This window comes from Saccopteryx leptura, chromosome 6 (assembly GCF_036850995.1).
Source record: "Saccopteryx leptura isolate mSacLep1 chromosome 6, mSacLep1_pri_phased_curated, whole genome shotgun sequence".
NCBI lineage: Eukaryota > Metazoa > Chordata > Mammalia > Chiroptera > Emballonuridae > Saccopteryx > Saccopteryx leptura.
The window spans coordinates 93978431-94048734 of record NC_089508.1 but is presented as its reverse complement, the minus strand read 5'-3'; the positions used below and the strand labels follow the sequence as shown (position 1 = coordinate 94048734).

The 70304-nt window shown below is 42.8% G+C and overlaps 4 protein-coding genes, 1 long non-coding RNA gene and 1 pseudogene across 10 annotated transcripts; 4 read left to right on the top strand and 2 right to left on the bottom strand.

Annotated features, from left to right (window-relative positions):
* Nucleotides 1–9658: 9658 nt before the first annotated feature.
* Nucleotides 9659–14997, top strand: LOC136376234 (cathepsin G-like). The gene is given in 7 exon segments (XM_066342096.1): nucleotides 9659–9730; nucleotides 9732–9852; nucleotides 10936–11083; nucleotides 11513–11648; nucleotides 11821–12075; nucleotides 12460–12612; nucleotides 13983–14997. Coding segments are annotated over 7 exon segments (945 nt in total). The 3' UTR covers nucleotides 14043–14997.
* A 23160-nt stretch (nucleotides 14998–38157) lies between these two features.
* On the top strand, nucleotides 38158–42441 carry LOC136377135 (small ribosomal subunit protein eS25-like; annotated as a pseudogene).
* A 5445-nt stretch (nucleotides 42442–47886) lies between these two features.
* LOC136376237 (uncharacterized) lies at nucleotides 47887–49582 on the bottom strand. The gene is made up of 2 exons (XR_010746158.1): nucleotides 49513–49582; nucleotides 47887–48866 (listed from the first exon to the last, which is right to left on the bottom strand). It is a non-coding gene; the product is annotated as an uncharacterized lncRNA (long non-coding RNA).
* Nucleotides 49583–49620: 38 nt separating this feature from the next.
* SDR39U1 (short chain dehydrogenase/reductase family 39U member 1) lies at nucleotides 49621–52861 on the top strand. Of its 2 annotated transcripts, none has more exons than XM_066344045.1 (6): nucleotides 49621–49666; nucleotides 49958–50064; nucleotides 50150–50232; nucleotides 50593–50714; nucleotides 51713–51856; nucleotides 52128–52861. In XM_066344045.1, the coding sequence occupies exons 1-6, from the start codon at nucleotides 49651–49653 to the stop codon at nucleotides 52538–52540; spliced, it is 885 nt and encodes a 294-aa protein (XP_066200142.1). In that variant the 5' UTR covers nucleotides 49621–49650; the 3' UTR covers nucleotides 52541–52861. The 2 variants fall into 2 exon arrangements, with proteins under 2 accessions (XP_066200142.1, XP_066200141.1); XM_066344044.1 differs by lacking the exon at nucleotides 49621–49666 and adding an exon at nucleotides 49673–49828.
* A 1260-nt stretch (nucleotides 52862–54121) lies between these two features.
* On the bottom strand, nucleotides 54122–63547 carry KHNYN (KH and NYN domain containing). Of its 5 annotated transcripts, none has more exons than XM_066344038.1 (9): nucleotides 63417–63547; nucleotides 62423–62643; nucleotides 60555–61666; nucleotides 60269–60399; nucleotides 60088–60184; nucleotides 57622–57714; nucleotides 56402–56509; nucleotides 56095–56196; nucleotides 54122–55550 (listed from the first exon to the last, which is right to left on the bottom strand). In XM_066344038.1, exons 2-9 carry the CDS (start codon nucleotides 62621–62623, stop codon nucleotides 55298–55300), a joined length of 2097 nt encoding a protein of 698 aa, XP_066200135.1. In that variant the 5' UTR covers nucleotides 62624–62643; nucleotides 63417–63547; the 3' UTR covers nucleotides 54122–55297. The 5 variants fall into 5 exon arrangements, with proteins under 5 accessions (XP_066200135.1, XP_066200136.1, XP_066200137.1 ...); XM_066344039.1 differs by lacking the exon at nucleotides 63417–63547 and adding an exon at nucleotides 63277–63409; XM_066344040.1 differs by lacking the exon at nucleotides 63417–63547 and adding an exon at nucleotides 63047–63196.
* A 54-nt stretch (nucleotides 63548–63601) lies between these two features.
* CBLN3 (cerebellin 3 precursor) lies at nucleotides 63602–68094 on the top strand. Its single transcript, XM_066344046.1, has 3 exons — nucleotides 63602–64654; nucleotides 64948–65067; nucleotides 65380–68094. Exons 1-3 carry the CDS (start codon nucleotides 64355–64357, stop codon nucleotides 65575–65577), a joined length of 618 nt encoding a protein of 205 aa, XP_066200143.1. The 5' UTR covers nucleotides 63602–64354; the 3' UTR covers nucleotides 65578–68094.
* The last annotated feature ends 2210 nt before the right edge of the window (nucleotides 68095–70304 follow it).

The window sequence follows — 70304 nt, the reverse complement described above, 5'->3', positions numbered from 1 at the left end:
TTCTTTGTGCCCCTCCGCTCCCCCTACCCCTCCTTCTTCCTCCCACCCACCCCGGTAACCACTACACTCTTGCCCATGTCCCTGAGTCTTATTTTTACGTCCCACTTATGTATGGAATCATATAGTTCTTAGTTTTTTCTGATTTACTTATTTCACTCAGTATAATGTTATCAAGGTCCATCCATATTGTTGTAAATGATCCGATGTCATCATTTCTTATGGCTGAGTAGTATTCCATAGTATATATGTACCACATCTTCTTTATCCAGTCATCTATTAAATGGCTTTTTGGTTGTTTCCATGTCTTGGCTGCTGTGAACAATGCTGCAAGGAACATGGGGCTGCATGTGTCTTTACATACCAGTGTTTTTTAGTTTTGGGGGTATATACCCAGTAGAGGGATTGCAGGGTTATATGCTAGTTCTATTTTTAAATTTTTGAGGAACAACCATACTTTTTTCCATAATGGTTGTACTACTTTACATTCCCACCAACAGTGGATGAGGGTTCCTTTTTCTCCACAGCCTCTCCAACACTTGTTATTACCTGTCTTATTGATAATAGCTAATCTAACAGCTGTGAGGTGGTATCTCATTGTAGTTTTGATTTGCATTTCTCTTATTCAACATAGTGCTGGAAGTTCTAGGCAGAGCAATCAGACAAGAAAAAGAAATAAAAGGCATTCATATTGGGAAAGAAGAAGTAAAGGTTTCACTTTTTGTAGATGATATGATCCTATACATCAATAACCCCAAAGACTCCACAAAAAGACTACTAAAAACAATAAACTAATACAGTGAGGTCACAGGATACAAAAGTAATATACAAAAGTCCATTTCTTTCCTCTATGCCAACAATGAAACATCAGAAAACAAATTCAAAAAAGTAATCTCCTTCATGGTTGCAACAACAACAAAAAAATACCTAGGAACAAACATAACAAAGAATGTAAAGGACCTATATAATGAAAACTACAAAGTATTGTCAAGGGAAATCAAAAAGATACAATGAAATGGAAAAATATTCCTTGTTCTTGGATAGTCATTTTGACTATATTACCCAAAGCAATATACAAATTTAATGCAATTCCCATCAAAATTTTAATGTCATTTTTTAAAGAAATGGAACAAAAAGTCATCAGGTTTATATGGAACTATAAAAAAACCCAAATAGCCAAAGTAATCCTAAGGAAAAAGAATGAAGCTGAGGGCATTACAATACCATTTTCTTTAAGTGTCCAGTTTCAACAATAAATTGCATGATCAGTTCATGCAAAGGAACCCAGGTTAGTCCCCTAAAATGACTTCCAAGTTTCCCAGGTTGACCTGCGTCAAAACTAGAAAGTGAAAAACCTAGATGGCCATGCACAAGAGTATGTCATGGGCCAGGACTAGAAGGTGTCCATGTCATATCCACTCACATCCCATTTGATACAACAGTCACACAGCCACACTTGACTTTAAGTGACGCCGGATAATGTGGTTCACATGCATCCCCTAGAAGAGAATGAAATTGTTTTTGCTACACTGTTACCTCTGCTCTACCACAATGCTTAACAGTGTTCGCTGTTTTTAAGGATCACAAGCCCTAAATGTTTTTCTGCTCATAAAACTAACATTGCCATTATTGAAAAAAAGTGGTAATATAAACGTGAAAATAAGGGTCACATAAAATAGTTGTTCTGGTTGTTGCCCTTTTCGAACAGAAGTAGTATAAACTTATACACATCGTTTTTGCATTCTACTTATTTCACATAATATTAGATGATACAAACTCTTCTAAAACATAAGGTTTTCTTTTTTATTTTAATTTAGAAAATGAAATTTAACAGGGTGACATTGATCCACAAGAGTACATAGGTTTCAGGTAAACATTTCTATAGCATTTGAACAGTTGATCATATTGTATATCCATGACCCAAAGTCAAATCATTTTCCATCACCTTATATTTGTCTCTCTTTACTCTCTTCTCCCCACCACCTCTCCCACATTCCCCTCCCCCTGATAACCACTGCACTCTTGAATCGCAGCATTATTCACAGTGGCCAAGACATGGAAACAGCCAAAGTGTCTCTCAATAGAAGATTAGATAAAGAAGATGTTGTACATATATACAATGAATACTACTCAACCAGAAGAAATGATGACATAGTGTCATTTACAACAACATGGATGAACCTTGAGAACATTATACTGAGTGAAATAAGAAAATCTGAAAAACCCAAAAACTGTGTGATTTCACACATAGGTGGGATACAAAATGTGAAGTTTTCAATAGCTGGATATGTTATTATTTCTATTACTATTGCCTATTATTGAATATTGAATATTTAAATTGTCTGAACATATTTGGAAGAGAAGATGTTCAGACATATTCTCAGGGAATATGTCCACCTCCACCTCTTCTCACATTTACCTAGGGACCCAGGGTCAACTGCTCAATCTCAGAGGTACACTTTTCTGCCAGGAACACTGAGGACCTTGGATCTTTTGTTAAAATTTTCTCTGCCAATCTTTCCAGGATTTACAGTTCCTTCTTTCTCCCTAACTGCTCTAATTAGAAGATTTTATGCAGATCCCATTGAATTTCTTTTGTCGCCTGCTCTTGCCTGTGAGCATGACAGCACAGGTCTGAGCATGTCTGGGATCCATCAGTAGCACACAGCTCCCACAGAGCCCAGAGCAACTAGACGGTGACTGACTAGAGCAGCTCAAAGGGGAAGTGACCCAGCACCAGGGGGGAACTGCTGCCCTGAAGGGCTGCATTGTTGGTGGGTATGGGGCCCAGGGAGGAGGTGGGAAACGGCCTACTTCAATGTCCCAACATCCCAGAGGAGAAACAAATTATAACTGAAGGAAATGTAATAAAACAGTCCAAAGGACATGTAACCAGCTGTGGATATTATGAAACATACCACGGTTTTAAGAGGACAAATTTTGTAATTTTTATTAAAATAGAAATATTAAAAACTTACATGCCCTATCTACTCTATATATTTGCCTCTTTATTCAAATAGTCTTTCTAATCCCCATCCTCTGGCAAATAGACTTTTAAAATTTTTTATTGCAAAACATATAGACATAAAAAGTGCACAAAACATGAATGTACAGCTTATAGAATATATTATAAGGCAATCACTACTATTGATGTCAGAGCATGGTAAACATTCCATAAATCCCCCATATGTCTCCTCATCATCAAAATGCCCTCACTGTTCTCCAACCTTGGAGTTAACAAATATTGTGACTCTTATGAGAACTACTTCTTGGCTTTTCATAACTTCTCCCCTATACGTGCATTTATGTCCAATGTAGTTTCATTTTTGCTAGTGTTCAACTGTACATAAAGAGAATCATACTAAATACAATCTTCTTGGGTTCTTTTTCTCAACATCATATTTGTGAGCTTCATTTGTGTAGCTGCATGTGGTGATCATCATTCGTTTTTATTGCTATGCAATAGTCATTATGCAAATACACAACAATTTGATTATCCATGCTGCTGCTGATGGACCTTTCAAGTGTCCATCAGGTTTAGTGCTATCATGATTAATGCTATGACCTCCTTGAACATGCATCTGATGGAAATTTGCATATATTTCTCTAGGGTATATACCTACAAGTGGGGAAAGAGCCAACCTGGTGACTGTAACTGGTATCTCACTGTAATTTAAGAGGGAGGTTCTAGCTATTGAGAAAAACACCCTTTTAAATGTTTATTGACCAATTGGATTTTCTCTTTAGAGATGTGGCAGTTCAAGTCTTTTGCTCATTATTCTATATACTTGATTATTTTTTTCATAATTTAAATATAAGGGCCTTGTTAGTTATGTGTTTACAAGCATTTTTGTCTCCTCTACAAGCTATCTTTTGTTTCCCTTGATTTTAATAAATCAAATTCATCAATCCTTTATTTATAATTAGTACTTTTATGTACAATGATGGGTAAAAGTAGGTTTATAAGTTGTGAGTACACAAAACATGGTTTATTTTTATTTAAATAGTATTTAACATCTTTACCTATTATCAAGACATTATTAACTACATTTCAAATCTTTATTCACACTTAAAATGGATTATTAAATATGGTGTGAGATAAAAATTAACTTGGTTTTTTTTTTCACATAGAAAATATGAGTTCCTGCAGGACACCATGAAGATACCTATTATATTATGCTAGCTCCATTAATTGGGGAGAAAAAAAAGTCTTTTCCCTTTCTATCTGTGATGAAACCTCCATCATAATTCAAGTATCTACATATGTGTGTATCTGTCTAAAAGGGTGTGGAATCTCTATTTCTTGCCTATTAGTCTCTACGCCTGCATCAGTATCATTCTATCTTCATTACTCTGGCTTTAATGGATGAAGCAATTTCTCCCACCTTATTCTCATTCCTCAAGAGTGTCTTGGCGATTCTTGCCCATTTGTTTTTCCACATATATTAAGAATCAATTAAGTTCTAGAAAATACCTCTTGGGTATAATGAAACTATAGAAATTTTAGGAGAATTAACATTTTTTATATTTTGTTTTACAATCCATGAACATAGAATATGTTTATATTTAGGTCTTTTTAAATGTCTTTTAATACAAGTTTATAATTTTCACCAAAGAGGCCTTGTACATCTCCTCATATTAATTTTTTGTTATGTGGTCATTTCCATGCAATTTATTAACTTTTTCAAAGTTTTATATTTTAGCAGTATTTCCATATATATATAAATATGAATAAATTTTAAATTCACTTTGTCTCTAGCAAAATGGCTTCTCTATGTACATATCATATATCAATTCCTGTCCTTATACATTTCACTTCTATTTTCTGCCTAAAAGAACATGATAAATCTACAAAATAAAGGATGACAATGGCTATCCATCCAGGTGTCCTTGTATTGTTTCACTCTCAAACAAAAAGCATTGAACATTTATTTCACCTCTAAGTATAATGATTACTGTGGCATTTGTTTTGGATTATTCTTATCATATTAAGACAATGTTTTTCTATTGCTAGTTGGCTGAGTTGTTTTTTTAAGAGTGAGGATAAATTTTAGCAAACAATTTTTGTTTTGCTTCAATTAAATAATAACATGGTGTTTCTTTTTTATCAATCAATGTGATGTGTTACAGCAATTGAGTGTAGAATAAAACGTCACCCATACCTAGAATAAACCCACATTAGTCATAAGATAACATCTTCTTTCTTCTTGACTGATTTGGTTTGCATCAATATTTGAGGGATAGTGTCCTATAATGTTGCTTTCCCATAGAGTCTTTACTGGGTTTGGCATTGAGGTTTTGCTTGTCTCATAAAGGAGATGGATATCATTTACTCTTCCGGAAATATTCTATAGCATTCTTTGAATATTTTGTAGAGATTTTCAGAGAAGCCATATGGGTCTCTGGCTGTCCTTGATGAAATATTTTTGACAACTGAATCAATTGATTTAATCTTTACAGAAAAACTCAAAGTTCCTGAGTATGTTTCATCAGTTATATTTTATAAGGATTTGTTAATTTTGTGTTGATTTTCCAAATGACTGGCTTTCCATTGACTCATATGATAGCATAAATAAGATTTCTAAATATAAATATATATACATATATCTCCCAGGTAAAAACCCTTTCTTAGTTGTTGCAAATATCTTCACCCACTCTGTGGCTTTACTTTTCACTATCTTAATAGTGTCTTTGATAATCAGAATTTCTGAATTTTTACAGATCAATTTCTCTATTTTCCCCTGAAAATTATAAATGGTTAGTATTCTATGTCTTTTTTATTTTTTTATAATAATTTTATTTTTTTAATGGGGTGACATCAATAAATCAGGATACATATATTCAAAGATAACAAGTCCAGGTTATCTTGTCGTTCAATTATGTTGCATACCCATCACCCAAAATCAGATTGTCCTCTGTCACCTTCTATCTTGTTTTCTTTGTGCCCTTCCCCCTCCCCCTTTCCCTCTCCCATTCCCCCCTCCCCCCCCCCCGTAACCACCACACTCTTATCAATGTCTCTTAGTTTCACTTTTATGTCCCACCTATGTATAGAATAATGCAGTTCCTGGTTTTTTCTGATTTACTTATTTCGCTTCGTATCATGTTATCAAGATCCCACCATTTTGCTGTAAATGTTCCGATGTCATCATTTCTTATGGCTGAGTAGTATTCCATAGTGTATATGTGCCACATCTTCTTTATCCAGTCATCTATTGATGGGCTTTTTGGTTGTTTCCATGTCCTGGCCACTGTGAACAATGCTGCAATAAACATGGGGCTACATGTGTCTTTAGGTATCAATGTTTCTGAGTTTTGGGGGTATATACCCAGTAGAGGGATTGCTGGGTCATAAGGTAGTTCTATTTTTAGTTTTTTGAAGAACCACCATACTTTCTTCCATAATGGTTGTACTACTTTACATTCCCACCAACAGTGTATGAGGGTTCCTTTTTCTCCACAGCCTCTCCAACATTTGCTATTACCTGTCTTGCTAATAATAGCTAATCAAACAGGTGTGGGGTGGTATCTCATTGCAGTTTTGATTTGCATTTCTCTAATAGCTAACGAAGATGAGCATCTTTTCATATATCTGTTGGCCATTTGTATTTCTTCCTGGGAGAAGTGTCTGTTCATATCCTCTTCCCATTTTTTTATTGGATTGTTTGTTTGTTTGTTGTTGAGTTTTATGAGTTCTTTGTATATTTTGGATATTAGGCCCTTATCTGAGTTGTTGTTTGAAAATATCATTTCCCATTTAGTTGGCTTTCTGTTTATTTTGTTATCAGTTTCTCTTGCTGAGCAAAAACTTCTTAGTCTGATGTAGTCCCATTCATTAATTTTTGCCTTCACTTCTCTTGCCTGTGGAGTCAAATTCATAAAATGCTCTTTAAAACCCAGGTCCATGAGTTGAGTACCTATGTCTTCTTCTATGTACTTAATTGTTTCAGGTCTTATGTTTAGATCTTTGATCCATTTTGAGTTAATTTTTGTACAGGGGGACAAACTGTACAGGGGTATTCTATGTCTTTTTAAAAATTTTTTCTATCTTATGTTTATGAAGAAATTCTCCTTTCTTATGTCTTTTTAATTTTTATTTTTTTACCTTTAAATTAATTAATTTGAGGAACAGTGTTAAATAGTCAAGTTTCATCTTTCTACATAGCCAATAAATTTTGCTATAAATTATGTTCATTATTAATCATTTTGAACTCACTTTTTATTTTCATTATGATTTTGTCTTTGGCTCATGATTTATTTAACAGTAAATTTCTTTAGTTTTAAAAATATAGGGGAACATATTGGGTCTTTCCCTCCTGTTCAGCCTCAGCCAGGTCACAGTTTTGTAGGAGAATCGAGAGCATGATTCAGAGCTTGTATGGTGCTGCAGTGAGATGGACCCAGAGTTCAAATGTAGCTGAACAGATACTAATCTCATCGTCTGTTAGTGATGATCATTATAGAAAAGTGAGGAATTCTGAAACCTACCACAAGCTCAAGATGAGCTGCAAATAGGAATGAACCTTCAAAGACCTTGGAACAACATCCCAGCAACATCAAGTGAAGGAACATGGACTCGCTGGTTGCTCATATGCCCAGGACCTCCTGCACCACATCCACAGGCAAGTGGAGGGCCACTCCACCACCAGCTCTGCCAGCACCAGCTCTACCCACAGGAATTCCTCCTGCTTCTCCTCCATATTTACATATATGTGGATTTTCTGTTTATATTCTTTTTCTGCATCTCTAGCTTAAATTCATTGTGGTCTACAACTAATGATGTATAATTTTAATCCTTTGAACACTTTTTAAGTCTAAGTTATGGTCAATATTTTATAACTATTCTATACAGGCTTGTAAAGTATACAGAGCAGGTCAAATGAGAAAATGTTTATTCTTGCATTGTTATTATTAATTACATATTGTATTATATTCCATACAAACAACTGTAAACCTGCTTTATCTTCATTTGTATAATCTTCATTTGTTGGGCAAGGTGTCTTATCATTTTTTCATCAGCTATTCATGACTAATCAATTTAAAAGACGTGTCTAAATATCTTCCCAATTGTCTATGAAGTCGTTTCTTCCTGGGCAGCATTTACTAATTGTTGCTAATGAGAATTCAGCCTTTAATCACCACTGAGTTGAAAGTCATCTTTCTTTCTCTTGTAATCTCTCTTTCTTAAGATTTCTGCCATTTCTTTATGACATTGATTTCTAGGTATAAATTAATTTTAATATTCTACTTGAATGTATTTATTTTTTAGAAACCTCTAGTAGGATGTTTTTCATCACTTCTGAGAAAAATCTTAGCCACTGTCTCATTATGCCTTTTTTTATTGTTTTTTTTTTCTTTCAGAACTTCAACTATTTTCTATATTTTTACCTTCATGACTCTCTGTGCTTTATTCTCAACACCTTTTTCAAAGCTAATACACAATACAAATTCTCTTTACTTATTTGTTAATCTGTTAACTTTCTCCAGTGTGACTTTAATTTTGTATATCACATTTTTTACTTTTAGAAGTTGCATTTAGCCTGACCAGGTGGTGGCGCAGTGAATAGAGTGTTGGCCTGGGACATAGAGACCACAGGTTCAAAACCCAGAGATGGCCAGCTTGAGTGTGGGGTCGCTGGCTTGAACATGGGATCAAAGACATGACACCATGGTCACTGGCTTAAAGCCCAAGGTCGCCAGCTTGAGCTCAAGGTCACTGGCTTGAGCAAGGGGTCACTCGCTCTGCTGGAGGCCCCCACCCCTGGTCAAGGCACATATGAGAAAGCAATCAATGAACAACTAAGGAGCTGCAATGCTTCTCTGTCTGTCTGTCCCTATCTGACCCTCTCTCTGTCTCTCTCTGTCTCTGTCATGAAAAAAAAAAGAAAGAAAAAGAACAGATAGACCTGTGTTGGTGTCAAATGGGTCTTCTAGGGAGGCATTCCTGCAAACCAGATTCCTACATCTTACTAATGCTAGATGACTAACTGCATGCTCTATAATAAATCACTAACCTCCCCAAAATATATTTATAGGCCAGTTAGCCAAAACTATGAAGGCAGTTTTTTTGGATCTGAGTCCCCTGCCTTCTCAGGTTGTTGGCAATTTGATTAAAGACACTATATACCACTTGGATCTCATCTTTGTGATTAGCTCTGCAGCTATGGGAAACTCAAACCCTGTTTGTTCCATTAACAATAACTTTTATTGAGAGTTTCTCTGAGCTCAGGGGACCTGAGATAGTAATTATCAGTGGCACAGACTTGTTCTCCATTTTCCTTCTCTGACAGCACCTGCCACCCACTCAGAAGAGAGAACTACTCAACCTGCCCTGACAATTTCTGAAAAGAAATGGAAGCAGCCAAGGTTTCAGTAGGTGGCCAAAACCCAAGGGTGAGAACAGGCAGGCTTCAATACTGGAGGAATAAGAAATGAAGGCAGTAGAGAGCCAGCAGCCTATGCCTTGTTGGGACTTTATTAAAGTGGGTATGTCTAGGGTTTTTGGACACCATGGCCAAAGCTCCTCTTCTTGTACCCTGGTTTCCATTTCTGCTGACAGCATGATTCAGCAACTGTGGGAAAGCCGTTATTGGCTTAAATTACTCTGTCTTCCCCAGGTCACTGGCAGTTGGTGGATGAACCTCCTGGCCAGTTAGGAGTGATGAAACCTATCATCTCAATGGAAGAATGGAACTGTGAACCCTCAAGTCTCCACCCTATCTTTCCTTCCTCTCTTGGGGGCTAAAAGTCTGGCAGGAGGAAACACCAGCACCAACTGGCTGGACAGCCTTCCTGGGAAGATGCAGTTACTTCTGCTTCTAGTGGCCTTTCTTCTACCTCTGAGGTCTGGGGCAGGTGAGTGACCATCCAAACCCTCAGAGGCCCAAACCCATAAACTCTGCACCCAGACTGCTTAGGCACTTCCTAACTCTGTCATTGATCACATTACCTAAATTTATAGTTCCTCATCTATAAATAGGAATAACAGCAAGCCTACTTCACAGAGCTGCTATAACAGTTTCATTAGTCAGTATGCATGACACTCTTGGAATTGCCTCTGGCATGTAGTACATGTAATTCCTCTGTGAATTTTTCTGAAGCCCATGTTTCAAAGCTTAGAAAACAAGAATACAGCAACAACAGTCCCATCAGCTCATGTCTAGATTCTTTAAAAACAATCGATGCTGCTCAACAGTCCCTATGTTGGACTCAGAGGAATCATAGAATCTCTGAAAAAGAAAGTGTCAAGGAACTTTAGGTAGAAGCTACTCCAGAGGACTCTGGACCCTTGTAGCAGAGATCTTTTCACATTTTGAGAGGATTAAGCTGGGCCCTGGCCCAGTTGTCTCAGTGGTAGAGCGTCAGCCTGGCATGTGGAAGTCCCAGGTTCGATTACTTGTCAGGGCACACAGGAGAAGCAACCCCAACCTCTCTCCTTTCCTTCTCTCTCTCTCTCTCTCTCTCTCTCTCTCTCTCTCTCTCTCTCCCTCCCTCTCTTGGCTGTGGCTTGAATGGTTTGAACAAATTGGCCCTGGGCACTGATAATGGCACCATGGCCTTGCTTCAGCCCTAAAATAGGTCAGTTGCCAAGCAACAGAGCCGTGGCAACAGATGGGCAAAGCATTGCCAGGTAGGAGTTTTTGCCAGGTGGATCCTGGTTGGGACACATGCTGGAGTCTGTCTCTCTGCCTCCTTGCCTCTCATTTAATTTAAAAAGAGAGAGAGGCTTAAGCTGCCCTTTTCTGGAACAAGGGTTGTTCTTCTTCCAGAGGGGTGGGAGTCATCTCACAAAATGTGGTAGCCTGCAGATCCCAATTCTCATCACCAAATCCTCCTTTCCTGCATCATCTCTATATCCTCCCATCTTCTAACCTTTCTGGAAAAACCAAGCTGTGAGTTCAGCAAGCACAGAGATAAGTGCTGAATACTTCCTTCCAGGTGAGATCATCGGAGGCCAAGAGGCTATTCCCCATTCGCACCCTTACATGGCATATCTTCTGATCCAAGGACCAAGGGGTCTGAGCACTTGTGGGGGTTTCCTGGTGCGAGAAGACTTTGTGATGACATCAGCTCGCTGCTGGGGAAGGTAAGGAATTAAAGATCTTCCAGATGGCCCGGAAGTCAGCCCTGGAAGAATTTAAGACAGCAGGCAGTAATGTTCTAGCTATGAAGGAGTAAAGAGAGATGGAATAAATCCTGGGGAACAGGGAACATGCTAGAGCAAATGAAGACAAAAGGAGGAGAAGGAAAGCTAGCATTAAGGTCAAAATTGAACTCAAACTATTTCTCAATTTATTCTGAGGGAAGCAAACCTTAAGGTCACTCTGTCCCCTACCATCCCCAGCTCAAGACTTTGGAAAAGCAGAGAACACAGGGATCTCAGCCTTAGATCCCTCTTGTCCCTCACTTCCCCCAGCTACAGTCTTGCTTCCCTGGGCTCTCCACCTTCTCAGCAGAGACGGTGGACTTTAGCTCATGCAGCTCATAGCTACCTCTAATCACCATTCCTTTGCAGCATTATCGATGTCATCCTGGGAGCCCACAATATCAGGAGGCCAGAAATATCCAAGCAGAGTATAAGGGTGCTCAGAGCCATCCAACACCCTGGATATAATGAGCAGAACAACCTGAATGACATTATGTTACTGCAGGTACCACCTGCCTGACCCTCTGGTTCTCCACCTGAGCTGGATTCCTTCCAGCATGAGGGTTTCACTTTAACCTGGGACCATGGAGGAGGAAGCAGGACAGAGTCCCAGGGGATGGTTGGGAAATGGGAGTGCCACATACACACTCCCTGAGTGTCTGTACTCTTCCTGCCAGCTGCAAAATAGAGCCAGACAGAATCGATGCGTGAGGCCACTGGCTCTGCCTCAGTCTCAGACCAGGCTGAGACCAGGGGCCTTGTGCACCGTGGCTGGCTGGGGCCTGGTCGACCAGGAGAGGAGAACAAACACTCTCCAGGATGTGCAGCTGAGAGTGCAGAGGGATCGGGAGTGCAGCAATCTCTTTGATACCTACAACGGCCAAAGGCAGATTTGTGTAGGGGACCAGAACGACAGAAAGACAACCTTCTTGGTAAGGCCATGGGCATCTGAGACGGGGGTCTGGGCAGAACTGGGCACTGGGAACAGACTACATCCCCAGGGCCTTGGCTGGGGCCCAGACCAGAGTAAAGTGGGGGCTTTTTCCCATCTATCCAGCCTCTGAGGAGTGAGTACCCAATACACAATGCATACACATGCAATGTTCTCATGGGAAAGGGAAAGAGAACTTGACTTGGGTTGAGCTAGAGACAGTAACCACAGCCAGGGTTGAAACCTAACCAGTGAAAGACCCAGGATCTTAATTTCTACACCCCACCACCCTGCCTTCTCTGAAGGTCAGGCCATAGGGCATTTAGAATGGAGGAGGTATGAAATGCAGAGTCCTGGCTAGTGTCCCTTCCTATATCACCCACAGGGAGACACGGGAGGCCCCCTTGTGTGTAACAATGTGGCCCATGGCATTGTTTCCTACGGAAGAAGCTTCGCGGCTCCTCCAACAGTCTTCACCAGGATTGCTCGCTTCCTGCCTTGGATAAATAATACAATGAACCAACTTAAACAAGAGAAGGTACACTGAGATCTCCCTCTCCCATGTTCTCTGGGATAGAAGTCGGCTTCAGTGGGGTTGCCAGAGCCCTAATAAATGTCCATGTCTACAGTGGAATTAACCAATTTCTCATGTTATTAAAAATCATTCTGTACAAAACAAGTATATTCAGCCCTGGCTGGTTGGCTCAGCAGTAGAGCATTGGCCCGGCTTGTGGAAGTCCCAGGTTCGATTCCCAGTCAGGGCACACAGGAGAAGCGACCATCTGCTTTTCCACCCTTCCCCCTCTCACTTCTCTCTCTCTCTCTCTCTCTCTCTCTCTCTCTCTCTCTTCTCCTCTTGCAGCAAGGCTCCATTGGAGCAAGGTTGGCCCGGGCACTGAGGATGGCTCCATAACCTCTGCCTCAGGTGCTAGAATGGCTCTGGTTGCAATGGAGCAAAGGTCCAGATGGGCAGAGCATCGCCCCCTAGTAGGCTTGCCAGGTGGATTCCAGTTAGGTGCATGCATGACTCTGTGTGTCTCCCCACTTCTCACTTCAGAAAAATACCCAAAAAAAAGAATCCAGGACTGAGTTTGAGCTCCTCAAGTAAAATAGAGTATTTTCCCCAAGACAAATGAACCTCCCACAATCCATCCTAGAGGACATGATAAGCTACTTTCCTCCACAAACACACCCATTCCCCATCCATCTCCCTTCCACCACAGCTTTGAGGAGTGATGGAAGGTCAGTTGTCGGGTACTCCTCAGTGGGTATTAAGGTATACTCTGAAACTCCAGGCCACAGGTGTGTGTAGCACAGACCAATCAAAGGGAATGAGGATTCCATACAAGGTTCACTTTAATATACGACAAAGGTGGCATCTCGAGTCACTGGAAAATAATGAACTTTTAATACATGGTGTTAAAACAACTAGATATTTTTAGGGGGAAATTAAAATTGGAGCCACTCTTCACACCATACCCCAAAAAATACCTCTCCAACCGATCAGAGATCTAAATGTAAAAAATTGAACTGTACTAGTCCTAGAAGAAAGAAAAATAGCTGTTTGCTAAAAAATAGTTAATGAACACCCATGTTCACAGCAGCACTATTCACATAGCTGAGAGATGGAAGCAGCCCAAGTGCCTAGCAGTAGCCAGAGTCCTTCTCCAAACCCTCATGCCAACCAACTCCCACTGTGCTACAGACCAATGTTCTCATTTTCATTGTGACATGAGTATGCTTCTTGTTTTCTAAAGTTATACCAAACTGAAGGCAAATGTTGACTAAAATAACACAACTTTTCCCCTAAGGATTCTCTCAGGACTGTCTACATCGATATTATATTCAAATAAAAGATTACTGAAGTCAGATAACTTAAAATCACACTTTTAACTCATTCTTTTGTAGGTGGAAGAAAAGAGGATGAAGAGAGAGAGAGAGAAAGCATCAACTAATTGTTCCACTTAATTGTGCACCCATTGATTGCTTCCTAGATGTGCCCTGACTGGGGCTCAATCTGGCAACCTTTCAGTTCACCCTCAGGATTGAGTTGACAATCTTGGGATCAAACCAGTGACCCTGGAATCAAATCAGCAATCTTGAGACTCCAGGACAATGCTCTATTCACTGTACCACCGGCCAAGGCTAGATTCATTCTTAAGGTGAATGTACAGAATCAACTTGGAGGTTCCTCTACATCCTTCAGAATGTCAATTATTCCTGGTAGTGTGACATTTACCATCTGAACTTTGTAGTTTCTATATTCTAAATATAATAGAATTATCACTGAACTCATATCAAATCCAACTGGCTACACACAGAAATGCTTTGGTAAATTTGACCATTATTTTATGGGAATTTCTTATCAGAATGTCATTTGCTTAATATTTAATATAAGCTATTTATCAACAAAATTGTAATCAAAGAATGTATCTTTGACAATACTTAGTCATTCTCTCTATATTTGCTACCACTTAACCATTGAAATTCTATTACTCCCATGTTCTGGGGAATCAGTCTCATTATCAAATGTTTGCATGGACAAATGAAAAGAGTACTTTATGTGGAGCTGGGGACAAGAAAATCTGGAAGAATCACTCTCTGTGGCATGTACCGAGAGTCTCAGAGCACCTCCCAGTCTCAGGACTTAGTCCTCAAGAAACCTCCTTCTCACTCTCACGTCTTTCACCACTAGTCAGCACTTCCAAGGCAACTCTCCATTTCCAGCTGCCTGATGGAAAGCTTTCTGTGGACCTTGTAGTGTTCACTTCCAGAAAACAATGCCTTTCCTGACCCTCCTAAAGCCTGCCATACCACTTCCCACAGGTCTGCACTCTTCCCCACTAAATAAACCTCAGCAGCAGAGCTTGGGCAAAAAAAGCATTTTCAAAGCACATTGAAACTAGTGTGAAGGGGAAATAAATGGTGATGGAAGGAGACTTGACTACCAGTCTTGGTGTGACTTCTTCTGTGATCCTTGGTTATAGACTCCTCTTCATTTAATCTGCTTTTCAAAATGATTGTTCTTAAATTAAGTTGTAATCCAATTTGACCCTGTGAGGTGGCAGTTGGAACATCTGCCTATTCTGTCGCCATCTTGGAATCTCCTTATTTTAAATTCTAAATAAGAAAATTGATTAATTCTTTTAAAAGCATAATTCACCAAAACTGACACAAGAAAATTTGAAAATATGAGTAGCCCTATATCTGTTAAGAGATAGAATCTGGGCCTTGGTTGGGTTGCTTAGTGGATAGAGCAACATCCCAGAGCACCGATGGCATGGGTTTGATCCCAGTCAGGGCACATATGAAACACAAACAATGAGGGCATAACTAAATGAAACTATATAGAATGACAAGTTGATGCTTCTATCTATCTATCTATCTCTATCTCTTCTTTCTCTCCCCTTCCTCTCTTTGTCTCTCTCTAACCAATAAAAAATTTTAAAGTAATGAACATGGGGCTGCATGTGTCTTTATGTATCAATGTTTCTAAGTTTTCGGGGTATATACCCAGTAGAAGGATTCCTGGGTCATAAGGTAGTTCTATTTTCAGTTTTTTGAGGAACCACCATACTTTCTTCCATAATGGTTGTACTACTTTACATTCCCACCAACAGTGGATGAGGGTTCCTTTTTCTCCACAGCCTCTCCAATATTTGCTATTACCTGTCTTGTTAATAATAGCTAATCTAACAGGTGTGAGGTGGTATCTCATTGCAGTTTTGATTTGCATTTCTCTAATAACTAAAGAAGATGAGCATCTTTTCATATATCTGTTGGCCATGACATGGAAACAACCAAAAAGCCCGTCAATAGATGACTGGATAAAGAAGATGTGGCACATATACACTATGGAATACTACTCAGCCATAAGAAATGATGACATCGGATCATTTACAGCAAAATGGTGGGATCTTGATAACATGATACGAAGTGAAATAAGTAAATCAGAAAAAAACAGGAACTGCATTATTCCATACATAGGTGGGACATAAAAGTGAAACTAAGAGACACTGATAAGAGTGTGGTGGTTACAGGGGGAGGGGGGGAAGGGAGAGGGAAAGGGGGAGGGGGAGGGGCACAAAGAAAACTAGATAGAAGGTGACAGAGGACAATCTGACTTTGGGTGATGGGTATGCAACATAATTGAACTACAAAATAACCTGGACTTGTTATCTTTGAATATATGTATCCTGATTTATTGATGTTGCCCCATTAAAAAAATAAAATTATTTTTAAAAAAAATTTTTTAAGTAAAAAGTGAAAGAGAGAATCTGCAACCTAAAACAATCTTCAAGGAAAACTCCAGAAGCTAATATAGAACACTATCTTCATGACCTTCAAGTGTTCAAAATTTTTCTTAAATAAGGCACAAAAAAACTAATCATAAAGGAAAATATCTTCAAATTAGAAGTGTTTGCTTAGCAAAAGACAAGAGGGTGAGATGACAAATCACAAAGTAGGAGAAAATATTTGCAATGCATATATTTGACAAAGGACTCATATCCAGAATATATAAAGAACTTCTACAAACCAATAAGATAAATAAAGGCAATGTAATTTTTTAAATGAGCAAAATTTCAAACACACCTTTTGCAAACCAAGATATTAAATGGCCAATAAGCAAATAAAACATTTTCAACCATATTAGTTCGGGAAAATATAAATTAAAATTGTAATAAAATATTATTACACAGCCACCAGAGTAGGTAAAATGAAAAGTTCTGACAATACCAAGTGTTAGCAAGGTATGCCACCAATACCAAAACATTCATATACTACTGATGGCAGTGGTACAATGAATTTGAGAAAAAATGCTTTCTTCAGCATATGCTTATGCTGAGCACAGCAATGCCATGTTAAATATACATTCTTCAAATATACAGTCTTTTAAAATGTAACTTGAAGAAGCCAGGCACTAAAAGTTACATACTGATTGACTCTATTTGAATGAGGAGAAACCTGAGAATGCAGAGGAGAGGGGGCCTGTAATGTCTGGGGTCTTAAGCTCCAGCCTGTGACCTCAGTGTTCAAAACTGAGGGAGCAAGGGCATACAGAAAAGTTTTAAAAATAACAAACCATAGTTGTGGACCTTGCTTGTTATCAGTTCCTTGAAATGAACTCACAGCTCCAGAGAGAAAAATAAGTAGTAAGTCAAGGACAGACCCTTTGACCTCCTCTCTACCCCACCCAGAGACACAAAAGTCATGTAGGCCTGCAAGCAAAGAAGTCATAGAAATCAGGCATTTGTCATGTGAAAGCTAAAGTTGTAAAGGTATATAAGATGTAAGAAACCTAACTTCAGGGAGCTTGTGTTTTGTTACCTCTTTTGAGGTCAGGGCTCCACCGGCTAATAAACCTTTCTTCCTCCTTGTCTGGGTGTCTTATTCTCCTTGATTCCTGCAACATATTAATATAAAGTTTTAAATAAATAGGCAAAATTAATCTAAGATAATAGAAGCCAGGACAGAGCTTACATTTATGGAAAAGAAAGGTAATCTCTAGAAACACCCTTAACAAGCTTCTGGGGTCCTGGAAACAGTCAATTTTTATGCTACTACCATGTTGTTTTGATTATTATAGCTTTGTAATATAGTTTAAAATCAGAAATTGTGGTACCTCCAACTTTGTTCCTTCTCAGAATTTTTTTTTTATTTTTAGGGGGAATGTTTTGTAGTTCCATACAAATTTTAGGGTCATTTGTTCTATTTCTGTAAAAAAAAAAAAAAAAATCATTGGAATTTTGAAGCAATTGCATTGAATCTATAAAAGACTTTGGGTCTTAACACTATTCATTCCTCAAACTCATGAACATGGGATAACTTCTCATTTGTCTTTTTCAGTTTCTTTCATTTAAGTCTTGCTGTTTTCATCATAAGAATATTTCACTACCTTAGTTAAATTTATTCCTAGGTATTTTATTGTTTTTCATGCTATTGTAAACAGGTAGTTTTCTTTGTTTCTTTTTCAGATATTTCATTATTAGTGTATAGAAATTTCTGCATGTTCTACGAATTTACTGAATTTGAGATTGGTTCCAACAATATTTGGGCGAATCTCTATGGTTTTCTTTATATAAGTGCATTTCATCTGTAAATAAAATTTTTTTCTCTCTGATTTGGGTGCATTTTATTTCTTTGTCTGGCCTAACTGCTCTAGCTAGGACTTCAAATACAAGATTTATATAATTTGGTATGTTTGTGTCATTCCTCAAAATAATTAAATGTCTGAAAATACTATCTATTAGTGCAAATATAGAGCAAAAAGAACTCTAGAAAGCTGATGGTGAGAATACAAACTGGAATAACAATTCTGGAAACAGTTTGGTATATCCCATTAAAGTTGAAACTATGCACATGCTTTAACCCAATGATTGTACTCTTAATTACAGGTAATAAAGAAATTCAGGCAAATGTGCACCAGGATACTGTAAGATAATGCTTTTATTGGCATTATCTGTAATAATAAAAAACTAGAAAAAATAGAAATACAAATAGATAGATAAGTTGTAGTATATTCATGCAATGGAAACAATGACCTATACCTACTCACAACAACATAAATAAATCCCACAAACATAATTTTAAATAAAATAAACAACTTACAAAAGAATACATACATGTCCTATTTGCATAAAATTTAAAAATAAACTAAACTAAATTATATTGTCCAGAGATCCATCGATAGGCAGTAAAAATATACTTACTGTTATTCAAACTCAGAAACAAAATACATCCAGAAAAATAAGGGAATGATTATCATATAAGTCAGGTTACAAGTCAAGTAGTGGTTATCTCTAGTGAGGGTAGAGGATCATGATCAGAAAGCACATGGAGCTTCTGGGTACCAGCTACGTTCTATGTACTTGTTAACCTGGGTGATAGTTACATGAGCTCTGATCTATAATTGTTCATTAAATTATACATTCAGTGAATGAAGTTTCCTTTTTCTCCACAGCCTCTCCAACATTTGCTATTACCTGTCTTGTTAATAATAGCTAATCTAACAGGTGTGAGGTGGTATCTCATTGCAGTTTTGATTTGCATTTCTCTAATAATTAATGAAGATGAGCATCTTTTCATATATCTGTTGGCCATTTGTATTTCTTCCTGGGAGAAGTGTCTGTTCATGTCCTCTTCCCATTTTTTTATTGGATTGTTTATTTGTTTGTTGTTGAGTTTTATGAGTTCTTTATATATTTTGGATATTAAGCCCTTATCTGAGCTGTTGTTTAAAAATATCATTTCCCATTTAGTTGGCTGTCTGTTTATTTTGTTGTCAGTTTCTCTTGCTGAGCAAAAACTTCTTAGTCTGATGTAGTCCCATTCTTTTTTTTTTTTTTTTTTGCCTTCACTTCCCTTGCCTTTGGAGTCAAATTCATAAAATGCTTTTTAAAACCAAGGTCCATGAGTTTAGAACCTATGTCTTCTTCTATGTACTTAATTGTTGAAATGTAAAGTAGTACAACCATTATGGAAGAAAGTATGGTGGTCCCTCAAAAAACTGAAAATAGAACTACCTTATGACCCAGCAATCCCTCTACTGAATATATAACCCAAAAACTCAGAAACACTGATACATAAAGACACATGCAGCCCCATGTTCATTGCAGCATTGTTCACAGTGGCCAAGACATGGAAACAACCAAAAAGCCCTTCAATAGAGGACTGGATAAAGAAGATGTGGCACATATACACTATAGAATACTACTCAGCCATAAGAAATGATGACATCAGATCATTTACAACAAAATGGTGGGATCTTGATAACATTATATGGAGTAAAATAAGTAAATCAGAAAAAAACAAGAACTGCATTATTCCATACATAGATGGGACATAAAAACGAGACTAAGAGACATTGACAAGAGTGTGGTGGTTACGGGGGGGTGGGGGGGAGGAAGGGGGAGGGGGAGGGGCACAAAGAAAACTAGATAGAAGGTGACGGAGGACAATCTGACTTTGGGTGATGAGTATTCAACATAATTGATTGACAAGATAATCTGGACATGTTTTCTTTGAACATATGTACCCTGATTTATTGATGTCACCCCAGTAAAATTAATAAAAAAAAATTATTCATTCAGCCTGACCAGGCGGTGGCACAGTGGATAGAGCGTCAGACTGGGATGCAGAGGACCCAGGTTTGAGACCCCAAGGTTGCCAGCTTGAGCGTGGGCTCATCTGCTTTGAGCAAAAGCTCACCAGCTTGGACCCAAGGTCGCTGGCTCCAGCAAGGGGTTACTAGGTCTGCTGAAGGCCCACGGTCAAGGCACATATGAGAAAGCAATCAATGAACAACTAAGGTGTCGCAACGAAAAACTGATGATTGATGCTTCTCATCTCTCTCCGTTCCTGTCTGTCTGTCTCTATCTATCCCTCTCTCTGACTCTCTCTGTCTCTGTAAAAAAAAATATATATATACATTCAAGTTATAAGCCATTTCTATATAGGTGATCTACTTCACAATTTTTTTAAAAGCCAAGAGATGAAAGCAACTAAAATATTAATTGAGAGATGAATGGATAAAGAAATTGCAATATAAAATATTATTTAGTCCTAAAAACAGAAATCCATCAAATACTACAACATGAATAAATATTGAAGACATTAAGCTAAGTGAAATAAGCCAGTCACAAAAAGACAAATATGCATAATTTAATTTACATAAAGAATCTAAAGTAGTCTAACTGTTAGCAACAAAAAGTAGAATGGTGGGCACCAGGGGCTGAAGGAGGGGAAAATGGGGAGTTGTCCAATGGATATAGTTTCAGTTTTACAAGATAAAAAAGTTATAGAGGTTGTCACACAACAATATGCATATAGTTAACACTACTGTACACTCAAAAATAAGTTTTGTGTTGTTTTTTACCACAAGTTAAAAAAAATACTCACAAACCCATAGGACAAACCACACTTTAATGGAAGACAATTCCTTCTTAAATTGGCTTCTATCTAACCTTGTCCTCCAGCATTCCTGCCTTTATCGCTTCACTTTATGCTTCAGTAATACTGAAAGACTTGTAGTTCCCCAAACAACCTATTGTTTTTCTTGCCCTTTTGTATATGTTGCTACTTCTGCCCATAAAGCCCTGTCTCAATGTCCAGTGATAAAATGTAAACTGCCCTTGAGATCTCTGCTCAAATGAAGCTGTTACTGTGCTTATAATTCTCCACTGTGGCACTTTGCTATATGTGCTGTAATTATGAGCTTGTAGACTGTGGTCTCTTTTGTATCTCTAGGGTCTGGTATTAAGTAAGTGCCCATCAAACTATTTTTTGACTGATAACGTGAGTGAGTGGGTAAGTGAATGAGTGGCATGTTATCCAGAAACTCAGAGGTTGAGAGAAATACAGAATTTCAATATCAAAACTGACATAAGCATTGTCATTGAAAGAACTCATATGATAGTAGGACAAAAGGAATAGAAGCTTGAGACTGGGGGTGATTGTACCATTCATGTCATTATCAAGAATTCAGACTACATATAATGGGAGAGCATAAAATCAAGGAGGAGCTGAGCAACTGGAAGAACACACAGAAATAATGGTAGGTAGTGTCCCAGAACACAAAGTGAGGATGCAATTAACCACCCTAGCCCCAGTTTCCTGAGCATAACACTCAACAAAGCTGGGAAACTCCAGGGCTCAGAACCACTGCTCCTCTGGAAACAGAGTGGAAGGCCCCAGAATCCCTCAGCGATTATAATCGGAATGGGGTGGGTGGGAGACTGTTCCAAGTTCTGGAAGGCACTCTTTATTTCCTTTGGATATTTAGAGTCCTAGCACAATTTAAAGGAAGACAAGCTTGGTTCACAAACTATTGGAAGAAATAAGTGATTTGGGGTCAAATTATACTAATACTAATTAAGTTTAAGTACTTACTGTGCCTGATACTTTACAAAAACAATGCTCTTATTTAATCTTCATCATTCTTATGCCCATTTTATAGGTGAATGGGGAGAGAGCTAAGAGAGATAAAGAAGCTTGCCCAAAAGCACTAAGCTAATAAGAATTCCAACACAGTCTGATTCTATAGCTCTTAACTATGTCCTTAATTTACCTAGTTCCACATGGTATCAATTAGGCTTCTGTAAAAAGAAGATAATGTTGTCCCAGCCTTGACAATGTGATCTTTGCATTTAACTCAGAGAGATTTACCCTGAGAGATCTACCCCTCTCTTCTCTTTATGACATTCATCTTACAAGCACTGAAAAATCAGTCCTTCACAAGAGGTCTTGGTGCTTAGATCCCTCCACCATGGCAGTATCAATGGACTAACCAGATGTTCAAAATTATATCAATCATATATAGTATCTAGGAGGAGATGGTTATTCCTGGATGATTGTATTAAGATGTAAGGAAATGCAAGAATAAGGAACAACTAGAAGGAAAAATTATTACCTAGGAAAACATTGATTTCAGAAGTCTTGAGTAACACACCTCCCTCCCATAGTCAGTGGAAACCACAGATGGAAGAGGATAAAAGGTATCTTGGGTCTGGGCCCGCTGACTCTTCGCACACTGGCTCAGAGCAGCTGCCCAACTCCATTCCTGGCAGCAACCACAAATCAAACAAGCTTCATGTAGACACGTGAAAAAATTGGTCCCACATAGGCCTATTACAATAACCCACCACATATGAGAAAATCACTATTGATAGATTTGATTATAAGATGCATAGAACTCTGTGTTGTAAGCCATCCATTTTTTTTTTTTTTTTTTTTTTTTTTTTTTTTTTTTTTTTTTTTTTGCTAGTAGAAAGACTGGCTGCATCACAAAGTATGTAAGAGAAGCGTCCCATATTTAAGGAGCTTTACACAAACCATGAGAAAAGGATTCCTTGAGGACTGCCTAGTATGACTCCTGGACAAATGGAGAGGCTGGTAAAAGGTGCTAAGACAGAACAGTGAACAACACAAGGTCAGATCTGCAATGACCCTACAACAGAAGATAGAAAGCAAAACGAAAAGCTGTCCCAATCTCACACCCCTAAGACAATGGAATCCCCCTCCCTTCAACATCTTACTTCCCTGGCTACTTTATTCACTACCACCTTGAAGCAAAAAACACAATTAAACAAGCCCTGGCCAATTGGCTCAGTTGGTTAGAGCATTGTCCCAACACAATAAGGTTGCAGGTTCAATCCCCAGTCAAAGCATATATAAAAATCAACAAATGAATGCATAAATAAGTGGAGCAACAAATATCTCTCTCTCTCTCTCTCTCTCTCTCATCAATAATAATTTTTTTTAAATATCAAGATGTTTTTAGGCATACATGAGAGAGCCCAGAAATCCTATATCTAAAGACTAAAGTACAATAAACATTCAATGGAAAGCAAAACTTTTGAGTAAAGCTGAATATCAGCGAACTATAAATGGACTCTAGCTAAAGTACAGAAGAAACAAATTGTCCAGTTTCTATCCTATGCAATCTCCTTGGGAAGCTGTCTTATAAATGAAGCAAGGTGGCTGGAAGACAACTAAGTACCAAAATAAAATTCAGGGGATGGGTTAAAACCACAAAAATATGTATAAAGTATTGTTTCTACACTAGTAAAAAGGAAAAAGGGAAATATTTAAAAACTCAATCACTTACAAAAGCAAACAAGAAAGGAGGGAAAATGCAGATTATAAAATAAGTTAGTAAAAATAATTTAAAACAAAACAGCAGCTAAAGAAATTGTAAATTAACTCAATGTTTAACTTAAACAATAAATATCATCAGATTTGGAAAAGAAATCCAGCTAAATATTTACTTACTCTTAAGAATGTTAAAACAGCTTGACCAGGCTGTGGCACAGTGGATAGAGGATTGGCCCAGGACACTGAGGACCCAGGTTCAAAACCCCAAGGCCACCAGCTTGAGTGTGGGCTCATCCAGCTTAAGCACAGGGTCACCAACTTGAGCATGGGGTCACCAGCTTGAGCATTGGATCATAGACATGACCCCATGGTCACTGGGGAACCCCCCTAGTCAAGGCATATATGAGAAAGCAATCAATGAACAACTAAGGTGTCACAACTGAGTTAATGCTTCTCATCTCTCTCCCTTCCTGGCTGTTTCTTGTTCCTCTCTCTCTCTCAAAAAAAAATAAAATGTTAAAAGGTTGAAAATAGAGGGATGAAAAAAAGATATACCTGGTAGAATGGACCAAATTAAAGCTGATGAGATTATATTAAAACCATACTATTTGTGGAGTTTTGAAAAAAACTAAATTTAATGGGGTGACATTCGTCCAAAAGACTACATAGGTTGCCTGATCAGTGGTGGCATGGGGGTAGAACATAGACCTGAGACACTAAGTTCTCAGGTTCAAAACCCCAAGGGCACTGGCTTGAGCATGGGCTCATCTGAGTTGAGTGCAAGCTCAGCAGCTTGAGCCAGGGTCACCACTTGAGTATGGGATCATCAAAAGTGATGCCCTAATTACTGGCTTGAAGTCCAAGGTCACTGGCTTGAACCAAGGGGTAATTGGCTCAGCTTGAGCTCCCAAGTCAAGGCACGTTTGAGAAGTAATCAATGAACTGCTAAAGTGATACAACTATGAGTTGATGCTACTCATCTCTCCCTCCCTGTCTGTGTCTGTCTGTCTCTCTCTTTCTCAAAAGAAAGAAAGAAAACAAGAATGTTAAAAGGTTGAAAATAAAGGGATTAAAAAAAGATATACCTGGTAGACAATTTACCAAAATAGAGCTGATGAGATTACATTAAAACCACACTATTTGTGGAGCTTTTTAATTATTAAATTAAATTAAATGGGGTGACATTGTTTTATAAAAACACATAGTTTGCCTGGCCTGCAATAGCACAGTAGACAGAGCATCTACCTAGAACACTGTGGTGGCTGGTTTGAAACCCTGGGCTTGTCCAGTCAAGGCACATACGAAAAGCAACATACAAGCAATGAACAAGTAAAATAAAGCAGCTCTGAGTTGATACTTCTCACTCCACCCCATCCTCTAACTTAATAAATATAATCTTAAAAAAAAAACCATAAATTTCAAGTAAACATCTCTATAGCATTTGAACTGTTGATAGCATTGTGTGCTCATCACTCAAAGTCAAATCATTTTCCATCACCATATATTTGTCCCTCTTTACTCACCTACCCCCCATCCACTCCCTCTGGTAACCATTCACTTTTGTCTATGTCCATGAGTCTCAGTTTTAGATTCCACATATGTGTAGAATCATGTAGTTCTTAGATTTTTCTGATCTACTTATTTTGTTACTGGAATAAGCCAAGTTCGTGTTGCCCGTCACACTTTTTTGCCAATTCATGAGAGACAGGAACTGAGCATCTTCAGTTAAGGCGGCCAACAACTTGAGAAAGCAAGGGACTCAGATCTGAAAAACTGCTTTAACAGTATCAGCTGACTGGCCAGTTTATATACTTTGGAGAGGTTAGTAATTAACTATTCAAGCATGCAGTTAATTATATACATAGTAGAATGCAAGTGGTCAGGGTCTGGTGTGCAGGAATGTCCCCCGGAATGCTTGCTTGACATGAGTGATGGTCTTATAGGTATTCTTTAACTTTGTCTCCAGGGCACTAGCATCTTGAGTTTTTGGGAACCTACCTATATGGTCCTTGGAAGCACATAAAGCAAAAGGTGTATTGTTCATGTAACAGGCTATTTATTCTTGCTAAGAATTATTATTACTAAACCCTTTAACTAGTTACACTTCTATGGACATGAAGGAAGGACATAAAGCCCCTATCTATGATTTATTTTCTAACCTACAAGTATATAGTAATTAACCCCTAATATACAATTAACCCTTTACAATTTCACTTAGCATAATGTCCTAATCTAAAGGGTCATCCATGTTGTCGTAAATGACAATATGTCATCATTTCTTATGGATGACTAGTATCCCATTGTATTTATGTACCACATCTTCTTTATTCAATCTTCTACTGAGGGACACTTTGGTTGTTTCCATGTTTTGGCCACTGTGAATAATGCTGCATTGAACATGGGTGCATGTGTTTTTGTGCGCCAAAGTTTTTAGTTTTTTGGGTAGACACCTAGTAGAGGGATTGCTGGGTCATGTGGTAGCTTTATTCTTGATATTTTCAGAAACTGCCACACTGTCTTCAATAATGGCTGTACCAGTTAACATTCCCATCAGCAATAAGTGAGGGTTCCTTTTCTCCACAGCCTCTCCAACACTTGTTATTGCCTGTCTTGTTGATAATGGCCAATCTAACAGGTGTGAGGTGATATCTCATTGTAGTTTTGATTTGCAATTTTTCTAATAGCTAGTAAAGATGAGCATCTTTCCATGTAACTATTTGTTGTTTGTATGTCTTCTTGGGGGAAGCATCTGCTCAGGTCTTCTCCACATATTTTTTTAATAATTTTATTTTTAATGGGGCGACATCAATAAATCAGGATACATATATTCAAAGATAACAACTCCAGGTTATCTTGTCGTTCACTTATGTTGCATACCCATCACCCAAAGTCAGATTGTCCTCTGTCACCTTCTATCTAGATTTCTTTGTGCCCCTCCCCCTCCCCCTTTCCCTCTCCCTCTCCCCCCTCCCCCTGTAACCACCACACTCTTATCAATGTCTCTTAGTTTCACTTTTAAGTCCCACCTACGTATGGAACAATGCAGTTCCTGGTTTTTTCTGATTTACTTATTTCACTTCGTATCATGTTATCAAGATCCCACCATTTTGCTGTAAATAATCCGATGTCATCATTTCTTATGGCTGAGTAGTATTCCATAGTGTATATGTGCCACATCTTCTTTATTCAGTCATCTATTGACGGGCTTTTTGGTTGTTTCCATGTCCTGGCCATTGTGAACAATGCTGCAATGAACATGGGGCTGCATGTGTCTTTACGTATCAATGTTTCTGAGTTTTGGGGGTATATACCCAGTAGAGGGATTGCTGGGTCATAAGGTAATTCTATTTTCAGTTTTTTGAGGAACCACCATACTTTCTTCCATAATGGTTGTACTACTTTACATTCCCACCAACAGTGGATGAGGGTTCCTTTTTCTCCACAGCCTCTCCAACATTTGTTATTACCTGTCTTGTTAATAATAGCTAATCTAACAGGTGTGAGGTGGTATCTCATTGCAGTTTTGATTTGCATTTCTCTAATAGCTAACGAAGATGAGCATCTTTTCATATATCTGTTGGCCATTTGTATTTCTTCCTGGGAGAAGTGTCTGTTCATGTCCTCTTCCCATTTTTTTATTGGATTGTTTGTTTTTTTGTTGTTGAGTTTTATTTCTTTGTATATTTTGGATATTAGGCCTTATCTGAGCTGTTGTTTGAAAATATCATTTCCCATTTAGTTGGCTTTCTGTTTATTTTGTTATCAGTTTCTCTTGCTGAGCAAAAACTTCTTAGTCTGATGTAGTCCCATTCATTAATTTTTGCCTTCACTTCTCTTGCCTGTGGAGTCAAATTCATAAACTGCTCTTTAAAACCCAGGTCTATGAGTTTAGTACCTATGTCTTCTTCTATGCATTTAATTGTATCAGGTCTTATGTTTAGATCTTTGATCCATTTTGAGTTAATTTTAGTACAGGGGGACAAACTGTAGTCCAGTTTCATTCTTTTGCATGTGGCTTTCCAGTTTTCCCAGCACCATTTATTGAAGAGGCTTTCTTTTCTCCATTGTGTGTTGTTGGCCCCTTTATCAAAAATTATTTGACTATATATATGTGGTTTTATTTCTGGGTTTTCTATTCTGTTCCATTGGTCTGAGTGTCTATTTTTCTGCCAATACCATGCTGTTTTGATTGTCGTGGTCCTATAATATAGTTTGAAGTCAGGTATTGTAATGCCCCCAGCTTCATTCTTTTTCTTTAAGATTGCTTTGGCTATTCGGGGTTTTTTATAGTTCCATATAAATCTGATGATTTTTTGCTCCATTTCTTTAAAAAATGTCATTGGAATTTTGATGGGAATTGCATTAAATTTGTATATTGCTTTGGGTAATATAGCCATCTTGATTATATTTATTCTTCCTAACCAAGAACAAGTTATATTCTTCCATCTCATTATATCTTTTTCGATTTCCCTTAACAATGGTTTATAGTTTTCATTATATAAGTCCTTTACATTCTTTGTTATGTTTATTCCTAAGTATTTTATTTTTTTTTTGTTGCAATTGTGAAGGGGATTGTTCTTTTGAGTTCGTTCTCAAATGTTTCATTGTTGGCATATAGAAAGGCTATTGACTTCTGTATGTTAATTTTGTATCCTGCGACCTTACTGTATTGGCTTATTGTTTCTAGTAGTCTTTTTGTGGATTCTTTGGGATTTTCGATGTATAGGATCATATCATCTGCAAAAAGTGATACCTTTACTTCTTCTTTTCCGATATGGATGCCTTTTATTTCTTTGTCTTGTCTGATTGCTCTGGCTAGAACCTCTAGTACCACATTAAATAAGAGTGGAGAGAGTGGACAACCCTGTCTTGTTCCTGATTTAAGGGGGAAAGCCTTCAGTTTAGTGCCATTTAATATGATGTTAGCTGATGGTTTATCATATATGGCCTTTATCATGTTGAGATATTTTCCTTCTATACCCATTTTGTTGAGAGTCTTAAACATAAAATTGTGTTGTATTTTATTGAAAGCCTTTTCTGCATCTATTGATAAGATCATGTGGTTTTTGTTCTTTGTTTTGTTGATATGGTGTATTACGTTAACCGTTTTACATATGTTGAACCATCCTTGAGATTCTGGGATAAATCCCACTTGATCATGATGTATTATCTTTTAAATATGTTGTTGTATTCGATTTGCTAGTATTTTGTTTAGTATTTTAGCATCTGTATTCATTAGAAATATTGGTCTGTAGTTTTCTTTTTTTGTGCAGTCCTTGCCTGGTTTTGGTATGAGGGTTATGTTGGCCTCATAAAATGTGTTTGAAAGTATGGCTTCTTTTTCAATTTTTTGGAAGACTTTCAGTAGAATAGGAACGAAGTCTTCTTTGAATGTTTGATAAAATTCACTGGTATAGCCATCAGGGCCTGGACTTTTATTTTTGGGGAGGTTTTTAATGGTTTTTTCTATTTCTTCTCTACTAATAGGCCTGTTTAGGCTTTCTGCTTCTTCTTGACTCAGTCTAGGAAGGTTGTATTGTTCTAGGAATTTATCCATTTCTTCTAGGTTGTTGAATTTAGTGGCATAAAGTTTTTCATAGTATTCTACAATAATTCTTTGTATATCGACGGTGTCTGTGGTGATTTCTCCTCTTTCATTTTGGATTTTGTTTATATGAGTTCTTTCTCTTTTTTCCTTGGTAAGTCTTGCCAAGGGTTTGTCAATTTTGTTGATCTTTTCAAAGAACCAGCTCCTTGTTCTATTAATTTTTTCTATAGTTTTTCTGTTCTCTAGTTCATTTATTTCTGCTCTGATTTTTATTATCTCCTTTCTTCAGCTGGTTTTGGGTTGTCTTTGTTCTTCTTTTTCTAGTTCCTTAAGGTGTGAAGTTAAGCAGTTCACTTGGGCTCTCTCTTGTTTGTTCATATATGCCTGAAGTGATATGAATTTCTCTCTTATCACTGCTTTTGCTGCATCCCATAGATTCTGATATGTCATATTGTCATTTTCATTAGTCTGTATATATCTTTTGATCTCTGCACTTATTTCTTCTTTGACCCATTCAGTTTTTAAAAGTATGTTGTTTAGTTTCCACATTTTTGTGGGATTTTTTTCCTCTTTTTTGCAGTTGAATTCTAGTTTCAAGGCTTTATGATCAGAAAATATGCTTGGTACAACTTCGATTTTTCTGAATTTGCTGATGTTGTTTTTGTGGCCCAACATATGGTCAATTCTTGAGAATGATCCATGTACACTGGAGAAAAATGTATACTCAGTCACTTTGGGATGAAATGTCCTGTAGATGTCTATCATATCCAGGTGCTCTAGTGTTTTGTTTAAGGCCACTATATCTTTGTTGATTCTCTGTTTGGATGACCGATCTAGAGCCGTCAGCGGTGTATTGAGGTCTCGAAGTATGATTGTATTTTTGTCAGTTTTTGTTTTAAGGTCAATAAGTAGCTGTCTTATATATTTTGGTGCTCCTTGGTTTGGTGCATGTATATTAAGAATTGTTATGTCTTCTTGATTCAGTGTCCCCTTAGCCATTATGAAATGGCCATTTTTGTCTCTGAGTACTTTTGCTGTCTTGTAGTCAGCATTATCAGATATGAGTATTGCTACACCTGCTTTTTTTTGGATGTTATTTGCTTGGAGTATTGTTTTCCAGCCTTTCACTTTGAATATCTTTTTATCCTTGTTACTTAGATGAGTTTCCTCTAGGCAGCATACAGTTGGATTTTCTTTTTTAATCCATTCTGCTACTCTGTGCCTTTTTATTGGTGAGTTTAATCCGTTTACATTTAGTGTAATTATTGACACTTGTTAGTTCCCTATTGCCATTTTATATCTTGCTTTCTGTTAGTTTTGTGTCTTGTTTGATCCTTCTCTTTCCTTTTTCTATCTTTTGTTTTTATTTGGTTGTATTCCATACATCTTTCCTCTGTTGCTATCTTTTTTATCTCATGTCCTTCTGTGGTGGTTTTTTCTTTTTTTTTTCTTTTTTTTTTTTGTACTTTTCTGAAGTTGGAAACGGGGAGAGACAGTCAGACAGACTCCCACATGCGCCCGACCGGGATCTACCCAGCATGCCCACCAGGGGTGACACTCTGCCCACCAGGGGGCGATGCTCTGCCCCTCCGGGGCATCGCTCTACAGCGACCAGAGCCACTCTAGCGCCTGGGGCAGCGGACAAGGAGCCATCCCCAGCGCCCGGGCCATCTTTGCTCCAATGGAGCCTTGGCTGCGGGAGGGGAAGAGAGAGACAGAGAGAAAGGAGGGGGGGTGGAGAAGTAAATGGGTGCTTCTCCTATGTGCCCTGGCCGGGAATCAAACCCAGGTCCCCTAAACACCAGGCCGACGCTCTACCGCTGAGCCAACCGGCCAGGGCCAGTGGTTTTTTCAATGGTGGTTACCTTTAAGTAATGAAAAGGGTTCCTACCCTGTTCATTGTAGTACACTATTTTGTGAGTACTTTTGCACTCCATCGTCCTTTGCTACTGTTAATCTCCATCCTCTCCCCCCCCCTTTCTTTTTGTTGTTGTCACAGTTTAAATTTGGTTTTATTGTGTTCTTGTTGGAACTTTTACTTGTGACTTGGGGTTTTTTGTTGTTGTTCTTTGTATCTGATTAGCGAACACCCTTTAGTAATTCCTGGAGTGGGGGTTTTCTGATGATAAATTCCCTCATCTTTTCTGTATCTGTGAATGTTTTTATTTCTCCTTCATATTTGAAGGATAGCTTTGATGGTTATAGTATTCGTGGCTGAAAGTTCCTCTCTTTCAGGACTTTAAATATTGGGGTCCACTCTCTTCTAGCTTGTAGAGTTTCTGCTGAGAAATCTGATGATAATCTAATGGGCCTTCCTTTATATGTTGTATTCTTCTTTTCCTTGGCTGCCTTGAGAATTTTTTCTTTGCCGTTGGTTTGTGCCAATTTCATTATGATGTGCCTTGGCGTAGGTTTGTTGGGGTTAAGAAAACTCGGAGTTCTGTTTGCTTCTTGAATTTGAGGCTTTAGTTCTTTCCACAGGCTTGGGAAGTTCTCATCTATTATTTGTTTGAGTATGTTCTCCATTCCATTTTCTCTCTCTTCTCCCTCTGATATACCTATTATTCTTATGTTATTTTTTTTGATGGAGTCAGATAATTCTTGTAGGGCTATCTCATTTTTTTTTAATTTTTGAGTCTCTTTCTTCTTCTCTCTGTTGTGTCTCAAGTTGCTTGTCTTCTATTTCACTAATCCTCTCTTCTATCTGGCCTGTTCTATTAGCTAAGCTTGTTACCTCGTTTTTCAGCTCGTGAATTGAGTTTTTCATCTCTGTTTGATTTGTTTTTATAGTTTCAATTTCCTTGGAAATATATTCTTTGTGTTCGTTGAGTTGTTTTCTGAGCTCCCTATATTGCCTTTCTGTGTTTTCTTGTATATCTCGGAGGATTTTTAGGATTTCTATCTTAAATTCTCTGTCATTTAGCTCCAAGGTTTCCAATATATTAAATTTTTTCTCCATAGATTTTTCCTCATCTAGCTGTGTTACCTCTCTTTCTTTTGTATCCATGATATTTGATTTTCTCTTCCTTAATGGCATCGGATGGTGGTTTTGTTGATAGTATTAATGAGATTTAATAAAGAATAAAAAGTTAAAAATAAAAAATTGAAAAGAGTTGTTTTTTTAAAAAAAATTAATAATGAAATAAAGAAAAATAAAATAAAAAAACAAAAAAAAGGAAATTATTCCCCTCCTCCTTTTTTCTCTCCTCTCCTCTCCCTTCTTTCTTTCTTGAGACTAAATAGAACAAACAATGCCTGTAATGGAGGGCCTGAATTGGGGAGAAGTAATAAAGGGGCAAAAAGAAAAAGAAAAAAAAGGGGGTATGGACCCACAAAAAGCAAATAAGAAAAAAATTTGGGTCAAGAATAAAATGATTTGCTTTTAGGTGTTGGTTGACTAAGAGTTATGATGAGAGGAATAAGAGAGAAACAGGAAAATGGGGGGACAAATTAAAAAATTACTATTGTATTTAGTGGGACAAGAACTAGGTAAAATGGAGAGCCAGGGATCGGAGCACTGCTAGTGTGTTAAAAAGGTGAAGTAAAAAACCCCCAAAATGCCACAAACATAAGTTTGAGTCCCAGATAAGATATTGTTTGTTATTAAGGTTTGAGTGAGAGGAGACGTAAAGGAGAAAGGAAGAAACTAATATAGAGGGAGAAAAGAAAGAGAGAGAGAAAAAAAAAGAGGGAACCACTAAAAGAAGAAAAAAGAAAAAAGAGAGAGAGAGAGAGAGTTAAGGGTTTTGGAGTGCAACGCTCATAGAGAGAAAGGAAGATGAAAGAAAAGATAATGGGAGATGTAACACTTATGGGTAGTGTAGTTCAAGGAGAGGAGAGAGTAAGACCGGCAGAGAGTTAAATGACCAAATTGGAGGAAGAAAAAAAAATATCAAGAATGAAGATAAGAGAAACAAACGAACAAATATAATGAAATGGGATAGGTTATAAAGTCTGTGAATTATTCTTGATTTTGAGAGGTTATCTTCTTGCTTTTTCTTTTCTCTCCCTCTTCCTGGTCGGTGACTCTGTACCCCGGGTTCTGCCCCTTTGGCACGCTCAGGTAGAGGTTTGCAGTTGATAAGTCTCTATGGCGATGTCATGTATTGTGCTTTAGTCTCGTTGGCAGTCGAGGCTCATTAGCATTTATAGGCTGCACCAGTGAGAGAGTTCGTGTTCCTGGAGCCTCTCTCCTAGTCTTTCCTTCCTCAATTAGTAGCCTGATAATCCAGCTATGGGGTTGCTGCTGCCTCTGCCTGGATAGTAAGAGGCTCAAAGAGCTGGCAACTCCCCACTTTATTCCCACTCAGCACAGGGCTCTGGGTAAGGCTCAGTCAGTCAGAGCTGCTAGCATAATCAGGCGGGGATTCCACCCACTCAAAGACTCTGGCTCTGCCACTCTGTGGGATAACATGGGCGCGCACTGCCAAGGCACTTGGAGGAATCTCTTGCCCACTATCTGCATGCGCAGACCAGGATATCAGGCCAGCAGTCTCACACTCTGAGTGAAACCCCCACCCGCATGGAAAAGTTCCAGTGTTGGAATTGGCTCTCACTCCGTCCCCGTGTACAGCTTTTTCAAGGCGCTGGGGCGGCCTGAGATTCCACTTTTGGCCCACACAAAGGCCCCTGACTCTGCCCCTCTGTGAGATAACACGGGCGCACACTGCCGAGGCACTCGGAGGAATCTCTCGCTCACTATTTGTGCGCGCAGACCAGGATATCAGGCCGGTCGCCTCACCCTCTGAGTGAAAAGTTCTAGCGTTGGAATTAGTTCTCACTCCCTTCCCGTGCGCGGCTTTCCCAGGGCACTGGGGTGGTCCGGAGATTCCACTTTTGGCCCACACAGAGGCCTCTGACTCTGCCCCTCTGTGGGATAACACGGGCGCCCACTCCTGAGGTGCTCGGAGGAATCTCTTGCCCACTCTTCATGCGCGCCGACCAGGATATCAGTCCAGCCACCTCTCACTCTGAGTGAAACCCCTCCTGCACGGAAAAGTTCCAGCGTTGGAATTGGCTCTCACTCCCTCCCTGTGCGCGGCTTTCCCAGGGCACTGGGGTGGTCCGGAGATTCTGCTTTCAGCCCACACAAAGGCCTCTGACTCTGCCCCTCTGTGGGACAACACAGGTGCCCACTCCTGGGGCTTTGGAAGGAATCTCTCGCCCACTATCTGCGCGCGCCGACCAGGAGATCGGGGAAAATGGCTGGCCCACTTGTCTTTCTTTGTCTGGGTTTGGCACGAGTGTTAGCTTGTGTTGCCCGGGTTGCCACAGGAACAGTTTTTCCTCGGCTTGGATCTCCGTGCCACAGCCTGGTTCGGCCGTTTGTGCCACGGCCTGGATCTATTCACCCCCTTTGCCCGCCTTAGTTTCTATATTCTCAGTTCCCAGTGAAAGCCGCCCTGTTTAGGTTAGTGAGGAAGGCGGAGCATTTCTTACTCCCTATTTCCTTCGGGGTTTGATTATATATTTAGCCAATTTTTCACTCGACCATACCTTCAGGTGTATTGCGAAACATCTGGAGGCTCCAAGGATAGGTTTTTCTGTTTCTGGGTGAAGATCTTGTTGAGTTTTGGGGGAGATTTATCGGTATCGCTTCCTACTGCGCCATTACTCTGACCTATTTTTAATAATTTTTAAATGGCCCTGGCCTGGTAGCTCAGTTGGTTAGAACATAATTCCAATCCTTTGTCAGAACACATACAAGAGTCACCAAATGAATGCATGAGTGAATGGAACAACAAATCAATGTTTTGCATTCCTTCTCTCTCTCTTTTCCTCTCTCTCTAAACAAATTAATAAATTTAAATAATAATAATTTTCAAGAAAATTTTTAATGCCCAGGGTTGGCTGGGTAGCTTGGTTAGAGTGTCATCTCGATATGCCAAGGTTACAGGTTCCATCCCTGGTCAGGACACATGGAAGAATCAATCAATTACAAAGAACTCATAAAACTCAACAACAAACAATCAAACAATCCAATAAAAAAAATGGAAAGAGGGCCCTGGCCGGTTGGCTCAGCGGTAGAGCGTCGGCCTGGCGTGCAGGAGTCCCAGGTTCGATTCCCAGCCAGGGCACACAGGAGAGGTGCCCATCTGCTTCTCCACCCCTCCCCCTCTCCTTCCTCTCTATCTCTCTCTTCCCCTCCCGTAGCCGAGGCTCCATTGGAGCAAAGATGGCTCGGGTGCTGGGGATGGCTCTGTGGCCTCTGCCTCAGGCGCTAGAATGGCTCTGGATGCAACAGAGTGATGATCCAGAGTGGCAGAACGTCGCCCCCTGGTGGGCATGCCAGGTGGATCCCAGTCGGGTGCATGTGGGAGTCTTTCTGACTGCCTCCCTGTTTCCAGCTTCGGAAAAAAGAAAAAATAAATAAATAAATAAATAAATGGAAAGAGGACATGAACAGACACTTCTCCCAGGAAGAAATACAAATGGCCAACAGATATATGAAAAGATGCTCATCTTCATTAGCTATTAGAGACATGCAAATCAAAACTACAATGAGATACCACCTCATGCCTGTTAGATTAGCTATTATCAACAAGACAGGTAATAACAAATGTTGGAGAGGCTGGAGAAAAAGGAACCCTCATCCACTTTTGGTGGGAATGTAAAGTATTCACAGTATAACCACTATGGAAGAAAGTATGGTGGTTCCTCAAAAAATTAAAAATAGACCTACCTTATGACCCAGCAATCCCTCTACTAGGAATAAAACCCCATAACTCAAAAGCACTGGTATGTAAAGACACATGCAGCTGCATGTTCATTGCAGCATTATTCACAGTGGCCAAGACATGGAAACAACCAAAAAGCACTTTAATAGATGATTGGATAAAGAAGATGTGGCACACATGTACTATGGAATACTACTCAGCCATAAGAAATGATGACATCGGATCATTTACAACAACATGGATGGACCTTGATAACATTATACTGAGTGAAATAAGTAAATCAGAAAAAACTAAGAACTATATGATCCCATACATAGGTAGGACATAAAAATGAGACTTGGGGACATGGATAAGAGTGTGGTGGTTACAGGGGGGACAGGAGGGGGGAGAAGAGGGGTACAAAGAAAACCAGATAGAAGGTGATAAAAGACTATATGATTTTGGGTGATGGGTATGCAACATAATCAAGTGTCAAAATAACCTGAAAATGTTTTCTCTAAACCTATGTACCCTGATTGATTAATGTCACCCCATTAAAATTAATAAAAATAAAAATAAAAAGAATTAGCGTATGACCCATGTTGGTACAATAAAAAAAATAACCAATCAATGAATGCATAAATAAGTGGGAAAAAATAGGTGTTTCTCTCTCCCTCTCTCAAATAAATAATTTTTTTAATTTTAATAGAAAGAAAAATAAAAATGAAATCCTACAACCACATCAATATGAGAGGATAAAAACCATAGCCTTTGAATTCTCTATAGCCTCTACAGAGAGATCCTAAGTAGCAAAATCTGATGTTGATGTACAGAAATGCTAGACATGGAACAAAGTTTAAATGATAAAGTCATATAATTGAATATTTTGAACTCATTTGAATTTTATTTTTAAAAACATTTAATTATATGGAAAAATTCCATATAATGCAATGCTTTTTAATAGCTATATAAAAATCTCTCTATAGTGGAATTTCAATTTTATAAATGTATATACTTTGTGTATGCATTAGAAAAAAATGGAGAGCACATACACCAAAAAGACTTTCCAGAACAACGTAGAATGAGAGAACATAGGACCCAGATCCCCAGGACAGGCAGTGGCATAGCGAACATAACTGGCACTCGGGGCACGACATGTTATTGGCACCCCCTCCCTTCTACTATGCTTTTCTTGTTTGTCTTGGAGACCATTTGGTGTCCCTCTGTGAGTGGCGCCCTGGATATGATAGACCCCCTTGCACCTCCCTCGCTACGCTACTGAGGACAGGAATACAGGAGAGACTCATGACCCTCCAGACCCAGGGCTAGGGGAGCCCCTCATGGGAGCAGATGTAAGGGGACCCAAACTAGACACTGCCAAGCCCAACCGCCCAGGGCCCAATGCTTTGATTCAGCCCCATCAAACAAACTTCATATGGGTCTATAGTCAGAAAAGACACAAGGGTCCAGCAGTAGAAATTTGATTCTGAAATCTTGTGGTTGTTACCTGTTACTTGCTCCTACCTAGCTGGTGTTAATCACCAAAAGCAGGGAATTGTGTGAGATTCATTGCTCAGCAAAAGAGGCTCCACCCAATCCAAGGGAAAGACACGTCCCAGGCCTGCCCAACACACACACTGACCCAGCTAAGTGCCCTAAGCTAAGGGAAGAGAAAGAAGCCAACACTGCTCAAATCAAAACACATTGTCTGAGTGCTGACTACATGCCAAGACACAGAGCTGTGCATGCAATAAGAAGGGATGGATCTGTGTCAGGATGGGGGCTCTAAGGCAGGACTGTTTTCCTGGGAAGACCTGGACATTTCCTCTTCTCACTGTAAACAATCCCATGACTGCACCTCCCACCTTAGTCCCCCGGCCAGGGAGAGATTAAGTAGAAGTTGACAGATCTCTGCCCATATTACGTGATTTGTGGTTAAGACCATTAATTACTGAGTCTCTGTTTTTGATTTAATGATGAAAGAGTTCTGTCCTTACTCAACCTTCAGTACTTTCAACTTATTGGGATAGTTGAAGTGTTCGAAGTTTTTTGGTTTTGGTTTTGTAACATACCTTTAGGGCTATCAGACACCATGGCTTCCCAGAAGAGGAGTTGGCTGCATTACTTTGGGTTGTTTTCCTCAATAGTTGCATCATTGGCAGAGGTAGTCAGGAAGCTAAGATCTTTGCTAGTTTTCATGATGCTTTTCCTGATAAAAATCTTCTCTGATTTCCATCTAGCAAAGGAGCTTATCTTTGCTGGGCTTGCTGGTTCTGGAAAGCGCATCATGACCAACCACAAGTTTTCCATTGCCAACCCCACCTCTGGACTGTGAACAGTCATGTCAACCTGTCCTTTGGACCTTTATCCTCAGAGTCTGTCTGTCAGGTCTCAGCAGTGACAGATGGCACAATCACAAAGGAGAATTTAGGAAAGATTAATGAAGGATTCATTTGCAAGGGGAGCAGAGTTACAGGAAACCAATAAGAGATAGTGATGCCTGAGTAAGAAGCTACCACTGTCTCTTGGGCATGAAAGGACCTAAGGAAGGGGTGGTTACTGGAACCCAGAATAAGGGTTAAAGCTCTGCGCCACTAGCTCTCATTACAGTTGCAGGGCAGGAGGTGTGAGCTATGGCAGAGGAAGGACCCACAGGCAACCAGTGATCTGGCACAGAGAGATTGTGTGAATAAATTTCACCATCTCAGTCTTCATGCCCCCCAACTCCTGCTAGTGCTCCTTTGACCAATCCCCACTGAGAGCCAGAAGACCAGGGTGGGGGGTTGAATCAGCCAGAAGGTGGGCCCCAGAGCAGAATAAAGAGTGGACCTGGAGGGGTAAGTGGGGAATAATCACTCAGGACCCTTTCCTGCCTATGCCCAACCCCTCAGAGAACCTTCCATAGAATCCTTTGGCCTGCTCTCTCCCATGTCTTTGGTTGAAAGTCCTAACGCCACATGCCACTCTACACACAACAGGCTCTTCAACTTTTTCTCTCCGAAGACAGAAGAAAAAGGAAAATGTCATATCACTGAGGCTTAGATTCTCAAGCCTGGCCTAAAGCAGTTTGGGTGCAGGGGCAGTAACAGGCCCAGGAAGGCTACTGTTGTGATTCACATCTACGCAAGGCAAGAAGGTCTACTTTTATGAGGCAAACCCCTCAAGAGGGGGACATCTGGTCCCAGAAGCCACCAAAGGGGTTGGAGATATTGCAGGAGGCAGAAAACTATTTTTGATCACTAAGTAACAACTTACTCCTGACACCCCTACCATTCCAGCACAGAGAGAGAACCCACTCCAGTGCAGGGAAATGGGAGGTGACACTAATCAGAGCTCAGCTAACAGTGACAGGAGAGCAAAGTGTCTGGTATCTCTTCTGCCTTATGTGTTTTCCATCTTTGTTCAGCATTTTATAAATAGTTTCTCTAGTCTCTCATTGCTCGTTTGTTCCTGAGGGAACTGCTCACCTCAGGGCCTCTCCACTACACTTGACCTGACCTTTTTCCAGCCTTTGCCAAAGGGACCTACAAAATATCCAGCACTTGGGGCCCTGGCCAGTTGACTCAGTGGTAGAGCGTCAGCCTGGCGTGCAGGAGTCCCGGGTTCGATTCCTGGTCAGGGCACAAAGGAGAAGCGCCCATTTGCTTCTCCACCCCTCCCCCTCTCCTTCCTCTCTGTCTCTCTCTTCCCCTCCTGCAGCCAAGGCTCCATTGGAGCAAAGTTTGCCAGGCCGCTGAGGATGGCTCTGTGGCCTCTGCCTCAGGCGCTAGAATGGCTCTGATTACAACAGAGCGACGCCCCAAGATGGGCAGAGCATCACCCCCTGGAGGGCATGCCGAGTGGATCCCCGGTCTGGCGCATGCAGGAGTCTGTCTGACTGCCTCCCCATTTCCAACTTCGGAAAAATACAAAAAAAAAAAAAAATGTAACAAAATATCCAGCACTCTTTTTTTTTTTTTTAGAGAGAGGAACAGAGAAAGGTGAGAAACCTCAACTTGTAGCTGTGTCACTTTAGTTGTTTATTGATTGTTTCTCATATGTGCCTTGACTAGGGGGCTCAAGCCAAGCCAGTGACCCCTTGACCTTGGGCTCAAGCCAGCGACCACAGGATCATGTAGATGATCCTGCACTCAAGCTGGCAATCTCTGAGTCTCAAACCTGGGACCTAAGCATCCCAGGTCAATATTCTATCTACTATGCCACCACCAGTCAGGCAATATCCAGCAGTTTTGAGGGGTTTTGTGTACTGGATCTGAGCTAATACTAATATTTGGGGATACAAAATGCAATCATGGCCCATTTGTTAGAGTTGGGACTTAGCAGATACCAAGTGACAAATGGAGTCCTCACCTATGTCTGTTCTAAGAGTGGGTCATGTGGGTCCTTGACTCCCAGCCTGTAGTCAATTCCCTGATCCCTGACAGCATACGTGGAATGTACATACAGTACTTAAGGAGCTGACAGACTCTCATAAGGATTCTCTGATTTATGAAGTAAGGCCTATTTTTGGCAGAAAAGCCTGTGTAGCTGCCCTCCTACCTCTGGCCAAAATGGTAACTCAGAAACAATGCAACATTCTAGGTGGAATGGCTTAGTTTAGTGGCACCCTCAAAGATGTAAAGTATGCAGGGGATAGTGCTCTGGAGCACCAGATCTGCCATGGCAGATGACAATGGACTACCATTAACTTCACCAACCATACCCCAATCACTGCTGCCGTTCTGCATGTCGTACCTTTGCAACCTAATAGGGCAGCAACCTAAACCAGCAGCCATGATTGCCAAGGGGTGGGTTGGGGTGTGAGGAGCTGGGAGTAAGTAGGTGATAGAGGAAAAGGATAACAACTGTTAATAATGACCACAGGACCGCCTGACCAGGTCGTGGCACAGTGGATAGAGCGTCGGACTGGGGTGTAGAGGACCCAGGTTCAAGATCTTGAGGTCGCCAGCTTGGGCGCGGGCTCATTTGGTTTGAGCAAAGCTCACCAGCTTGGACCCAAGGTTGCTGGCTTGAGCAAGGGGTTACTCGGTCTGCTGAAGGCCCACGGTCCAGGCACATATGAAAAAGCAATCAATGAAAAACTAAGGTGTCGCAACGAAAAACTGATAATTGATGCTTCTCATCTCTCTCCATTCCTGTCTGTCTGTCCCAATCTATCCCTCTCTCTGTCTCTCTCTCTCTATCTCTGTAAAAAATAATAATAATGACCACAGGACCAATAGTAACAATAGGGATTTGAGCTGTCCCTATAAAGGCATTTTTTAATGTATTCACATTTAAATTGCTAGACTTTCAATAAACCTCCAAAATGCACATGGGCCTCATCCAATCAGTTGAAAGCCTTAAGAGCAAAGACTGAGGTTTCCTGAAGTAGAAGAAAAATTTTCAAGACTGCAATTTAGCAACCTTGCCTGTGTTTCCAGCTTACTGCCTTATTGAATTTAAATTCAAGACTGCAACATCACTCTTACCTGGATTTTCAGCCTGACTGACTCTCTGTCTATATATATCTATTTATATATACATATTTTGTTGCTGTTGTTATCATTTGAAATGATCACTACCTTGGAGAATCAATAGGAGAATCAGTGACCAGATGAAATAAACTGACTTTAGGGCATGAGCAGATCAGACCATGTCAGAGGGAGGAGCATAGCTGATACTGTTACTGTCCTACCCATATTCCATCACTGTTCACTGAAGCAACCCTCTCCAGAAGGCTTTTTGTTCCAGTCACCCATAACTTTCTCCCTAAGCATGTAACAGCATGCTTAGCCAGAAATGGCCCCGAAAGTGGCTTCAACCCATGATGGATGGGAACTGGTTCATAATAGTGTTCTGGTGGGACAAATCTGAGACATGTCTATTACCATCTCCCAACAGTCCCATGCATGATGAAGGTCCAGTGTTCCCAATGGCAACCTGCTCATCAATACACCCTGTATTCTCTTTCCTTCTTTGCTTCTGTTTCACTTCTTCACTTTTCTTGATGCTTCCAGGAATTACATCCCAATTAAACTACTTGCACTCATATCTTTGTATCAGAATCTGTTTCTCGGGTAACCCAATGTAAGATACTCCCAGACATCAGGATTTATTTAAAACTACAGGCCTTTTTGTTCAACAGCTTATCAAGGTTGCAGTGGTAGCAGCTACGCTTTGAGTTTTGGTCTGCCACCCAAGGATGACAAGAAGAAATATGCTGCAAAATTGGCCAGAAAGGCAAAGACCCAGTGAACAAATCTGGGGCAAGGCCAAAAAGAAGTGGTCCAAATGCAAAGTTTGGAACAAACTCAATATCCTAGCTGTGTCTAACATAGCAACATATGACAAACTCTGTAAGGAAGGTCCCAACTATAAGCTTATAACCCCAACTGTTACCTCTGAGAGACTGCAAATCCACACTTCCTTGGTCAGGGCAGACCCTCAGGAGCAACTCGGTAAAAGACTTATTAAACTAGTTTCAAAGCACAGAGCTCAAGTAGTTAACACCGGAAACACTGAAGGTGGAGAGGCGCCAGCTGCTGGTGGAGAGGCATGGACAACAGTTTCCACCTGCTGTATATTTTGAAAATAAAACTTTATTAAATCAAAAAGAAATTAAAAACAAATTACTGTACAATGTGATATTGATGCAAAGGCAATCAATTAGAATAATGAAACAGAATGGAGTCCAGAAACCGACACATTCAGTCATGGATACTGAGTTTCTGGAGGAACTGCACAACAGGGAGAAAAATGTCATTTCAGTACACATTGCTGGGCTAAGTGAATATCCACGAGGAAAGAGGAAATTTCTTATTTCACAACCCCACAAAAATCAATTCCAGGTGGTCCACACATGAAAGGTAAAACAATAAAACTTCTAGATGAGGTGACAAGGGAGTATCTTTGTTATCTTGGAGTTTAGAAAGATTTCCTCAAGGCCTACAAAAATCACTAACCTTAAAGCAAGTTTCTCAACCCTGCATAATTGACAGTTTGAACCTGACAAACTTTTGTTATGAAGGAGTATCCTGGGCATTGTAGGACACTTAACCGCATCCCTAGCCTCTTCCCATTAGATGCCAATAGCACAACCCCATCATCCCAGTTTTGACAACCAAAAATGTCTCCAAGGTATTTGTCAAATGTACCCTGTGTGTCCTATTGCCAAAATTTAAATTCTGGGACAGAATTTAAATCTAAGATAAACAACAAAAAAAGATAGTCTAAGTATGTCCTAAATATTACCTGGGAAATACTTAAATTAAAATTGTTTTCATTGTTTATCTGGTATTCACACTTAACTGTGCATCACATATTTTATCCTATAACCCTACCTGGGGAACAAAATCACTCCAGATGAGAACTTCAGTCTTAAAGGAAAAATGATTTGATAAACTGGACTACAAGAAGGACTTCTAGTCATCAAAATACATCTTTTGTTGTTTTTTTTTTTTTTTTCATTTTTCTGAAGCTGGAAACAGGGAGAGACAGTCAGACAGACTCCCGCATGCGCCCGACCGGGATCCACCCGGCACGCCCACCAGGGGCGACGCTCTGCCCACCAGGGGGCGATGCTCTGCCCATCCTGGGCATCGCCATGTTGCGACCAGAGCCACTCTAGCGCCTGAGGCAGAGGCCACAGAGCCATCCCCAGCGCCCGGGCCATCTTTGCTCCAATGGAGCCTTGGCTGCGGGAGGGGAAGAGAGAGACAGAGAGGAAAGCGCGGCGGAGGGGTGGAGAAGCAAATGGGCGCTTCTCCTGTGTGCCCTGGCCGGGAATCGAACCCGGGTCCTCCGCACGCTAGGCCGACGCTCTACCGCTCAAAATACATCTTTAAGAGAGTGAAAAAGCAATCCACAGAGTGGAGGAAGATCTTTCTATCACATATACCAACAAATGGTTCATATGCAGAATTTCTAAATAATGCATATCAATCAATAAGAAAAAATCAGACAACCCAATAAAAACAGACAAGAGACTTGAACATGAAATTCACAAAATAAGACACCCAAATGGCCAATAAACATATGAAAGCTACCCAACATCATTACTAATGAGGACAGTACAGATAAAATACCATAAACTACAATAAAATACCACTATACACTCACTGAAATGGTGATTAAAAAAATGGTTGATAATATCAAATATTGGCCAGGAGAGTGACAAGAACTCTCATACATGGCAGGAGGGAATGTAAATTGATTCAACCACTTTGAGAAACTGGAAATGCACATATCCTATGATTTATCAATTCCACTGCCAGGAATACACCCAAAAGAAGTATCTGCATCTTAAAGAATGAACAAGAATGCTCATTACAACCTGATATATTAAAAAATCCAAAAGCTCATCAAGAGTAGAATAAAAAAAGACCTTTTTGGTATGGTAACACCACAGGGGATACTACCCTTAATAAAAAAAAAAATTTTTTTTAAATCCTCAGTAAAAATATAGTAACATGGATGAATCTCACAAGCATAATGTTGAGAGAAAAAAGAAGTCACACTTTAAAAAAGACTATTGGTCATTCCATTTACACAGAGTTCAAAACCAGACAAAACTAAAAAAAAAAAAAAAGAAAAAAAAAAAAAAAAAAAAAAAACCAGACAAAACTAATCTATGGTGTTAAAAGTCAAAATAGTAGTCACCTTTGGTGAGGATGGAAGAGGCAGGAATTAGGAAGGGCTTAGCTTGGGGAATGGGAGGCTTTTGGAGGCTGGTACTGTTCTTTTCTGACTGGAGCCACACTTATATAAATATGTTCATTCTATGATAACTCTCTGAGTCACATTAACGTTACACTGCAATTAAAAATTGGAATTTTTGGACTGATATGTGGTGGCGCAGTGGATAAAGCATCAACCTAGAATGCTGAGGTCGCAGGTACGAAACCCTGGGTTTGCCTGGTCAAGGCACATATGGGAATTGATGCTTCCTGCTCTTCCCCTCGTTCTCTCTCTTCCTCTCCCCTCTCTCTAAAACTGAATAAATAAACTCTAAAAAAATATATTAAAAACTGTGTTTTTACCTGTAGCAGCCAGCCTCTTTGACCATGCTGATTAAGCACTAAGGAGGATTACCTTAAGTGCCCGGAAACAATTCAAGAATTCTATTTCTTAATTTAGAGAGTTCTAATGGGTTGTTGCCTTTTAATATTCTATCTTTCCATTTTCATTAACTAATTTTCCTATTTTATCTCAATTGTCTCCCTCTTCCACAAGGATGTTGGATTTACTTGGGTATAAACACTATTACTAAAGGAATTACAGTTAGCACCTGGTCTGGTTATGTCTATTTGCACATCCCCAAATGTTCAGTAAAAACATCACCTCTTTTTTTTGTTGTTATTTTTTTAAGATTTTATTTGTTGATTTTAGGGAGAGGAGAGAGAGAAAGGTGGTGGGGGAGGAGCAGGAAGCATCAACTCATAGTAGTTGCTTCCTGTATGTGCCTGACCTGGCAAGCCCAGGGCTTCGAACCAGCGACCTCAGCATTCCAGGATGACGCTTTATCCACTGCGCCACCACAGGTCAGGCTCATAGCTGCTTCACTTTAGTTTTCATTGATTGCTTGTCGTACGTGGTTTTGAACTGGCAACCTCAGCATTCCAGGTCGATGCTTTATCCACTGTGCCACCACAAGTCAGGCAAAACATCACCTCTAATTTCCACCCTAATTAAGCATTTTTCCACATTTTGTTTCCTTAAGTAATACAGTTTGTATTAAATTCACAGCTTCTCTACCCTTGCTTTCTGCTCTTTGGACCTGTCAGGTGATCCACAGAGAGAGTTCTCCACTTTTTTATATTCACTGTATATTCTTTCATCCATTCAACCTTGAGCAATAAAGTCTACTTCTTTCCACCACCTTACCCAACCACCCAAGAATTCTCAAAAAGAATATCAAATAGTTCTAGAAGGTCAATGAATAAATAAGTTTTTTGTATCTGATAATGATCTGTTTTCTAAAGCAACTTCTGAGAGTATATTGTCATAAAATCAGCAAACATTTTATTGTGTGTGAATATGATTCTGAAAATCAGGTAAAAATGTGATTTTCCCCCCATAGACATTATGTCAGGTTTTACTGTAAGATTATTTATGTCTTCCCTGCATACAGGGCCACTTCACTCTCATCTGCCTAACCATATCCTTCATTTACTGTAGAATTTTATCCCATTGACCATCTTCCCCTTAAATCCCGGATTAGGGAAGCCCTCATAAGCTGCTCATATGCCACTAAGGGTTTCAAATCCCCTGTTTAATAATTCATGACCCAACTATAAAATAGAAGAACCATTTCTCTCACCTGGACTGGCTTGATTTTTTCTGCCTGCATCTATTTGCTATGCTGGCAGGAGAAAAACAAACCCAGCAAAAGCCTCCTGATAACCTGAACACTAGCCAACAATCTGCTGCCTGCAGCCCTCACTTTGAATGGGTAGAAAATGGAATGTCTGGGCTAGTGAGGCCCCTGGTGGTGTAAGAAGAGCTGCTGATGCTGAAGAGTTCCTTTTAGCTTAACCAAAGACTAGTACCTTTCCTCTTTTTTATTTTTTTAAGTGAGAGGAGGAGAGATAATGAGACAGACTCCCATATGTACTCAACAGGGATCTACCTGGCAACCCCTGTCTTGGGTCGATGCTCCAATCAACCAAGCTATTTTTAGCACCTGAGACTGATGCTAGATCCCATGAGCTATCCTCAGCACCTGGGCCAATGCTAGAACCACTCAAGCCACTGGCTGTGGGAGGGGAAGATGGAGAGAAGGGGCAGAGGGAGGAAGAAGCAGATGGTCACTTCTGTGTGCCCTGACCAGTAATCAGACCCAGGACGTCCATACACCAGGCCAATGCTCTATCCACTGAGCCAACCAGCCAAGGTCTTATACCTCTCTATCTCTTTCCCTCCTCTTTTTTCTCTCTGCTTCTCTATTTCTCAGTCTCTCAATATCACACACACGCACACACTCCAGCATTGCCAGAGCACAGAGCAATCCTTAGCTCGTTTCTCACTTACCACACTGGAAACTATAAGCCAGGGATCTCAGGAGCACTTGGTCCTCACAGCAGGTTCAAACGAAGAGCGAAAGATGGGGCTGATACAGGAGGTGAGAAGGTATCAACTCCTGAGTAAAGTTCTACTGAGAATAGATGTCTGGATAGGGGTCTGACAAGAGCATCATACAGGTAAGGTAGCATGGTGGAAGGGCAGAAGCACCTGTTACCAGCAAACCTCTACCCCATTCTACCCAAGCCATGCTGAGGGGAGCAGCTAGGATCCCTCCCAGACTCCTGGCTTCCTGTCCTGCCCAGTAGTGATGACCGGGCCACCCAGATGGAATATGCTCAGCAACTTTTACTGTTTCAGGAAACAACTGTGGAGGAAACAGTCCCATTTTAATGAATGAAGTCCTTGCAATTGTTGCAGAGTCAGAAGGGTCCCCTGACTTCCTGAAGGACAAACCAACTGCATTTGCCCCTATACCCAGATATTTAGACAGAAATTTCTTGTGTCTTGTCTGACTCAGATTTGAATGTATGAGATTGGCCGTGAGAACTGCTAAAAGTTTAACTAGTTAAGTTGTTAAAGGGGAGGTTAAAGAAAGACTGTCCCTGTGTATATCTCCTCCTACAGGGGTATAAAGTTCTGGAAGGAATTTCCAACATGAAGATATTGATGGAACTTCACCCTCCTGAATCTGTGACCTAAAGTCATCCAGTTTTGCAGAATCTCCTCTCCCTCTTTCCTACCTCCCAATCTCACTGGAAGAGAAGACAGAACCAGAGAGAAAGAAGGGACTGTCAATAACAAGGATGTGACTGAAGAGAGGAGGAGTTCCTTGACACCTCAAAGACCTAGCTGGACACCACTCAGTTGAGAAACTTGAGAATGTTTTTTGTTTGCTTTGGGTGGACACAGTGGGAGAGGGGCTCAGTATGAGCCCTTTTCTTTATTGTGACTAAGGTGGCCAACTTTTTTACAATGAAAAGGAGGACAAAAATAAACGGAAAAAAAACTATCATAAATAAAAGAAGCATTTTATTCATTGCAATAATATACTATAATATGATAAATGCATAATAAAAACATTTGTAATATTTTATATTGTAATTATGTTTACATGCCTATTAATTTATAATAAAAATTGTAAGAAAGTACTCATTTAGATATAAATACATCAGATCACATACAATGGATCGACTCTGAATCGATTGAATACGGACATTTACAGATTAGTCTTCCAGTATCAAAAAGGAGGACATATAGGAGGACACTTTTCAAGAGAGGACGTAACTTACAAAAGAAGGACTGTCCTCCCTAAAGGAGGACAATTGGTCACCTAATTGTGACTGAAGTGGGAGCTGACTCGAAGGGGGTCAGTTGAGGATGAGGGACTCAGCCCCACCAGTTCCTGGGCTACAGGGGCCATGGGGGGGGAGGGGGGTTACCCACAGAGATGGAGGAAGCTCTTGGACTGGTGGCCAGCTCACTGGGTACTGGAAGACAGTGGCTCTAATGGGTTCAGCCCTGCCACTCTGGGCTGAACTCAGTCATTTAGCTCTTTTCTCCAGCCAGTCCTCCACATGGACCTCACCAAGTTCAGTAATATCTAGATGCCACTCCCTGTCCACCTCTCCTCTCCCACCTGCACAGTTCCCCTTGATATGTGGGAAAAATCTATAGTTGGGCCCAAAGTCATACTGGCCGGTCAAGAGAAGCTTAGTGCAGGGTCACATGTTCTAGCAAGATGGCAGCTGCATCTCAAAACATGTCATACCAGGATTTCGTGGACTTGAGATGCTCCAGCTCATTCAGGTACTTCTTGTGGTTGTGGAGGTTGTCCCAGAAGGTGTGGTCTGAGTGGTGCACAAAGAACGCTTCCCAGTGGCCACCTGCACCAGGTGCTGCCACTGCCTGACTCCACTGGGCCTGGGTTCTGAGCTTCTCCTGCACCACTGCATCTCCAGCTGTTTGCTGGGATTTCCAGAATGATTTTTACAGCTTTTTTTAAAATTGATTTTAGAAAGAGGGGAAGGGAAAGAGAGAGAGAGATGACTTGTTGTTCCACTTATTTATGCATTCATTGGTTGATTTCTGTTTGCGCCCTGACTGGATGGAACCCAATCCACAACCTTGGCATATGCGCAGTACGCTCTAATCAACTGAGACCCGACCAGAGCTTTAAAATGTTTAAATGCCGATAGGAAGGGGCTGGAACAAAGACGGTAAAAAAAAGTCCAAGTAAAAAGAAATATATTGTAATGGTGGACGGATTCTTACAGACTACTGACTCAACAAGCTGAATGGACCTCAGAATTTGGCGGTTTGAGTAGCTTCTGGTTTTAGGTCAAGGGTGTTTTTCTACACTAAAACTTACCTCTTTTTTTCTTTTTTAACTTTCGCTTCTCCGCCTCCTCCGCTTCTTTCCTTGCCCCTAGGTCAGCGGTTCTCAACCTGTGGGTCGCGACCCCCGATGGCTTTAGGCGACCCCTGTGTTTTGGTCGTTCGACCCCCGCCGGGGTCGCGACTCACAGGTTGAGAACCGCTGCCCTAGGCCAATTCCGCCATACCTCACTGCCACCCCTCCCTGAACCACCCCGCACCCCATAATCCTGGGCACGCTTTGCGATGAAATACATATACGTACCTCCTTATGAATTTTTCCAAGTCGCTGGCCAGGACCACGCCCCCTCCCAATCCCATTTCCCAGTTGGAGCGCGCTTCCGAAAGGACGCATGCGCAGAAGCCGCCCCATGTCACGCAGGCGCATTAGGTCTTGGTTGCTATGAGGGTGCTCGTGGGTGAGGGAGAGCAAAGAGGGAGAGTGGGGAGCGGGTTTATGGAAAGGAGGTTGAGCCAGAGATGGGTTTATGGAAAGGGAGGGCACTATCTCGTGCGCTGGAAACCTGGCCTTGGCTGCCCAGCTAGAGAAGCCGAATCTCCGTGTGACCTGTGTCACCTGTGTATTGCGGGGATGGGGCGAGAAAGAGGGGAGAAGGCTGGGGTCAACTGGGATGGTACCAGAAGAGGGGGCCACATGCGGGAACGGAAGGGATCCCTGGGAGGATAAACACCTCGTATTTTCTGATCAGGTGGTGGGACGGGTTTCATTGGGACAGCCCTAACCCAGCTGCTGAAAGCCAGAGGCCACGATGTGACGCTAGTCTCCAGAAAGCCTGGGCCGGGTCGGATCACGTGGGTATGTCCACCCCTTAGGAAGCTGGAGGAAAGGCCCGATTTGGCGGTGCAGGGCGAGGTGGGCATTGTGTACCTTCTCTTGACAGGATGAGCTCTCTGCGTCGGGGCTACCACCCTGCGATGCCACAGTCAACCTGGCGGGAGAGAACATCCTCAACCCTTTCCGCAGGTCAGTCGGTGCAGATCCCTAAATCTGATATCCTTCAGAGCAGGAGAGAACAACTCTGGAGAGAACCTCTGAGATGTGAAGGGTGGAGCTGCTGGATCCCAGATTACTCATCACGCCCTACTCCTTCAAACCCACCCTCCCTTATACCCACTCAGCCAGTTGACTCTAGTCCTCATTTATCTCCGGATGACCAAAAAGGATATGCCTTTTCCCTCAACAGGAGAGATGGACAATTTCTCTAAGCCATAATACAGGGTTTTTACTAGAAGCGAGTATAGATAGTCCCCAGGGAAAGAGAAAGGGATATATGCATGTATGTATTTAATGGTTTATCCCCCCCCTCCCCCGTTTCTCCTGCAGGTGGAATGAAGCCTTCCAAAAAGAGGTTCTCAGAAGCCGGTTAGAAACCACCCGCCTACTGGCTAGAGCCATCACCAAGGCCCCACAACCCCCTCAGGCCTGGGTCTTAGTCACAGGTGTAGGTATGCTCTAATCACCAACTCTACATTAGCTGGCAGAAGGGGGGCCATCTAGCTATACATGCCCAGAGGTCTTCTTCCTTGGCCCTTGATCCATACATGTTTCTCCTGACCTTTGTGTACTTTCACTGAAGAACAGGGACCTTCAGAGAAAGAGGCTGGAGTGGTACTACTCCAGCCAGGAAGAATTCCACCTATTCCCAAGTCCCTTGTTTCTCACAGCACACTTCTTCAGAAACAGAATTTCTGATTCTTGTATTTCACCTTTGGGACCAAAGAATTGCAAATTATTTTGGCATTTATACCAGCCACTAAATGTTTACACATATTGTAGTATTTAATCCTCACAAGAACTATCTGAGGTAGGTACTATTCCCATTTTAAAGATGCAAAAATTCTGCAAAGAGGTTATACAACTTGCCTAAAGTCGTAGTTAATAAATGGTGGAGCTAAGATTAAAAATCAGTCAGCCTGGGCCCTGACCAGTTGGGTCAGTGGATAGAGCATTGGCCTGGCATGGGTTCGTTCCCCAGTCAGGCCACACATGAGAAAAATCAGTCAGCCTGGCATCTTTATTCTTTTTTTTTTTTAAGATTTTATTTATTCATTATAGAGAGGGGGGAGAGAGAGAGAGAGAAGGGGGGAGGAGCAGGAAGCATCAACTCCCATATGTGCCTTGACCAGGCCTAAGCCCAAGGTTTTGAACCGGCAACCTCAGCGTTTCCAGGTTGACGTTTTATCCACTGCGCCACCACAGGTCAGGCGGCATCTTTATTCTTAACCACTACACTCTAGCAGCCTCTCAGTTTAGCCCTGCAGCTAAAGATAAATTACTCCAGGACAGGGCAGCTAATGAAAAGGCTCAAAGGGAAAATACCCACCGCTCTGTCCCATGGGAGATTCCAAGGGCCAAAGAGGGTTAAGCCAAAGGAGGCCTTTACTGCAAAGGACCAGGCAGGGCCAAGGACAGCCAAGGCAAACAAGTGCTGTCCCACCTGCAGCTTACTACCAGCCCAGCCTGACTGCTGAGTATGACGAGGACAGCCCAGGAGGGGATTTTGACTTTTTCTCCAACCTCGTAACCAAATGGGAGGCTGCAGCCAGGCTTCCTGGAGATGCTACACGCCAGGTGGTGGTGCGCTCTGGTAAGAACAAGGGGCCTGCGTATCAAGCAGGGTTGGAATATCTTCTCTGGGCTGGGGGAGTTGGAGATAAGGGATGCTGAGCTTACCGAGTGGGGATATTACCAGTTCTGGTCAACCTGCAGAGGGAGGATAGGGAATCCCAAAGAGAACCATTCCCCTGGACTGATACAGAGGCTAAGCCAGCATGGGAAAAGAGGAAAGGGGAAATGAGAATAGTGGGGCTGACTGGAGTCTGAGAGACCTCCCTGTACATCCTTCTTGCCTGCTCTAGGGGTTGTGCTGGGCCGTGGGGGCGGTGCCATTGGTCACATGCTGCTGCCCTTCCGCCTGGGCCTAGGTGGCCCTATTGGGTCGGGCCAACAATTCTTCCCCTGGATTCACATTGGGGACCTGGCAGGAATCCTGGTCCATGCCCTTGAAGAAAGCAGCGTGCAGGGTGTCCTGAATGGAGTGGCTCCATCCTCCACCACTACAAATGCTGAGTTTGCTCGGGCCTTGGGTACAGCCTTAGGCCGCCCAGCCGTCATCCCTCTCCCTAGCACCATTGTGCAAGCTGTCTTCGGGCAAGAACGTGCCATCATGCTGCTGGAGGGCCAGAAGGTGGTCCCACGGCGGACACTGGCCACTGGCTACCAGTATTCCTTCCCAGAGCTGGGGGCTGCCTTAGAGGAAGTCGTAGCCTAACGGGAGGTTTATGGCAAGGCCTAAAGTCTGTCCCTCAACAGAGGCTTCCCAGTTAGACTGCAAATGGGATCAGGTACTCTACTTGTGATCTGCAACCACCTGGTTCATAGGGATCTCTCCCTGTCCTCTTATTATTTATTCTGTTGCTGCACTTCAGCTTTCCACTATATCAAGGTTACAATCTCAAGTTAGAACCTTAACCTCTTCAACTTGTAAGTTTCCAAGTTTGATTTCCCTATGTGTCCCATTCCTGGCTCATTTCTCTTTTGGTGTGTAGTGAATGCTCTGTGGTTTAGGCAATAAAGATAAATTATCTCATTAGCTCTGGCTCATCTCTTTGGCCTAGATTCTCCTTGAATTTATTTCAAGAACTGTTACCCTAGATGACTCTCCCCTCTATGTGGTGTTTTGAAAGTTACAATGGGCAACATATCCCTATTGGTTCCCTCCACTTCCAAAAGAGCTGGTAACAAATTTGGGGCATGACGTTATGATGAAGACAGACTAGAAGACGAGAAGTGATAACCCACTTCCAGTAGGTTTTATGGCCACTCTGCGTACTTGTTCACACAGTACCATTAGGATGCCAGCAGAGGAAGAGATGAGGCCCAAGGCTAGGACAGCCTTCCATCTGTCGCTGAATGTCAGTGAATTAATAAAGACAGGTCCCAGCTCATCAAGCTGCAGAAGCCAATGCCCCTATCTATAAGAAGCTTAGGACTGGCCTCATCTGATTGAGGCCACTTCAGTCATCCAGAGTCCCAGGCACAGGACAGAAGATGGCTCTGGCCTACTGCACACCCACCATCACCTAAAGCGAAAGAGGCACAAGGAACATACCAAAAACTACAAACAACCCTATGGGGGGGGGGTGTTCATTTAGGACCCTCTCCACTTTTATCTCCTGGTATCTGCCACAACATGATCAGTAGCTCCTCTAGCCCAAGTTGGGCAATAATAACAAATCTTCCAAGGGAACTTTGAGTCAGTCACCTCCCTGACTAGCCTCTCTCCAACATACCTGTCCCAGCCAAAGTCAATAAGGTCTAGCGATATGTATGTATCACCAACGAGCAGGAGGGACAAAGACATTAGGACCAAGGGACCCTCTCTGTCATCACTGAGCTACCACTAGTTGCTGGAATGAGGGACTGGCATGTCCAGTTTTCAACTCCCTGTACTGCTCAGGGAGACAAAGCCAGAGCCTGAAATGGATCATGACCAGGGACTTGCTGGAGGGCCAAGATAACACAGAACCCTGACGCACCTACCCGTCGTCTTGTACTCTTTAGAAGTTAACTAGCCTTATATTGTTCCTAGGGGAATGACTGGTCTCAAAGACAGAAGTTCAGAAGAGTATATTGGGGACTTCACTAAAGTAAAGACTAGTAAACTGGCACAGGAGTACAAGCAGATACAGGACAATGACCTGTAGGAATCAGGGCAGAGAGAATGTTCTGATGGGACAGCAATTGATCTGATTCTCCCTATTCTAATTCTTTGGTTTTCATTTCCCAGATAATTAGTTCATCTACATACCACTTCTATAACCCCCATATGCACATACACACACACACAAAGCAGAGTGGGCCTTGCTTTATGCAACATGTGTTCTGTACTGTAGAGAAAATGCTAGGGTCAGATCACATTAACATTGTCATTACAGAGCATGGCTTCCATCGGTTTGGTAAATGCGCACCACCACAGCAAGTGCACTGAACAGGGGACTTTCTGACACATTCGTTAATCTGTAAACACTTGAATGCAACAGGAGAGCTGCCATTTAGAGGAACCCTGAGAGTATTTTGGCAATGCAAACAGTCACCCCTAACTAACTGTTCTGTAAATGTGGATTTGGGGTTGCCCAAAAGGGACGCAGCCATTATAGGGCACATCATGAGGGTGCAGTGTTAAAATCTAGGGCACAGGCCCTGGGGACAGAGAACCCTAAGTTCTCTAAAAGTGAGGTTTTTGTTTGGAAGCCTGTGCAGCCACAGACAGACACACCTGAGACTTGGTCCAAGTACTTTTCCTCCAAGGAGCCCTCCTCCCTGTTCTCATTTCTCCTCCCAACAGGCAGTTTTACATCTGATTTATAGTAAAGGCCAAGTAGCTCAATTAAGGTCACAGGCAGAGCTGAAACCAGAAATCAAGTCTCCCCCTCCCTTCCCCACCAGCTCCCTGCTGCCCACTGTGACCCAGACTCCATCACACTAGCCTTTCCAAGACCCAACAGTCCCCTCAAGGCTCCCAGGAACCCTGCCACACCTGGGAAGCATCTGACCTCTGGCTATCCAAAGCAGCAGCCAGGCCTAGGAAAGGTTCAGCTTCCTTGCCACCTGTCTTCATTTCCCTCCTGCCCACCCCAGCCTCCACCCCCAACTCAGCTTCAAGGAGGAACCAGCAGCCCCAATCTGTCCCAATCTCCAGGACCAACCCTTTCCAACAGCCCCCACTCCCTAAGAAAACCCTGCACTAAAGCAAGGTTGAGGAGTTAAGGCTGAACAGAACCTCGAGAGCTGGTGGAGGTCCTGACTCAAAAGGAGATCATGTCACTTTATGGACCTGTCCCCAAAAGTGCCCCAGGCAAGAGCATTCCCCACACATGAACACTCTTCCTCAGTGCTTCCCTGACCCAATGCACCAACTCAGTGTGGGTCTGGGTCAGAATCTGAGCATCACAGGGACCCTCACAGGAGAGACTAAGCTAGGCAAGGCTGGAGCTGATGGGGTGGCAGCCACTTGGGCAGGTGAGGCTCAGAAGTTGAGGCTGAGCAGGGCCTCAGAGAGCTGGTTGATGTCCCGGCAGTACGGCTCCCGCTGCAGGATGAAGTCCACCTTGTGATCCTGGCCCCAAAACACCTCCAGCAACTGGCGCCGGAGCCTCTCTGTCTCCCGGGTCTTCCGAATGCCACCACTGCCTTTTTCCTCCTCTTCTCTCCCCTGCTGCTGATTACCTTGTTCTGCGAAGCTCTTGGAAGGATGCTGAGTCTTAGAAGATCCCTGTGCCCTGGAAAGAAGCAGAAAGAAGAGCTCATGTGCGTCCTGGAGAGAAGTCAGAGCTCAGTGCACCTCCCAACTCCACTGCTGTTAAAGGCCCTGTCTATTCCTGGCTCTGAAGTTCCCCACGCTGACCACTGAGCGGCAGTATCAACCCACTTCTGAAGGGGAGAAAGAAAGTTCCTTTGAAACCAAGAAGGTGAACCCTGCCACTATTATAATCTAGATCTAGTATAATAATTTAATCTGGTACTTAATGGTCCAGCAGAGGGTGTGCTGAATACAAGTGGCTATAAGTAAAAGCAACCATGTTCCAAATAATTCCTGCAAACACTGACTAGGGGAAACAGGAAGCAGGAGCTTCCCTCCTAGCCTATAGGGTCTGTGTCAGGATTTCCAGGAAAGCAGTTAGGACCAAGGCCAAGGCGACCTAAACCACTACAGAATTAAGCTGACTCAAATTGTAGTCACACTTCCCCCAAGTCTCCAGGCCTGCAAAGTCCCTGCAGAGGGGGCTAGGGCTGGGAGCTGCCTAGGAGAGTCTGGGGCATTACCTGACAGGCTTCTTCAGGAACTCATCCAGCATGGGGCCGTTTCGCCCCAAAGGGTCGTCAGGGACCATGAAGAGGTTTCCCACGAAGGTGAAGGGCAGCAGGCTAGACAGAGACAGAAACTGTAATGGTCACAGAGGAGCCCCTGCTCACTTTCCAGACAGCTGAGACCAACTCCACCAGAAGCTGTCAGCTACAGTCCTTTAAGACAGAGTCAAGACCCTTCCCAGTCCTCACCCGGTGGCAAAGCAGAACTGGTTTTAGAGAAAGGTCTGAGTCCGAGCCCTTTTCTCAGGGGATGCCCCCTCACCGCTCTCTGATGATTGCCATCCACTTCTCAGACTCCTCCGCCAGATCCCGGAACTGGTCGTTAGAAACAATGATCCCGTCGGTCTCCTCAGCCAGCTTCACCATGAACCTGTCTCGAAAACCACGGCAGCATTCTGGGATTCTCCAAAGCCTCAACCCCAAAGAATGCTGACTCCCATGACCCACTTCTGGTGATGGACATCTGTCCCTCACTGCTCCACTCCCCCTCACCTTGACCCAGCCACCAGGGGACTGACTGGATTCAGGTACCATGGGTTACAGAGGAAAAAAAAATGAATCCAAACATGGAATCCCAAAAGCATCCCCTCCACTTACCACAAACCTTCACCCAATACTTTGTGTTTCATCAATAGGACAATAAGATCTAGCCCTGGGCTGTTTTCTTCCACCCTACAATCAGTCACAAATCCATCATGTTTTTCCTCTGAAATGACTTCCATTCCATCCCCTTCCTGTCCAGTCCCACCATTACCACCTTAGCAGTTCAGACAATGAAGTGAGATACTAATGGCCCCCTGCCATTTACTGCCATCCAGTCTCTCCTGCCCTCCCCCAAAAGAATATGTTCTTTGGCTACATAAATCTCTTCCATACTTGCCCTTTACCAAATAAAGTGCACATGCCCAAGCCCGGCAGCTAAACCCCTGTAGAACCCAGATTCAGCCACCTTTATGGCCTTCTCTCCTGTATTCCCAAAGGTACTGAACTCATGCCAAAATGATCAGGTTACATCCTGTTCTTCAAACATGCCGATTTCCATGTTTCTCAAACTATTTCCTCCATCTGGAAGGTGATCCAAACCTCACTGATGAACAGAATCACCAGGATATATTTAAAAAAAAAAAAAAGATGCCTGGGCCCCACTAGAGTAATCCTGATTCCATAGAACCAGGAGGATACTCATGAAGACATGGGTGGAGATCTTTGGGGGTATATACCCAGTAGAGGGATTGCTGGGTCATATGATAATTCTACTCTTAATTTTTTTTTTTTGAGATCTTTTTAAACAGGTTTAGAAACCAAGAGATCCAGCCCATTCCTTCTCTATAGCATAAAACACAAAAATCTCTCCCTTCCCACAAAACCCTAGCCAGAAGCAGGCTCCCTTTCTTCCAGGTTCCTGAAGTGTTTGACTTAGTTTCTTTTGTCTCTTCAAAACCAAATTCCCAGCATCCCCACCTCCTTCTGCAGGCCACACACCTAGCACTAAGTGGGCAGTCAGTATTTGAAGACAGTGTGGTATAGAGGGGACTAGTGGTCAGAATTAGGTGTGACATGTCTGGTTCTGAGTTTCTGGTGGGATAAACAAATTAAGATGACATACAATTGTATATGGTATCATGTAATATAATATATATTTTCAGGCTAAGCATATTTACCATTATCATGTGGCTCAGCAGTATTCACCCAGTAGCCCTATGCTATGCACTACCGTTAGTCAATGTAACGAGGCAGAATGCCAAATTCATATTGTGCCGTCAGCCTACCGGCACCTATATAACTATGCAAACACATGCCTTTAAAATTCATAACTGCCTGACCTGTGGTGGTGCAGTGGATAAAGTGTCAACCTGGAAACGCTGAGGTTGCCGGTTCAAAACCCTGGGCTTGCCTGGTCAAGGCACATATGGGAGTTGATGCTTCCTGCTCCTCCCCCCTTCTCTCTCTCCCCTCTCTATAATGAATAAATAAAATCTTAAAAAAAAAAATTTCATAACTGCCTGACCAGGTGGTAGCACAATGGATAGAGCGTCAGACTGAGACGTGGAGGACCCAGGTTTGAAACCCTGAGGTCGCCAGCTTGAGCGTGGGCTCATCCGGCTTGTGCACAAGCTCACCAGCTTGAGTGCGGGGTCGCAAACTTGAGCGTGGGATCATAGACATGACCCCATGGTCGCTGGCTTGAGCCCAAATGGCGCTGGCTTGAGCCCAAATGGCGCTGGCTTGAAGCCCAAGGTTGTTGGCTTGAGGCCAAGGTCACTGTCTTGAGCAAGGGGTCACTCACTCTGCTGCAGCCCTCTCCCCACGTCAAGGCACATGTGAGAAAGCAATCAATGAACTAAGGAGACTAAGAAGCCGCAACAAAGAATTGATGCTTCTCATCTCTCTCTTCCTGTCTGTCTGTTTCTATCTGTCCCTTTCTCTGTCTCTGTCACACAAAAAAATAAAGAAAATTCATAACAACTGACTCGACCTTCCATTTCAGTTCTGTGTCAATGCTGGTATGGAAAAGAAGGTTCTGTATCTTAGATAATCTGAATTCTAGATATACAGTAGTATTGGGAGACAGTGAACTGCTTTTTCGTAGAATACCATTCACTTGTTAGGGAGAAAAAGTTAAGTACTTGCAAAAATAAAATATATAATCAAGGTTGAAAACTAGTTTTTTATTTAAATCTGAAAATCCTGTAGAATAAAAAACTTTAGTTGTGCCTGACCAGTTTTGGCGCAGTGGATTAAGCATCGATCTGGAACACTGAGGCCCCAGGTTTGAAACCCTGATGTTGCTGACTTGAGCGCAGGGTCACCAGCTTGAGCGCAGGATCATCAACATGACCCCAAAGTCGCTGGCCTGAAGCCCAAGGTCGCTGGCCTGAGCAAGGGGTCACTGGCTTGGCCTGAGCCCCCCTTCCCCATCAAGGTACATACGAGAAACAATCAATGAACAAATGAAGTGAAGCAACTACAAGTTGATGCTTCTCACTCTCCCTCCTCCCCTTTCCTCTCAAAAATCAGTGTTTAAAAAAAAAAAAACTTTAGTTGTAAACATTTTTAATTGGTTAATTAGCTTTCAAAACCTGCCACATCACATGTGTACACCAAGGATGGAATGTGTCCTGCTTTTCATTTAAATAATCTGCTTTTCATTTAAAAAATCTTCTCATTTTTTCCTTGCCACTTAGTAGCCTTTGCCAAGAGTGTTAACCACTCTTACCCTCTGCTCCATTTCTGTACGAGATTAAGACCCTCTGCCATACCTGACTGGGTTCATGAACAGCTAAGGATTGTATTCTAGCCTAGCACCTTGAGTGAGAATTGCACATGACTTACCTTGACAGACACAAGGAGCATGAATGAATGGAAAAGGACCCTGAGACAGGTTAATTCACAAAGAGACTGGTCCAGAGTCAATGGGTAGTGCAATTTGGGTTCCAAGCCAGATCATCAAATTCTAGGTCCTGTGATCTATTATGCCATATTTTATTTGTTTTGTTATTAGGCATGGGTTGAGTTTTTTCATTTGACTTATTATTTTGAACATTTATTCTGGTTTTTCCAGAATGTTGAGGAGAATTTTATCTACATGTTCGGAAACTTAGGTTGTAAAAAGGAGTATGTCAGCTATTCATGTCATCAGCTTTCCTATCTTTCCATCAAACCAATATTTTCTAGACAGTAAGGGACTATATAAATAGAAAGCATTATTTAATTTGATGAATGAAAAATGAATGATGAATGGGCAAACACTATTGTCTACTGTCCACTTCACCTCTCCCGTGGGGTAGGTTTACCTGCCAGTCTTATAGGCACAGGGTGGCATAACTGACCTTTTGCCCAATACCCAGACTTAGAAACAGTGCAAAGGGTCAGGAGCTTCTGGTTCTCTCTCAGTCTCCCACTGGGCTTCTTGAATATCAAGTCTGGGTCCCGGAGAAAGGCAAGTACCTGTCATCATAGGAGGAGATCCTCTTGCCATCCATGACTCGGGAGGGAGTGAGGGAGAGTAGACTGAGGGAGTACAGCTTTTGCAGAAAGTGACCCTCTAAAAACAGAGGAGCACATGAGGTTATCCTCAAGGTAGAAGCAGGGGTCTATCTCAGGATGCAAAAGATCAGACCCAACTCACCTCTGACCTTGGCATCCTTACTGAAGCGCCACTGAGGCACAAAAACAGTTATGTCCCGGTGGCCACGGTCCCAGAAGTACTGTACAGCAATGGCAATGCCCCGGCTGGAGAAGTAGTGCTGAAGGCCATGCCTGCAGTGGGAGGGGTCAGCACTCTGGGGTCCCAGAGGAGGGCCTGGCCGCCCGGATGGAGTGCTCACCCAACCCTCAGCACATGTTCCCAAGCTGAACAAAACTGCCCATTGCATCCCCCTCCCCAGGACCCTCAGCCCCCACCTAGTACTCACACCATGGCCACGTTGCTGCCATCAATGACAATATGGCGCAGGTCTGGCTGGCCGGGTACATTGGCAAGGCACAGGGTAAAAGGGTCCTGTAGGGCCTCCTGGAAACGCTGTGTGCCAGTCACCAAGTTGCCCCCCCGGGAGCCTCGTTTCCACGGAGACCCTCGGCCTCGAGCCACAGCCTGCTGTTTGTCTCCCCTGTCTCCTCTGTCTCCACAATGCCAAGGGGGTTCAGGCGCAGGTGGCGGGCTAGGCACTCTGGGAGGTGAAGCTTCTCCATTGTGGAGGCGCTGGAGGAGAGAGGCTCCCCGAAGCTGAGCTGCCCTCTGACAGGGGCCCTGGGCACCAGGAGGCTCACCCTGGATTAAGAACCTTCCCCTTTCCTCAGGTCCCCCTCCCTTCCCCAGGGCCTTCCCCTTTGGGTGCCCTTCCTGCCCTGCCTCTCCTCCACCTAACTGTGACCTGAAGGCCACTTCTTTCTCCCAGGCCTCTTCCCCAGGCAGCTCCTTCCATCCCAAATCCATCTCCCTGGGACCACCCTGCTTCCCTCCCTCCTTCTCCATAGCATGTCTCTCACCCCTTGACTCTTGCCACCCTATAGGTCCAGTGTCCAGGGACCCCCTGTCTTCACCCAGGGGAGCTCTGACTCCCTGATGCTGAGCACCCAGCAGGCCTGGGTTGCCCCTCTCCCAGGAGGGAAGCACTTGAGGCCCCTGCCCCCTGGATGCCTCTTGCACCAGGCTCAGCAGTTCCTCTTGGACAGCGAGGGGCAGCTGCAGCAGGGCCTCTCTGTGGGCATCCCCCGGGGGCTGCAGCAGAGCAGAGAAGTCTCTCAGCACTCCAGCACACTGAGAGGCTCCAGGAGACGGCCCTGGTCGCAAGTCCCAGCTCAGCCGCTCCACCAGCTCTTCCACTCGGCTCTGAGCCATGACGAAGGCCTCGGTCAGGCCACTGACCATCAGTGAGCCGGGCGCCCCAGGAACCAGGTGAGCTGATGTGCTCCAGGCCAGGCAATCAAGGAAGAAACCCTGGGCCCCCAGGAAGATGCAGTGCAGTTTGGGTGGGTAGTGGATTTCATCCTGCAACTCCGGGCTGCAGAGACCCTTCAGGTACTCCTGGGGGGGAAAAGGGAAAGCTAGGGAAAAAGGAAACTGCTGGAATTGTAAGTGGCCCAGCAGCTCCTTCAGGCTCACTTCTTTCTCCTGAGCTCTAGGATGCCAGGACAAAGCAATGGAACCCCACAGATCCTGACAAAGGTGGGGTTTAAAAGGGATCGAGAATCTCACTTCCTTCCCTTTCCAGCTGACAGTGGTGGCTAATATTTCCATTTAGAACTTGAATGACTTTAAGACACAATTTCAATTAATTGGTTATAAAATTGTCTCTATAAATGTTTATGTGTGTATGTGTATGATATATTTCTATAATAATGACCATCATTACTAACTTTTACTGACCTCATGATTTACCTCTTCACAGTAAGCCAATGAGGTTGATACTACATTTTATAGATAAGAAAACTGAGACTCAGGTCACAGTTCTGGTAGGTGGTACAGCTACACTGGCCTCCCCACAGTGAATTCCTTGATGAGGCCTGCTTGCCCAGCAGAATTTTCTCTACTCTCCCAAAAAGCACACACTGATTTGAACTGAATTACTTGTCCCCAAGCCCTGGCAGAAGTTAGGTCATCAGAGCAGAAATGAAACCAAAACTCTGTAAACAAATACAAAGTTGGGAAGTCTCTCACAGCTCTGACCACTGAAGTGCCAGTGCCAGTAGTAGTACATATCCTTTCCAGCCCCTTCTCTCCCCTACCTCTGAGTGGGGGAGGGAGTCATTGTTCCCGGAAGGGTCAGGGAGGGGCGTTCACCTTGGCTCTGCTGACATTCTCCTTTGGGCCCTCCAGCTGCAGCCAGATGTGAGGGTTCTCTGGACAGTCCTTCGGGAGGACGCTCATCCCCACGCGAAAGATGCGCTCCACGTGGGGTTGTTGCTCCCACACCTTCTTCTCAGCCTCCGCAGACACAGCAAAGCGGTCAGGGGATGGGGAGCCAGCCCCCCAGGTAGGCATGGCTGCTTGGTCGCCCAGGCCTGGAAGTAGGAAAATCAGCTCAGAGCCTCGCCATACCCACAACCCAAATCTTGGTCTCCCGGGCTACATCCGCTACCAACAGGTCGCACCTAGTTAAAAATCTGGTAAACAACCCAGGAGATCTCGGGCCATCTTGAGAGTAGGAAGAAAACGTCAGGTTAAAGGGGCCTGGGCCCTCTCTGCAAAGAGGACGTCATGGATAAACAAGGCTGTCTCTCTGGGATGGGCGGCTGGCCTTTGTAAAAGGATGACCACAGCCCTGAGCAGGAAGGGAGAGGAGGGGAGGGCCCTCCAGCTGGGTCTGGGGCCAAAAAAAGTGGACGGGTGACGAAAGAGTCCCTCTCGTCGAGGGGACTGTACAATCACCGCGTCGAAAACGTCCTGTATAAAATAGATTCTCACCAGGGTTTGAACTGAGCTGTCCTCTGGAGTCTTTCGGCTGCCATTTCCAGGTTCTAGCCACTCTCGCCCCTCCCCCTCCCTCCGCCGTGGGCTGCCACCCCCTAGGTCGCGCCACGCGCCCCACCCGGGGCCCAGGGGCCGGACCGAGCCCCGCCCACAGCCTCCTGCGCCGCCGCCCCCGGCCACGCTCTGCACTGCGGCCTCCGATTCCCGGGCTCGGGCGCCCCTACCCGCCTCAGCCACCCGCTGCGTCCTCTCCTCCCGGTGCCTCTAGGTGCCCGTCGGCCCGACTCCGCCAGCGCCCCCCGGCCCCGGCCCGGGGGAGAAAGGCGAGGGGCTCGAATCTGGGCGGGCCTTCCCGATTTCTCACCCAACAGGGACCTCTCTTCACATCTCGAACTGTTTTTTTGGGTCACTTCCTGGCCGTGGGCGGGGTCAGCCGAGCCCCTCCCGGGACTGGGCCTGCACAGCGCCCCGGCGCGCGCCCGCGCCCGCACCCGCGCCTCCGGGCTCCTCCCAGCTCCTGACCCCGCCCACAAGATTGGCCCCGCCCACTCGCCCGCAGTTCTCTCGGCTTCCAGATACTCGTTCCAGATTCCTGAGTTCTTGCTTGTTCTCCGTAGTGTTCAGAAAGAGGAACCACTCTGAGGTTCGTACTTTAGGAGAGCCTTAAAGGAACTAATCCACTCCCTTCGGATGAAGTAATTGGAAAGTCAAAGAGGAAAAGTGACTGGCCTAGTGTCACAAGATGCTGACACTTGGCCCAAGCACTTTCCTCCCAAAACAATTGTGAGAAAAAGACAAGGGCTTTCCTTTCTAACAGTGGACAGATGCCACTTATAGTGCTGTGGACCTGTGAGGGATTTTGAAGAGGGGAGGAATGAGGAGGAGGAAGGGTCTCTAGGAGCTGTCTCTTGCACAGATGCACACTCACACACAACCATGTTCTCTATAGCCCCAGTTCCACCCTGCAGCTCTCTCTCAAGGGGCTGTCCCGGGGTTCTGACTGTTGCCCTCCTATCTGGTGGCTTCATCTCTCGTCTCCCTCCCAGAGCTCAACTTCTGTCATTTTGTGCCCTGCCAAGGAGGAGGGAACTGCAATGACAGCAGGAGTGAGAGGCAGGACAAATTTGTGGGGCGCAGCAAGATATGGAGAGGGAGATGCTGAGACCAGGTGACAGTGAGACGCAGAGAGAAGGCTGAGGAGCAGGGTGAGGGTTGTTGAGAGTCTGAGGAAGAGTGGAAACTGAAAGGAGCAGAAAAGAGGACAAGAAGACAGGAGGACTTGTGGGTCAGAGCCTCTCAGCCATGTTGGGATCAAAGCGACACTGGCTACCAGGTCTCGCACCCAACGCTGGCCTGACCTTGTCCCTGATGCTTCTGTCTCTGGGGACCGGGTGGGCTCAAGAGGGGGCAGAACCTGTCCTCCTTGAGGGTGAGTGCCTGGTGGTCTGTGAGCCCGGCAGAGCTGCTGCAGGGGGCCCTGGGGGAGCAGCTCTGGGAGAAGCGCCCCCTGGAAGAGTGGCGTTTGCTGCAGTCCGAAGCCACCACCATGAGCCAGCAGGGGAGATCGGCAACGGCACCAGTGGTGCCATCTACTTTGACCAGGTAACCCCCACCCTGCAAGGACCTAGAATCAGTCCGAGCCCACTCTGTTAAGGAAAGAGCCCCTGCTGTGGCCAGTTGTCCCTCAACCCCACTGTCTGTCTCCCTTCCCTTCACTCCTACCCACACCCCTCCTTGCCCCTTTCTCATGATTTCTCTTTTTGAATCTGTGCATTGCTCCTGTTGCAGGTACTTGCCACCCCTTATTTTCCCTACTTATACCCCATCTCCCAACCCAGTATTTTCCCTGAGCCCCAGGTGTCCCCAGCCCAATCAGCAGGATCTGCTTCCCCCAGGTTTTAGTGAACGAGGGAGGTGGCTTTGATCGGGCCTCAGGCTCCTTCGTGGCCCCTGTCCGGGGTGTCTACAGCTTCCGATTCCACGTGGTGAAGGTGTACAACCGCCAAACTGTCCAGGTGATCTGAGCACTGGGCCCTGTTTTTGTCCCCCTTTGGGTGTGGGGAGGAATAAGCAGAGCCCAGGTGATTCCTGAGCAGACTCTCCGTTGGCCTGTTTCCTGGGAGTCCAAGAACAAGGGAGGAAAGGGCCTGTCTAGAGGAATGTGGAGGACCTGCGGAGTCCAATATTGGCCACCCCGGGAGAGTACCAAGCCCCAGGTCCCCAAATTCCAGAGTGTGCCTCTGGGGCTGGGGGAAGAGGGGCAGCCCTCAGAAAAACGGGGTCCTAGGGCACTCTGGGGAGATACTCTGACTGGGCTCTGTTCTCAGGTGAGCCTGATGCTGAACACATGGCCTGTCATCTCAGCCTTTGCCAATGACCCTGACGTGACCCGAGAGGCAGCCACCAGCTCTGTGTTACTGCCCCTGGACCCCGGGGACCGGGTGTCTCTGCGCCTGCGTCGGGGGAACCTGCTGGGGGGCTGGAAATATTCAAGCTTCTCTGGCTTCCTCATCTTCCCACTTTGAGGGTTCAAACCTTTCAAGGATAGGAATCTAGCTCTTGCCCTATGCCTCTTCTGCCCTACAAGCAACATCTTTGGGGCAGCAGAAAGACTCCCTCTGGCTGCCTGTATTTCACCTTCTTGCATGAGACCCTGTGTCAACCACCCAAGGTGATGAGTAGAGCTATGGTGCCTCGGACCTTGCCCTTCTTAACACCCCTTCCCAAACGCCCTCAGAGCCTCTCACTGCATCTCTATGTCTGTAGCCCTGTGATCGCAGCAGGATTTGGCAGGTAAAGAGTCCCGCAACACTTTGCAGACTTTGCTCCTCCTTCCCTCACCCCACCCCCAGTTTCTAGCTCGGTGCCACTTGGAAACAGGTGGCACAGGTGAGCCTGACAGGCCCCCACAAGGGCCCAGATGGACCAGCCTCAGCACACCCTGCAGGCTCCTTCCCGTGAGGAGTGCCAGCATCACCGATCTCTGCCAACACAGTCAGGAGCTGCGCCAGCACCATATGGACTAGGGCGGGAGGCTCAGCCACCAGTAGAAAGGTGGGGAGGGCCACTGAGCAGGCCAGAGCCTATGGCTGGTAGGGCAGGAAGTGGACATGTGACCAGCCTGAACAAGGTACACATTTTTCATGTACACTGGGCAGCCAGCAGGCAGTGAATCTGGGTGTTCATCTGACTGGGTCCCAAATGGACTCTGGCCCTTACCTCCCCACCCGAGACATGGGATATGTATGCTTGTTTGCTCTGGCTGAGAGCAGGTATACAGGGCTTCCTAGGGCAGTAGGTGGAGGTAGAAGGTCACATGTGGGCAAGTGCACATCCCAGGCATGGAACACATCAGTGACCATAGCCACCCTCTAAAAGTGCTCCGCCTTTGTAGTCTGAACTTGAACCACTCCATGCTCTGACCACCACCTGCTTCCTCCCAGCTCTATCAGTTACCCTCACTGAACCAATTCTAGACTATCCCACAACCTCTCTTCTTTCTCCTGAACTGTGCTGTCTTATCCTCCTTCATATTTTTCCTATTACCTTGAAATCAATGATTCATCCCTTCAAGCACTATCCTGCCAGTATTATAACCTCTTACCTTGCTGTCCCATTGGCCCAGCATGCATGATTCTATCAATAAAGTAACTAGAGACTGATGGTTGATGAGACACTACAGGAGACAGAAGATGCTGTTTCAGTTTTTGGTCAGGGATTACAGGATACAAGTGGTATGTTGTAGAGAAAATAAATGTGAAACTATGTTAGAGTTATGTTTTGAAGGATTTAGTAATACTTGAGTTGAATAGGAAATACCAATGTATATTTGTGGTTTTTGAAAGAAATAATTTTTTCAAACTGTATCACTAAAATAGCATAGAAACATTAGAAAAAAATCTGATATGCATTCTTAGCACCTGGATCTTTGCCTCAAATATTATTAACCTTTAAAAGGATTCAGATTTCCTTGAAGCATAACTCATGTCTTAAATAACTCTAGACCTGGAACATGTTGATGACAATAAGCAAGGACTTTCCTTTTAATGGCTATGGTAGAGCTGAGAAGGAAAGGAATCCCTTTTAAAAGGTTCCCACCTGATATTCTGTGACAATTTAATAATCAAAAAGAAAATAATATAGTTAATTAGAACAAGGTGAATTTTTAAAATTTATGACTAGTGATATTCCAAAAGGAAAAGTCACTAAGAAGCATGCAAAAAGGTAGTTAATACACTGAGTGAAGAAGAATAAATATAATAAGATATTTTTAGTTAATTTTGATAAGTAGAAGAGTATAAACATAGTAAGTATTTTAACTATTTATAAAGTGCATTTATTTTTCTTTATCTGTATAAGCAGGGAGGGGTAGAAATAGAGAGCTGTGAGTAATTCCAGGGAAAGGTTGGAACTGTACCAAGAATGCAAGAGACTGATCAGCACCATCTGGTCATATATTACAACTAGGAAGAAAAAAAGCCCAACAGTGTGTTACAAGATGATGAATTAGTCGAGAATCCAAAAGATAACTGTTCAAACTTGATTCTTCATCTCTTGGAAAAGGGAGCCTCTATATTACCCTACTAATTATAATGATATTACAGTAACAGTAAAACCCAAAATAATATGGCTTAAACAAGGTAGAAGATTATTTCTGTCTCAGGTAGAAGAATCTGCAAATGAAGTCCAGGGATGGATGGCAGTTCTTTTGGGTTCCTGAATCCAATTCCAATGTGTGTGTGTGCTGGGGGGAGAGGAGGTTTGCTTCACATAAAACACCAAGCAATTCTCAAATACCAGCAGGATATCCAAGAACTTGACTCAATTCAACACAATTCTGACACTTCTGACCTGGATTTTGCATCAGATTCCACAGGTTAAGGCAATGGTTCTCAAACTTTTAGTACTCGGGGTACATTTAAAATCCTACAAATAATTGTAGGCATGCTATATACAAGTTTCTGAGAAATATGTTATAATAAGTCAAATATTAAAGAAAAAATATAAAGTCCAATGTGCTTTTATGGTAAACAAAATAATCTACTGGCTGTATAAATTTGTCGTATTTATTCTGACATTAAAAAACATTTTTATGTTACATTTTTTGAGTTATGCTTTTTAGAATTTGTAAAAGAGAGGGTAAAAATTAAAAAATGACAAAAAAGTTATCTTTTATATATATAGATACATTCTTAGTACGATTTAGTAAATTCAGCAGGTCCCAGAGTGAATGTGTTTTTTCATTCTTGTGTTTATGAGAAACATGTGCTTCATGTGTTCTAGCGATTTCTTCAATGTTTGGGCATATATTTGAAAGGCAAACTCTCGTTTCCTCATCAATACATTGAAGAATTCCTCTCTTTTTACTCTTAATTGTATTGAGGGTAGAAAATCCTAATCACATAAATAAGATGTTGAAAATTGTAGTAAAATGTTCAAAGCTTTTTTAGATATTGCTACATATTCTTCTTTTATAGAAATCCAAAAGGCTTCAAAAGACATTCCCTATGTTTAATCATCAATCCAAAACCCCACCATACATATCATCTTAACTTTACACCAAACAAAGGGTAGAAGAAACTTGCCTCCAGCTTAACAGCATTTTGCAACCTAATCAAGCAAGTGAGGTGGGGGGTTGGGCAGACTGTCAGTTTACAGCCAATTCCCCACACCTCTGTCCCCCAAAACTCTAAGCTCCAAAATTCCTGTTGGTTTTTTGGCCCCCAAAAAGCACATATTTCTCTGGAATACCATAGGGCACCCCTGGAAATCTTCTAGGGTGCACCAGTGTGCCCTGGCGCACACTTTGAGAACCACTGGGTTAGGGATTCAGTCCTACACACTCCCCCACACCTCCCTTCATGTCAGACTCCAGACAAAAGCCCAGGTTGTTAATTGTACTTCTGACTGATAGGGTTGCAGGTGGGGGCCATGACTCCTTCCTCCCTTAAGTGGACAAAGGGACATTGACAAACTAGATGCTCCAGATCACCTTCCCCACAGGCATCCGGGTGACTAACCCGGGTGTGGAAGATCCCCTAGCTTATTTACAGTTAATCTTACATAAATCACTGAAAGACACATTTTTCCTTAATGACCACAAGCCCCCACCCTCAAATCCCCTATTTAACCCTACCTGTTAGAGAACCGGGGCTGCTCTCCCTTCGAGACAGCACGGCAGGTTTCCTTTCAATAAAGCCTGTTACCCTGGTCTCTCGGACTCCGATTGATTCTATCACTGACCAACTGCCTGCAGATTAGTGGTTCTAATATTCCCTCCCTGACAACTCAGTTCAGACACCATTCTCCTGAGAGTAGTGAGGGGTGTTAGGCAACTCAGGCAGAGGCCAAGTTACTAAAACTTGGAGTGGCCCCACTGGTTTTGTGGCTACTGTCCGGGCCTCTAGGTCCACTGCTCGGTTTCCTCAGGCTACCTTTGAGTCTCCTTTTTGGTGTCCTTTACAGTGAATGATTGCTATGGCTGAGGGGAGTTTGATAGCTTCCAGTAAGGCTGATTTCTTCTTTATTTTTGATATCCTTCCCAGCCGAGGTTAGTAGCCCTTTCTTTATAAATGATACTATGTACGTGTGCCATAGCAAAAGCATACCTACTGTCCGTATAAATGGAAACTGCTTTTCCTTTTCCCCATCTGAGGGCTTGGATAAGGGCTATTAGTTCTGCCTTTTGTGCTGACATTCCCTGACTCAGTGCCCGGGACCAGATAACCAGATCTAGGGTTACTACCACAGCCCCCGCATACCTGATGCCGTCCTATATGTAGCTGCTCCCATCTGTGTACAGTACTTCATTGGCATCAGGCAGCTCAGAGTCCTGTAAGTCGGGTCGTGCAGTCTGTATGATGTTGATTACCTCCATGCAGTCATGTAACGGGGTGTTCAGGTCGTCATCTGGGAGTAGGCTTGAGGGGTTGATGGCAGTTGTTTTCTGAAACCTTATCCTGGGCTGATCTAGGAGTAAAGCTTGGAACTGGGTTACTTGGGTATTAGATACGTATCTCTCTGGAGTTCCCCTTAGGAGCACTTCTACTGCATGTGGTGCTGTTAGAGTTAACTCTTGACCTAATGTGAGCTTGTCAGCTTCTTTAACTGGGATTGCGGTTGCTGCTATGGCCCTTAGGCAGGCAGGCCATCCTGCTGCTACGGGGTCCAGTCATTTGGACAGATATGCAACCGGTCATTTCCATGGTCCCAAAGGCTGCATCAAAACCCCTTTTGCGATTCCCTGAGCCTC

Bases quoted from the DNA above. Each gene is read 5' to 3' on its own strand.
- SDR39U1 (XM_066344044.1), top strand. From the start codon at position 49,705: ATGGAAAGGAGGTTGAGCCAGAGATGGGTTTATGGAAAGGGAGGGCAC. The intron at 50,065-50,149 runs GTATGTCCACCC...TTCTCTTGACAG, and splicing joins GGCCGGGTCGGATCACGTGG to GATGAGCTCTCTGCGTCGGG. The intron at 50,715-51,712 runs GTATGCTCTAAT...TCCCACCTGCAG, and splicing joins GGTCTTAGTCACAGGTGTAG to CTTACTACCAGCCCAGCCTG.
- KHNYN (XM_066344038.1), bottom strand. From the start codon at position 62,623: ATGCCTACCTGGGGGGCTGGCTCCCCATCCCCTGACCGCTTTGCTGTG. The intron at 56,510-57,621 runs GTGTGTGGCCTG...TTTTCGAGACAG, and splicing joins GACTGCCCACTTAGTGCTAG to GTTCATGGTGAAGCTGGCTG. The intron at 56,197-56,401 runs GTGAGGGGGCAT...GTCTCTGTCTAG, and splicing joins ATGGCAATCATCAGAGAGCG to CCTGCTGCCCTTCACCTTCG.
- CBLN3 (XM_066344046.1), top strand. From the start codon at position 64,355: ATGTTGGGATCAAAGCGACACTGGCTACCAGGTCTCGCACCCAACGCT. The intron at 64,655-64,947 runs GTAACCCCCACC...TGCTTCCCCCAG, and splicing joins GTGCCATCTACTTTGACCAG to GTTTTAGTGAACGAGGGAGG. The intron at 65,068-65,379 runs GTGATCTGAGCA...CTCTGTTCTCAG, and splicing joins ACAACCGCCAAACTGTCCAG to GTGAGCCTGATGCTGAACAC.